The sequence below is a fragment of the Aristolochia californica genome, unplaced genomic scaffold, assembly GCF_029961685.1.
Source record: "Aristolochia californica isolate CCGP_79_NKW_82.1479 unplaced genomic scaffold, dmAriCali1.0.hap1 SCAF_1, whole genome shotgun sequence".
Lineage (NCBI taxonomy): Eukaryota > Viridiplantae > Streptophyta > Magnoliopsida > Piperales > Aristolochiaceae > Aristolochia > Aristolochia californica.
Genome location: NW_027181770.1, coordinates 55,083,244 through 55,154,451, shown reverse-complemented (window position 1 = coordinate 55,154,451; position 71,208 = coordinate 55,083,244). Strand labels below are relative to the sequence as shown.

The window sequence follows — 71,208 nt, the reverse complement described above, 5'->3', positions numbered from 1 at the left end:
ATGCCATTTACTAGGAAACAATGAAAACATATTTTTAGTAAAAATATGTTTCTAGAGACCATTACTGTCTCATGTTTCCTAGAAACATTTTTCTAGCTAGAAATTCTTATCTGGAAAATCATATAATTTTTCGGGTAAGATTTTTTTAATAAGTATTTGACAATTAATATTGTAATACTTTCACCACAAAACAATTTCGTATTTGATATTTTATTTTATTAGAAAATATATCATATAAATATAGAAGTATATGAGATTGATTATTAATTTTCATTTATTTCCCTATATAAGACACTAACATGTCCATTTAATTTTTTTTAGAAATTTCTAAAATTTTCATGTAATTTCCTAGTAAATTACTAATAACATTTTATTTGAAGGTTTCTTGGAAGTGTTTATCATAGAACAAACATTTTTAGTTTTTCCTGTGATATAAATTTTCAACTAGAGGCACTGACGAGGCCTTAGAGATTACGGAAAATCGACACATGACTATATTAGGTATTTAAATAAACATATTTTATGTTTTAATTCTAAAAAATCTTAAAAAATATGAGTTACATATTATTATAATATTGTTCTCTCATTTCATAAATTTTATTTTTTGTAAAATATTTTAATTAATTTTATTATTAATCTTAGATAGTGATATGTTAAAGTAAATTAATTATGAAATGAGAAAAAAATTAATTATCAATTTTAGAAAAAATTAAACCCTTAAAAAAATAAATTATAGAAGACTCTAATTTTAATGATATAAAGAAAGCTCTTAAATTTAAGAGCAATTTCGTTTCTTTTGTGTGCAGGCTCTCTGCTTTCTTCATCTGCTCGTTCTCTCGTCGACAAAAATGCCATCCTCAATCCTTTTTGCAACAGCTAAGCTTGTAGTTGATGATCCACCTGAACTCCGTCAATTTCATATCACCCGCCACTATCATCAAACAAAATTGCAGAACCTCCCAACCGTTCTTCGATTTTCAGTCCCTGATAAGTATTATGCGGCCACCAGTCGTATTGGGTCGGCTCGCTTGATCGGTTTCTGCTCGAAGAGATCCATTACAGAATTTGACGTTGATGCAATTGGTGTGTCGGAGGTGTCTACTGGAGAAAGTGAACTCAGAGTTGAAGTGGGAAACCCTCACCCTTCGGCAATCGTGCCAGCATCCAAGATAAGCCCGGGAGATCAGGCGTTCTTTTTGTTGGCGTTTGTTGCTTGCACGGTTCGATTCGGTTTTCCTCTATCACATTTTTGTTTGGGCATGTAATAAATTGGTATTGGGTGTGTAACATCTCGTTGTGGGATTTCTTAGCATGTTTGCTCGTTTTTATCGTTGTCTCTGTTTTGTTCTCCGATTTATTCCTTTGAAGTCATTTTTTGTAGTTTTTCTCTTTTCTCCAATTTGCAAGTGCACTCATTTGTTAAACTCCCGAGTTAAACTACCCTGTAGAATATTGAAAGAATTTGGCCTTAGTCTACTTATCATAAAAAGGGCCTTCCATGTCTGACTAAAGTAATTTGATGGTTATCCTCAAGATGTCAGTTCATTCAGATTGACATTTATCTTTCTTGTCTATATGCATCTAGCATTATAAATCAATGTTTTTTTGTAGACTTCCATGTGCCTTCCTGAGATTTCAAATTGTCCTTGTTCTTGCAGACTTCCATAGCATTTACCAGCCTGGTAGTAGCTGCTGTTCCGACTCTATATGTAAGTTATTTGATGTGCATCTTATTCATTTCTATTTCCAATGTGAAGCAAAGCACTTTTGGTCCAAAACAAAAAAAAAAAAGATCCGTTGATTAGAGATCAAGAGATATCATTTTTCTTCTTTGCTTAATGCAACAGCCATTCTTTGAGGATCTCATTTTTATTATTAGGGACTGATGCCATATTAGGCACCTGTCATAGACAGATGTTACACATAGATTTAGTCAGACACCTTTCCAAGACACACTCTTGACTATGGTGGCACTGTCCTTAATTTACGCCTTTTAAGAGTTTCATTATCAGTGATATTTATAATCTCACCTCCTCTCTCTACTAATATTTCCCTAACTAGTGATTGCTGCATTGCCCTGCCACTGAAACCCACTATTACACTTAAAAAAATGTTTAAATTTGCATGAAAGCTGCCCTCTACATTTCTAGGTCACCATTGTGCATGGGCCATTTTCATGTATGTTTCACCAATAAGAAGTCTGTAACTATCTAGTTGTTGTCCAACATATTGACAATTTGCTGAAAAGCGATAAATGGTTAAATTACTTCCATTCATTGCCATCATAGTCCAAGTGGTGAGACCTCGTTTGTCAGCTTTTGAAGGAGCATAATTTCATGTTTATGCTGGATGCCTATTTGTACAACCAACTTTTTTATATACATGCTTCAAATTATTTATGTTGCGCAGCTTTATTTTCATTGGTAGCTTATGACTTAGGTTTTGGTTGTCATTGGTTGGCTAACTCATAATTAGGCAATGGCACGAGCAGCAACATCTCTCTCTAAACTGGCAGATACAGCTACAAAAGAACTTCCTAGTACAATGGCAGCAGTCAGGCTTTCAGGAATGGAAATTAGTGATCTGACTCTTGAATTAAGTGATTTGAGGTAAGACACTTGATCCTCTATCAAGTTATTTTGTTGATCTTTAAAGGTGATTCCACATTATTATTAACAAGCAAAAGTGCCTTTTAAAGGATCTCTTATGAATAACTATTGTTAAAGAATAGTCCCACATGAATAAATGAGTCCAAAGATCTTGGTTTTATTAGTTGGGAAATAGACTTTCTAAGTTGGCTAGTCATTTTGGGATGAGCTTTCCACCCAACTTCACATGGTATCAGAGCAGGTGCTTATAAGTGAGCCTCCACCCAAACTATCCACGTGTAGGAACCACAAAAGAGGTCTACACATGAAGGGGAGTATTAAAGAATAGTCCCACATGGATTACTGAGTACCAAGATTTTGAAAGAGACTTCCTAATTTGGTTAGTCATTTTGGGATGGGTTTTCGGTCCAACTTCACAACTATTGGTTAGTCATTCATACGGTGAATGATTTATATGCGTTTGGTAATATTCATCAATCGTGTGTGTGTGTGTGTGTTTTGGAGGGAATTACTTTTGATTAGTTCTTCATGTAAGGGTACATGTGTTTTGGTGCTTCTATTGACATGTTCAGATTTCAGGAATTATGTCTCCCAGTTTACGAGAAAGCTAGTTTGCCCCTACCCCGTACAACAACAAGAAAAAATAATAGAAAAGAAAAAGGGACAATGATTTTCCACTGCTTAACTATTCTCTATTCCACTATTAAAAAAATAATCTCTATTACTTATTTTACAGTTTGCATCATAAAATAATTACACCCCAACCCAAAACAAGGGCTTGAAGTTTCAATGAATTCTGAAAAAGGACTTAGGTCCTATTTCCTGAAGATGAAAAGTTTTGGAGGAATGTACAGCTCATTCGAACTTGCAGCAAAGAAGTGTGGTAAATTTGTAAAGTATTGAAAATATTTTAAATTTTTTTGCTTCCAAACAAAACTTCTTATCTTAACAGATGAAGGTTTCCAAATAAATAAAAAAGAACAATGATGTCCCTATATTTTAAAATTAAGATTGTATTGTACAAGTAATATCATTATTTCATGTTTCTTTTGAAGGTGTTTTTGCACATCCATTAATGCAACCATATTTGATTAAGGAGATTGAAATTGCAGTTATCTTATGGAAATAGGCCATAATTGTACAAGTAATGTAGATGATTCTTCCAACTGGATAGTCCTCCCAACCAATCATCTTCTTAGTCGTGAGATCTTGAAACACATAATGAGAAGGATAAAATGTTACATAACAATAAATATATATGGTAATCTGATTAACGGATAACAAGTTATCAGGAAATGTAGCATCAACTTTAGTGGCATAGATGGAGTAGGTGTAATATTTCCCACTCCCTAGAAAGGTGACATAGACTCATCAACTAATGTAACATATTTGACTTAAGAAAAAATATTTAGACTGGTGAGTAAGAACGACATACTTGACATATGAGTAGATGCTCTTGAGTCAATCACCAAGGAGGATCCTGACGAAACATGTAGAGGGGTGAGCATGGGTCAAGTTGGGGTTGGGTTTCCCAAAAATCGAACCCAATCCCGAACCTTGACTCGACACCCGAACCCAAAAAAAAACCCCAAAAAACCTTGAAACATGAAACCTGACCCCAACCCAATCACCGTCCTACAATCCCGTCTCTGCCCCACCCCGTCCCTGTAGACCCAACTTAAACCTGGCACATCCCCACAAACCCGACTTAAACCCGTCCTATCCTTGTAAACTCGACCTGTCCCTACCCCATTTTTATCCCCGTCTCATCCCCATGGGTTGGGTTTGAGGAGACTTGAAACTCGACGTTTTTTTTTTCCGCCTTGTCCTCGACCCAAGAGTGAAACTCGAAACCTGAACCCGGGGTTTTCATGTTGGTTCATGTCAGGTTTCCTGTGAAACCCAACCCAATGCCTACCCCTAGACATGTAATGCAGACATACCTGAGTTGGCTAGAGTAACTGTATGCTGGTGGTTGTGCACTCGATGCCAAGGATGAATGAGCTGAGAGAAGAGCAAGTTGAGCCATGCATTGAGCCAACTATCTATCCAGTTGGACGCTCAGTCTGCTCATGAGTCAATGAGAGATGGAAGAAGATCATATTGCATTCCGAGTGGGGCATTGAAGGGCTGATTTAACAGAAGTGGGAAGAAGCCCATTGATCGGGTCTACGGGGTCCATGGGTATAATATATGGATGAAAAATCATTGAGTCATGAAAGATGGCATTTTCCAATGTAGTTTCACTGTTAACTTGCTAACTCGTACCTTAGTGAAGTTGAGTACATCCTGGAATTCATCAAATAGAATGTCTTTCGGGCAGACCAGGAGTAACTTGTAGGCCCTTAACCATGATATTCAAACTTCTTTTGTAGTAAGCAATATGATCTGAGTTCTGTAACAGATTTCAGGGGCTCAGCTTTTAGATTAACTTTCCATCAACCTTTCAAACAAGATTAATAATAGAATGGACTCTAACGGCTGACAACTTAACTCATCAGTCATCTAGTGGGCTTGTTATGTATTGGACACCCTTATTACCCTAAACCCAGTAAATTTTAGCACCTCATCTCCTCTTTGAATTAGTTGAGATAGATTTTGAGTACCTTCTTTTCTTTCTTTCTTTCTTTCTTTCTTTCTTTCTTTCTTTCTTTCTTTGAAGTGTTTGCTAGCTTTTCCTAGTTATTTTTCACATATAAAGACTTGTCAGAACTAGGATTTTGACTTTTCTAAGAACTCTACTTAAAATTAGACATATTATATAGGGAGCATTAATTAACTCCTTTAGGCATTCCTTTATCTAAAATAAGAAAGTGTTATAATAAAAATACTCTGTAATGTCAAAATGATGCTCCTAAACCTAAAAGGATATAAATTATAAAATAAAGGATTCCTTGGGAACATGTTTTCTTAACTAGCAACTTCTAATAATGTAAAAACGTCAGAGCAAAAAAAGGAATAGAAAGCACCTATTTAAAAACATTATTAGGAAATGAGAAACTTCTAAAATATAAAGAAACTAAGTCAGGGAACTACTAATAGAAGAATAAAATTTGGGTCTTGCAACAAGTTTTGCCCTGTCATCTTTTTTCCTCCTTATTACACTTATTTTCTGATTTTTTTCTGTTTACAACAGCCAAGAGATAACTGATGGAGTTACAAAATCCCGCCAGGCTGTACAAGCTGCAGAAGCTGGGATACGCCAGATTGGAGCCCTTGCTCGCCAACAAACCATCTGTATGGTGCCACATATTTGTATCTATTTTCGATGTACAGATTAATATCTTCCTTATAAAACTAACATGATAATGTGTTTACATAGCAATGATACAGGAAAGAGCAAGCCTGCCGATAATATCTCTGCAACCTGTAGTCGCAGGTGCTGCAAGAAAGACTTCTCGTGCCATGGGCCATGCAAGGAAAACATTTATGAATATCATCTCTCGAAGTGAGTTGAGCTCCGAGAATGGAGAATGTGAGAATGACAGGTTAAAACCTTGATCAATTCATTCTGCATAAATTGTTCAATGCTTCTGAAAGGAGGGTGAGAGGTGGTCGGAGTTTCTTGTTGACTGAATCTGCACACGTTTACTTTTTATAAAGTACCCTTTGTAGAAGTGCAGAGGGTCTGTACGACAGGACCATGCCATGTAAATATTTCTTCCATGCAAGAGCCAAATTATACATAATTAAGAATTGATGTTGCCACATGAGCATGTCGAGTCATTTTTAAGTACTCTTACTCGATTCATTTTAAGCACCACTTGTGCTATTCGACTTAGGCCAAATGGTAAGTTACTGTTTTTTTTTTGTACGGTTCAGAGTAAGATTTGTGTTTGGAACCTGGTTTCAAATATCTTCTCATGTTATTAGAGAGATCAGATTCCGATGGACAAGATATGACAAAGGTATGTTGAGCCATTGAAATGACCAACACAACTTGTTCGAATTGGAGATTGCAGGAAAAAGATAGAACGATTGCAATTTGAGCTCAAACAGAAGGTCAAATAAGTCCATTTTCTTCATTTACTGTCCAGGAAACTATTGGAGTTTACACAAATTGAGATATATATTAGGTTCAGGAAGGCTCTGATGTATCACTCTTAGTTGGCTGTGAAATTGATGATCCTTCTGCTTGGGCAGGATAGTGAAAGGGAAAGAGTGTAGATGCTCCGAACTTATTTGCACTGATTTTGAATTTTCTGAAATATGCTTCTGGGAAGGAAATTTTGGACCACTAATAACAGTGATACACAAGTCCTCACATGTATTTTGTGGTAGTGTACATTTAGAAGCACTTTTGAGTGCCGTTGGCATATAAGTTCCATAGATGGCACCACAGTGAAAGTGCTGCTGATGGTACTACATGTGTGGCTGGTGGAGTTTTTCTAGGTGTTGGTTGTGGCATATGAAGTGCTGTTGTTTATAAAGCCAATGGCAAGTGTCAGTAGTGGTGTTTCATGTGCTATTAGGGATTTTGTTGATGTTATTCTTTTGTAACATTCTCATGTAGTGTGTTCTTTGTGAGTGACTCATGTAAAAGTTTATATGTTGTTACCTTATGTGCTGCTATTCAGAACTCTTACTGATCCTGGTCTCCTAAAATCCTAAGCTTCTACTGTTGATTATTGAAGGACTGTTTAATCAAGAAAACGATCAATCCTAAGTAGATTGGTTACTCTACAGTCAATAGACAAGCCATATAGTTAATTTTTGAACTATTTGGAGGTTTAGTTATTCTTTGAAAAAGTTACATAAATATAGTCAATGGTTACTTGGAAGTGTTGGGTTAACCTGCAGCGTGGACTATTGCAGAAAGGGAGAAGTCATTTTTTTAGTCCTTTTAAACAGTTTCAAAAGACAAGAGGAATTAAGAGGAAAAATTATTTTTTGTCTCTTAAGATAGGACAAACATTAAGGTTTGTTGGGAACCCAGAAAAGAAAAGAAAATGAGAATTTGATCATTATTATTCCCAAAAATAGTTAGTGAAAATGAGACAATGATCAAATTCTTTTTTATTAACTATTTTTGGGAATAATAATGGTCAAATTCTCATTTTTCATTTTCTTTTCTTTTCCGTGGGGTTCCAAACAGACCCTGGAACAATTTGTCCGATCTTTGTTGATTTTTTTTTCCCAAACAGGCACGAGGCAAGAATAATTTAGAAAATGAAATAAACAAAAAGGAAACTTAAAATGAAGAGAGACTTGTAATCAGCCTTGGTAGTGCAGATTTAGCCTATAGTCATGGCTGGAGTAGACTCGACAAGAAAATTGATCTGAAACTTATCTCATGTGATATTAGTTTTGGAGTTCATTAATTTACAATGGTTTGGGTAGTTGAGATGGTGGTGCAAATGAAGGAATATAACCTAAGCAATGTTAATTTGCATCACAAATAACTAGAGAATTATTAAGTACAAGAAGATCAAGGAAGAATTCATATTCCAAATGTTGAGGCTCGTGCAAAAGTTCAGCTGTCCTGAAGTTGTTTGCTCTCCCCACCAAGCAAAAGTTTGTTCAAGGTAATTCATTCCTCCATGACTTGTATGCCACGACACATAAGAGAGCAATATGGGTAATGAATTCATGGCATAAAGGACTGCAATCAATTTGTGGAGGTTTCAAAATCAGTACCTGAAATTCTTAGTGACGAATGAGGGGAGCTTCGAATTCTTAATTTTGCTTCTTAATTGTAATGAAATCAAGTTATTGTTTATATTTTGAATTCTAATTCAATATTCATCTTAAATCTTATTGATTTTTAGGGCTAACACATAAACATAAGAGATATCAAAAGAGAAACTCTAACTCTTGGGAGAAAGGAGAGAATAAACCAAGAGAGAGATAGAGAGAGATGTGTAAGAACGAATATAAGTTAAGAGGAAGAGGCTTTAATGCTCTACTCTATGCATTGGGGTTGTATTTATAATTAGAGGAATGTTTTTGCAATGACTACAATGTCCTTAAGGTTACATGATTCAAAAGAAAAAAAGACATAAGAGGACATACACCGGCTTGTATAATTACAATTCTATTACATCTCTATGGAACTTGTTGTTATTTATTAGTCATGCCACTCCTAAACACGTGGGTGTCTTTTAACAAATCCTTAACAATTCGAGCTACGAGATTTTATAACTTGAAAAATCTTTTGTATCACAATAGAGTCCGTTTTATTAAGTGTAACTTTTGGTTTTAAACCTTGAAAATCAATATCGAAGTATCTTGCTAATCCCATCTCATTGTGACCTCTCTTGAACAGAAGACTATTATTGACTAACCAATTACACAACTAATATTCATGTCTTCTTTAGGATAGATTTCTATATGTACTGGTGTATTAATGGCACTCTAATATCCTAATGTTCATGGGTGCTCTATAGATTAACCTGTTATTCACATAGGAAGCACCCTTCAACATTCATAAAGGTAAGCCTTGCCCTTCTTGAATTCAAGTATTTAGACATCATTGACATAAGTTTTCAATCTTAACTTCACTTAATCAGACTTAACACTTACACTCCATAGGAGTGGGTGTGAGAAACTAGTCTTCCTCACACAAAAGTTGTGTCAATCTAATCGTCACTCCACAATAATTTAATTTCGACCTATTGGACCTTTAGACCTTTGGTTTGTGACTTCAAAAAATTTGCTTTACATCTAGCAAAACTTAACATTATTATTTCTTCTTTGATAATTTCTAGGAATACTAACTTCTTACACTTCCTTTCATGCAAGAGAGTAGGCATCACATAGACCCAACTTACTACACAATCGAGAAAATGGAGTGGCAAGTTAAGCTTTGGTGAAGAAGTTAACAAGCGGGTCTCAGATCTCATAGAGGGGATGCAATTTTGCCACTCAAAGTAGCATCATGAATAAAGTAACAATTGACCTCATTATTCTACCTCTACATTATATCGAACAACCACATTTTACTTCTTATTCTTCCAAGTTACCATATTTCCTCCACTGAATGTACAATATCCAGAAATAATCTTTTTGTCATCTTGAGAGCTTGCCCAATCAGCATATGCAAAAACTTCAATATTGATGTGACCGAGGCTCTTGTATAGTAGTCATTCTCTAGGAGTTCCAAGTGTCAAGGAATCTGTTCTAGGGCTTGCTAGTGAGAATTTTGAGGCTTATGCATGTATTGGCTAACGACACTCACTGCAAAAAATATTTCATGTCTGTTGATAGTAAGATATATCAGTTTATCTACCAGCCTTTAGTACTTTCCCACTTCTACATCTTTTCCAGAACCAACACACAATTTCACATTAGTATCCATATGAGTGTCTCTAAGTTAACACCCCAACATTTATATTTCATTAAGTATGTCAAGAACATATTTTCTTTGGGATAGAACAATGCCATACCTAGATTACAACACCTCAATCCTAAGAAAACATTTAAGGAGTTAGGTCTTTTGTATTGAACTCCTAACACAAATTCTCTTTCATTTGATTACTACCTTCGAAATCACTACTTATGATAATAATATCATCACCATAAACAACTAGAAGGACAACTCCCTTGTTTGTGTGCTTGACGAAAACTGAGTGATCCATTACACATTTGTTAAAACCAAAACGAAACATAGCTTTACTGTACTTATCAAACTAGGCCCATGGGGATTGTTTAAATCCATACAAAGATGGTCCTAGGAGACATATTTTTACTAGAAATACTTTTCCAACGTTTCTTTAAAAAATCCACTTACAAGGCCTTATAGTTGTAGAAAGTAATTTGTTTGCCAAAAAAAAAATGTCGAACAAATTTTCCAAGTAAGAATCTTTAGCTAGAAAGGTGTTTCCAGGAAACATGAGACACTAATGGACCCTGGAGACGTATTTTAACCTGAAATGCTTTTCCAGCATTTTCAGAAAAGATGCATTAACAAGGCCTTATATTTGAAGAAAGTAATTTGATTAAGCAAAATATGGCTTACCACAAAATTTTCTTCGTATAAGAAGGATATATTTTCAAGAAACATGAGGCACATGGGTATATTGAACCTAAGGATACCAACATGCAATAATTAATCCACATACAATAATTTATTTCTCAATAAGAGAAGGATAATATCAATGAAGATACTTAGCAAGTAATATCAATGAGAACTTCAAGTTCCTTAAACTAAACCAGTTCTTTCATTACCATGAAGAGTAGGACAACTATTTACCTACTCAAACCAATTACAACTCAACTAGGATTAGTTCCTGATTTTATTTTTTCCTACACCAAACCACGAAGAAAAAACAAAAAATGAAAGAAACTAAGAAAGCTAGTTATTGTAGTCCCAGTCCTTTTTAAGACTCGGTTATGCTTTTGGTTCTTTAAAAAATTAGAATACCAAGAATTCATGATTTTTTTTGAGAGCTCCTGTTGTTCTTGTTTCTTCTTTTGGTTCTTTCCAATGTCAGAACACTTGAAAAATCAAGATGATTTTCTGAGAACTTCTGGGTCTCGTTTATGCTCTTGGTTATTTCTAGCGTCAAATCACTAGAAAACTTGAGAAAACTTTCCAAGGACTCCTTTGATTCTCTTCTTTGAACTGTAACACACAAAACATGCAACGTGGTTTCTTCTGTTCTATTTCAAAAAAAGGTAATTATCTTGTTTGATCTTTCAACCAGACTTATGCACCAAGGCTTGAAATGGCAACTTTGTTTCTAAACTGACCTACCTATGATCAGAGCAGTTTGGCGAATCTTAGATTCTTATTGTTTCTGATCTACCAATGACCAAAGCAATTTGATGAATCTCAGATTCTTAGCAGTTGAATGGAGCAAGGATGTAGGGCAACACAACAACTTTAAGGCCAGTGTTCATGTGCATGGTCAAGCTAAAGTTCTTTTGCTAATTAACTATAATAGATGTAGAGGATAATAAACAAAAGGAAACTTATTTGGTTCTGGTTGAGATTACCACCTCAACCATAACTTATCCATGTAGTCTTCTATGTAAACCAAGTAGAAAACAAAACTCTAGAATCTTGAGACCTTTGCTCTTATACCACGTTAAAATTGTAAGATTTCATTAATCTTTAAGAGCCTTTGAGTAAGAGGTGGTAAGAAGAAGAAGAGGAAGGAAGAAGAAGGAAGAAAAACGAGGTTGTGGGATGAAGAGGAAAACTTTGGAGTGGAAAGAGATAATAGGGATGGATTAGGGTTTCAAACTTAACCCGGATCTTCCCTCATCAGGCCTTTTTATAACTCCTTAAAACAAGTATTACATAAATACCCTTTGGCAATAGGGCTAAAGATAAAAAAACTAACTTTAAAAGATAAATTACAAGAGTGCCATCCTCCTCCTTGACTTCAAATGTTAATTAACAAATAAGTACAATTGTGAGTCACTTATTTTTATTATATAATCATAATGTGTAGGACAAGAGGAAAACCCCATTACAAGTATGGAATTGTCCACTAAATAATATTCAATTCAACCTATTAAACAACAAGCTTTTTTGAATACATTAACAAATAAGTACAATTGTCATTAGGAAATTGTGCATCCCACCTACCTTCATCACCCTGAATCTTTAATTTTGACATAATTATGCTTCCATGTGGTTTGAGATCCTTTCTAATCAACACATTATCTTAATGAAAAAGAATTGTTACATATCGTCAAATTATTTTTATCATCAATTTGTTTTGTATCGGATGGATGTTTACAATAATCTAATTTGTGATTAAGATTTAAGATTTTCTTGAAGTCGGTCCTCTTGGGTTAAACAGGGAATACAATATGATCCGATCCAATTTCAATAGGAATGTTTTCTCTTCACTCCCAAGGTGGGGACAAATTGAAGAACAAAAAAGAAAACTTGTGTTTATATGGGGCGGGGATAGGTTTTTCCATGTTTTAAATCCAATATGGGGTTTTGCTTACTTAATGTATTTAAAAATAATTAAATAAATTTAAAAAAATTAAAAATTTCTATTATTTTTGTTGTTAGAAGTCAATTTACTCGATATACATACATTATTGTAGGCCGTGTAATTTTATAATTTATTTATTTTCTATTTGCACTCAAATTATTGATGGGTGGGGACAAAGTTAGATTTTTTTTGCGAAAATCGGTTTTAGAAAAGAATTTGTGATAATCAAACAAGAGAAGTGATGAGATAATGGTGCAATCTTGATTGTGGACATTTGATTGTGTTGTAAGGGGAGAAAAACTTTGGAAAGGGCAAGTGGAGAGGCAATTAGTCCCTTAGAAAAAATCTAAAGAAGATTCCTTGTCGGTGCGAGTGCAGATTATCATTTCACTCGCATGCTCCGCTAGGGCCCACCAATCTTTTTGGCTTTATTTATATTTAATAGGAAGAGGGGAATGTGTGGGAGTACAAAAACGAAAGATTCTTTCAGGGGAGGAATCTACAGCACCGAAGCCGACGCCGACGCTTGAAAAACACCGGACAAATAAATTCGGTCTGATTTAGGGAGTGGAAGAAAATCTTTGTTGTGGGCGTCGGACACTTGATATTATGTGATTAAATACCGATAATACCCCTCCCCTGTCTGATCTTGGATTCTTAGTCCCGCCACCCACGTCTTAACATCTCCCCCTCCCTTTCGTCTCCCTCTCTCCCTCCCTCTTAACGTGTCACTTCGATTTCGGAAGCCATCGAAAAGCGGCGGTTTCCACCAGCCATTCACTGCCTTTTGACTCTTCTTCCTCCCCTCTTCTCTTCCATCTTCGACGTTGTTTAATTTGCAGCTGACTCCGCTCACCGTCGCGCTGATACTGGTATTCCTCTGTGACTGTGTACTACTTCTACCTTTGTAAGTCTGATTCTACTTTCTACACTATTTTTTGCTTCTCAACGGAAACATGGTATCTTTATTCTTTCTCATTTCGAAACTATCCTCTTCTCTGTTCCTCCACAATTGCCTTTTCTTCCCTCCTTTACCCTTTACGCTCCCCGGATATCAGCTTCTACTCTCACCAATCCCCATGCTCCTGCCCTTCTGCCTTTCCTTCCACAACTCCCGCTGCCTTCTGAGCTTGATGCTCGGTGCCACTGGTCTCTGACGCTTCCCGTCCTTTTTCCTTCCTCTCTGCCGTGGTGGACTCGGTCTCTGAAGTCGGCCGTCGGTCTCTCTCGTTTCGCTCCTGCGTAATGCAGCACCCCTTCCCTGGATAAATTTTCCTCCTTAAATCATTCTTCTTTCCGACATCTTTCTACTCTTTAAACCACTTTTCTTTCAGGTTTTGTTTGCTCCAAGGTGTCGGTTTACTTTTGATTGTAATTGGATTGATTCCGTTTCATTTGTGTTATAAAATTGCTCCTTAATGGTGGAATTGGAGTAGATTGTTTTTTTATTCATAAGTACAACTTCTGGGGGGACGCGATTCCACCAGATATTGGCAATTGCTACTCTCCTGTCACTTTTACTGGATGGAAATATTTTAACAGGACAAATTCCAGCAGAGATTGGTCTGCACAAATCTCCGGTTATTTTTACTAAATTGTCTATTAAGAAATACTCTATTTGATTTGTCTGCTGAAAATGAGTTTCTTGTCTTTAATTATACAACAAAACTTAGTTGTTGATTGAATATATCTGATGTAGCGGGATTTTTTGTGTTTTGCCATAGAAATGGTGGTTTCTTAGATGATTGAAATGGTTTTTGCAAATCACTATAGGTGCGTTGATGTTATGGTCTTGGGGCTGTTTTTCTTTCTTTTTTTTTTTTTTTTGGAGGTGTGCTTACATGTGTAGCATGTGGAGTAGAATCAAATGGTCCTTCTTGATAGATCATTCACAATAGATTTAAGGACAGTAGCTACCCAGGCTTCAGCAACTGCTGGCGAACTTCCCAATGGAAAATGTTGTTTAGGAGGCATTCCTAGGGAAATCTTTTCACTGCAAAATCTTGAGATTGAGTGGCTTTTCAATCAAACCTGTAAAAACATCTTATGGATTATATTTACGTTTTTTACTGTTTTACCCTATTGTTAATCAGTGGTTTTACCTGTTAAGAGCATCTTATAGATTATCTCTGGAGAGCTGTTCCATTTCAGTTTTTTTTTTTTTTTTTTTTTTTTTGTTTGGCAGCTGTTTTATTCTTTGTTCTCTCCATTTCAGCTTTTTCCTTTTTAAATTGTGGATGATTCCCTGTTAATAGTTGAGCATTGCTTCAATAGCATCTGTCTGTTTGCCTGTTCCTCTCTCTTCCTCTCTCTTCTCTCTGCAAAAAATAAAAAAAATGTTACTGATGGCTGGGTGGTTGGATCCATGATAATATCTCTGGGTGGTTGGATCCATGAAAATTCTCTTTTTTTGGCCTTTGTTATAGTATGTTGAATGTTCTTCTCTTTTCCTTGGTTTACTTATCTATTAAGAATAGTCCCACATGGATCCAAGATTGGAAATATAATGTGCTTATGACTTGGGAAGAAGTCTCTTAACTTGGCTAGTTTTTTTGGGGTTGGACTTGATCAACTTTCAGTTGGTATGAAAGTGGGTACTCATATATGGTCCTTTGCCCAAATTTGTCAAGGAGCCTTGTGAAAAGGCCACACATGAGGGGGGAATGGTAAGAATAGTCCCATATGGGGTTTAATAAAGTCATCACCATTTTGTAGAAAGAAAAGAATAGTCCTACATGGATTCGAGATTAGAAGGATCTTGTCCTTATAACTTGGGAAAAAGGCTTCCTAACTTCGGTTAGAAATTGTGAGATGGAGTTAGACCCAACTTTAATAGATTACATGTGAATTATGACTCAAATGCTCACCTACAACCATCAATGCCCTGTTGGGACACTACTCCTGTGGTTTTGTGATTTTGTGTCTATTTCTTAAACCATACTTCAGATGGAGACAGAGTTAGCAGGGCGTACTATTAAAGTAGTCATAATATTACTGAATTCAGTTGGAAACACTAAAATCCATCTTTTCTTTAAGCAGGAATACTCAAAATTGAAAGTTGAAAACTGTTTCATCCTTGGCTCAGTCTGAAAATATGAAACAGTTCTTATCTATCTACTTATCTTTAAAATCCACTTGTTGACATTACAGAAACATCTTGGGATTTGATTGAAGGTCTTATTTTCATTTTTTTTGTGTGGTTGAAGGGGGGGTTGCTTGTTGACCTACTGTCAATGCATCAACTCTATTTTGAAGTGAAATTTTATATTTTTAAAGAGCAAAGAGAAGTGAAATTTATTATGAGGAAGAACAAAGTAGGCCCCTTGAGAGAACAAAATAAAAGTGGAAGCAACTAACAGAAAATTGAAACTACAATAAAGGAATACACCACATGGGGTGGCTAACAAAAGTGTCTGGTGAGAGACCATATTTCATTATCAATGTTGTGAAAACTGGACTAGCAATTGGCCTGGAAAGAGGCGTACGTCCAGTTCAATTGGACTGGATTGGTGGTTGAACTGGTAAGATTGCATGTGTATGAATGCAACTAGAGAAAATAAAAAATGGTGGCTGAAGGTGGGGAGTGGTGCTTTGCTCAGCCCCTCTCCTTTTGTCGGCATTGGGGGGAGTGGCCTTTGCTATCCCCCATGTGCTGCAGAACTAGGCATGATGGTGGGAAGGGCAAGGGCCCCCTTCTCCACACTCCTACTAAAGTGGGAAGGACAGGGAAAACAGAGAAGCGAGAGTTGCCCCTTCCTCCTGTTTTATCTGCTTGCAGGGGACAGGTCCCAGCCTCCCTGTCATTGTGTTGAAGAAAAAAAGGTGGCTACTCCCTTCCTTCTGTTTGTATGTGCGGAAGGGCTGGCTACTCCCCTTTCCTCTTCCTGTTTCTTGTGGCAAAGGGACCCCTGCCCTCTCCTCTATTGTGTGAAACAGGCAGTACTTTTTCTAGAAACAAATAAGAGTCAATTCCCCCTTGATGCTGGAGGAAGCTCATTTTTATTGAACAACTATGATTGATCTAGTTGATTTAGCTGTTGAAATGCAACAATCACCCTGGCTTTGAGTTTATGTTTTGGAAAAGGGGACCTGGTCAGTTTGATTCCAGATCAATCTGCTGGTACTGTCTGGTTTGACCACATTGAGAGAAGTCCACATACACTGAATGCTATTTAGGGAGTTGTAGTTTTCCATTTCCCTCTGTTTCTCTTTTTTACTTTCAGTATATATATACACATATATACATATGTTTATATATATATATATATATATATATATGTATGTATGTATATTAGGAAAGTTCAACTTTCAGTACACACCCAAATAAAGAGAAACTATCTCTTTCAACTTCTCACTTGGTTTGTCTAATCAAACTTACAAGATTTCTTGTTTCTTTGCTTTTATTTTTCTCCCTCCTGACTTTGTCTATGCTTATCCCCACTTTTTCTCAAACCAAATACAGCCTAAAAGAGTGCTGCACTTTACATCAGAGTAGCAAAAGTCGGACCACTCTATTAGGCTTCTCTTTCATTTCATCTTGCTTCCCTTCTTTTCACACATCCTGAACAATATCTCCTTTTAGAGTGTTCCTTTTCCATAGAAATTTTTAGCTTTAAATTAGTCTTTTATTTTTTTGTTGATGGATTCTATCTAAGGTGCTGGTACAGGGGTCTCTTTTTATTAGAAGAATTTCTTGGTTTCCATATCTTCTCTTATTGGTGGCTCACTTTGTTTTCCCTATTGTTTGTAGATGAGTTTTGTGGAACTTGAAGATGACGAACTTTGTAAGTATCTTGGAGGAGCTTCTCTTTTTCAATTTAGTCCCTTAGTTCTCATTGTTCTTGGTGAGAAAATTAGTTCCTTTTCCTCTTTGTACATGCTATATGAGGTATTTTGTACTCAATAATGTTAAAAACTAGAAGATATTTATTCAAAAAAATTAGAAGATATCAAAGGTTTCACATTAGATGGCAAAATTGCATTGTATTTAGGGATGTGGATCTTTTACTTTCAGACATTGATTGTTGAGTTTTACATTGTTATGAAGAATATTACATGCTTTGAAGTCTGTAAGAATTGACTGTTAGTTTGAGAGTTCATTAGAGCTTAGTGAGAGGCTGCTTTTGTTCTTCTATAATCCATTATAACTGCTACTGTTTTCCTGGTTGAGATCTTATAACTTATAAGGTCATTGAGCCCTCAAATATGGGTTCCCCTTGTCTTCATGTTTGAATAGTTTGTTCATGGATGGAGTAACTCTTGATTCTTGTGTTAAGTTGTGGAGTCTAATTAACGCCTTACACGTTGGTTGCGGTAAGGATGCCGTGGGGGTTGGAAGGGGGGCGGGAAGTCCTCCCCAGGTGCAGGAGCGGAGTCCGATCCACGATATATTGATTGTTGCTTCATTAAGGGTAATTTGGGAATTTCCCTCTTATAATGCGGTTGCCTTAGCTTTCTCTTTAAATTAGGGGGTGCCGCTATTAGGGTTTTATGATCTTAATCCGAGGAACATCTCGAGTTGTAGCTCAAGAGGTTAGAGAGAAACACCTGCAAGTGTGTTATTTGTCTTGTAAACTATTTCATCTTCATAGTGGATTACTACAGCAGCAGAAGATAGGACGTAGTCTCACCTTGAGGCAAACTTGTATAAATCTTGTTGTGCTTTTCCCTTCTTCCGCGTTTATTATTAATTTTTTTGTTTTTTTTAAATGTTGATAATTTATTTCAAAGAAAGTGAAGATACATCAAGGGAGACCTCCCTTAACAACAAGAGATTGAAGAGGGGGGGGGGGGGGGGGGAGGCTAATTTAGCACACAAATCAACAGCCGAATTGGCTGATCTAAGTACAAGAAATGGCGGATACAATGTCCAAAATATCAAGAAAAATCTGCCAATGACGCCATGGGGGGAAAAATGAGGTGGATCACCATCCGATGACAATCTTGGAGTCTCCCTCCACGATAAGGGGACCACTGAAGCAGTTCTGAAAAATTCTCAAGCCTTGAAGGAGACCGGAGAGCTCAGCAGTGGTCGAGTCAGCAATTCCAAGAGGGCCAAAGTAAGGGAGGATGGCAGTGCCCCCTGGATAAAAAATCACCCCACCAAACCCAGCCAAACCCGGGTTCCCGAAGGAGCTACCATCAAAGTTTAATAATATCCGGAGGGAGGAAGCTCTCAAACAATAACTTGGCGGGGGGAAGTGGGGACAGACATTTGAGCGATAATCTTCCAATTGGTGCGAACCGGGGAACAAGAGATGCGGGCAAACTCTTTTTGGAAGCGGATCCAAGTAGATATGAGCCCAGTGGCAGTGAATGAAACCTTAGCGGTAGAACAGAAAGTACAGTCAAATCTTTTGGAGTTTCTTTCCTTCTAGAGGCACCAAGGAACGAAAGCAATGTAAGCAGCCAACAAAAACTTGCCCAGACTAGGCTGGCGGGTTCCAAAAGAAAAACGATACATGGTGCTCAGGTTAAGCGGGATGCAGAAGCTGAGTCCCATGTTGTCAATCATGTTTATTATGGGTTCTTCCACGTTTATTATTATTGCTCTTGTTAGTTTGGAATTAGGGTGTGTAATTCCTAACAACTGGTATCAAAGCTTTGGTTCGTGATTGAGAGCAATGGCTGACGGAGAAGGATTGACACTTGGAATCAACAAGTTTGATGGTATGGATTTTGTGTTCTGAGGATGCAGATCGAAGATTATCTGTACAGTAAAAAGCTGCACTCACCCCTTTTGGATATGAAATCAGAAGGTATGAAAGATGATGAGTGGAATCTCCTCGATAGACAGGTGTTGGGAGTAGTCCGGTTAATATTGTCAAAGAACGTTGCTCACAACGTGGCGTCGGAGAAAACCACAGCGGGGATGATGAAGATTTTGTCCGACATGTATGAGAAACCTTTTGAAAATAATAAGGTACATCTCATGAAAAACTCTTCAATTTAAAGATGACAGAAAATACATTAGTGGCATCACATTTGAATGAGTTTAGCACGATTGTCAATTAATTAACCTCGATTCAAATTAAATTCGATGATGAGGTTCATGCTTTAATTCTTTTGGCGTCTCTGCCAAATTGTTGGGAGCCTATGAGGGCTGCGGTCAACAACCCTGTAGGCAACGGGAATTTGATTTTTAATGATGTTCGAGATACCATTCTTGTAGAGGAAATTCGTAGAAAGGACTCCGAAAAATCATCGACATCTAATTCTGCCCTAAGTGTTGATATTAGGGGCAGGAACTTCGAGAGAAATTCCAACAAGGGCAATGGTAGAGGGAAGTCAAGGAATGGAAGAAGCAAGTCCAAATTTGGAAGGAATGTGGAGTGCTGGAATTGTGGCAAGTCTGGTCACACAAAAAAGAACTGTAGAGCTCCGAAGAAGGATGAAAAAAAAGGCGATGCTGCAAATGCTGTGGCTGAAGAAGTACAAGATGCTTTACTCTAGTCGTTTGATAGCCCTATTGATTCTTGGGTGTTAGATTCATGGCCTTCTTTTTACACCACTGCGCACCGTGAGACCATGGAGAATTACGTTGATGGAGATCACGGGAAGGTGTATTTTGCTAATGGAGAACCTTTGAATATTGTTGGTATTGGTCATGTCAGTTTGAGGATGTCAAACGGGTCAGTGTGGAAAATTCACAAGGTGAGACTTACCAAACTGATGTGTAATCTGATCTCAGTAGGGTAGCTTGATGATGAAGGTCATAATGTGACTTTTAATGGTGCTGCCTGGAAAGTCACTAAGGGAGCCATGGTTATTGTTTGAGGAGTTAAAATTGGAACTTTATACATCACTTCTAGTTGCAGTTGCTGATGTTGTTACTGATTTTGATATGTGGCATTATAGGCTTGGTCACATGAGTGAGAAGGGAATGAAAATGCTTTAGTCCAAAGGGAAGCTACCAGGGTTGAAAACTGTAAATAACAGTTTGTGTGAAGGTTGTATCTTTGGCAAGCAGAAAAGAGTTAGCTTTTTTAAGGCTAGAAAGTTGCAAAATACCACAAAGTTGGAGTTGGTACCGAGTTTGGTTATTGCTTTTGGGATGACCAAAGTCGAAAGGTTATCAGGAGCAAGGACGTGATCTTCAATGAAGGTGTCTTGTATTAATACAGGTTGAGAACAGATTCTGAGAGCACAAGCAATGAAGCTAAGAAGTTTGAAGTGATTCAGTTGAGAGATCTTCCAGTTATTGAGATGGAGGATATTGCTCAGAAAGATCAGGAAAACATACCCCCAGAAGTAAATCAGAACATTCTTGTGACTAAAGTCAGGAGATCTACCAAAACTAGCAAACCACCATAGAGGTACTCCCCTACACTGAATTATATTCTTTTGACTAATAAAGGTGAACCAGAGAGTTATGAGGAAGCCGTGCAAGTTGATGAATCAACCAAGTGGGAGTTGGCCACAAAGGATGAGATGGATTCACTGTTATCCAATTAGACATGACAGTTGTCAGAGTTACCAAAAGAGAAGAAAGCCTTGTAGAATAAATGGGTGTACCGAATAAAAAGCAAACATGATGGCAGCAAGCTGTACAAAGCAAGACTGGTGGTAAAGGGCTTTCAACAAAAAGAAGGCATTGACTACACTGAGATTTTCTCTCCAATAGTGAAATTGACTACTATTAGAATAGTGCTTGGACTAGTGGCAAATGAAGACTTGTACTTTGAACAGTTGGATGTAAAGACAACCTTTCTTCATGGTGATTTGGAGGAAGAAATTTACATGATGTAGCCACAGGGTTTCAAAGCACAAGGAAAGGAGAAAATGGTGTGCAAACTTCAAAAGAGCTTGTATGGTCTTAAACAAGCTCCAAGACAAAGGTATAAGAAGTTTGACACCTTTATGAGTATTAATGGTTTCTTGAGGTGTCAGGCAAATCATTGCTGTTATGTGAAGAAGCTTGATGACTCCTACATTATTCTACTGGTATATGTTGATGACATGTTGATAGCAGGTGCTTGCAAACAGGATATAGATAAGTTGAAAAGGGAGTTGTCCAAGAGGTTTGCAATGAAGGATTTGGGTGCTACAAAACAAATCCTCGGGATGAGGATTACTAGAGACATTGATGTCTTGAAACTGTCACAAGCAGAATATGTGAAAAAGGTGTTGAGTAGATTCAACGTGAATGATGCAAAACTAGTGAGTACTCCTTTGGTTAGTCACTTAGGCTATCTAAGGAGTAGTCACCTTCTACAGAGTAGGAGCGAGCCAACATGACCAATGTTCCTTATGCTTCTGCTATTGGCAGTCTCATGTATGCCATGGTGTGTACTAGACCAGACATAGCTCATGCAATGGGAGTTGTGAGCAAATATATGAGTAATTCGGGTAAACAACATTGGGAAGTAGTGAAGTGGATTCTCAAGTATTTGAGAGGCACTGCAGACTCAGCCTTATGTTTCTGAAAGTCAGACTTGGGATTACAAGGTTATGCAGAAGCTGACATGGCTGGAGACATTGATGGCAGGAAGAGTACCACGGGATATGTATACACATTGGGTGGTACAACAGTTAGTTGGGTCTCTAAGTTGCAGAAGATAGTTGTTCTTTCCACTACTGAGGCAGAATATGTTGTCGTGACCGAAGCCAGCAAAGAGATGGTATGACTGCAGTCTTTCTAGGAAGAATTAGGTCTCAAGTATGGGAAGAATGTGTTATATTGTGACAATCAGAGTGCTATTCATTTAGCAAAGAATCTTGTTTATCATGCCAAAAAAAAGCATATACAGGTGCATTATCACTTCATCAGATTGGCTCCGGAGGATGGAGTCTTAGCACTTGAGAAGATTCAAGGGAGTTAGAATCCGGCTGATATGTGACGAAGATTGTTACGATCGAGAAACTGAAGTTATGTGCAACTTCAGTTTCTCGATCGTAACAATCTTCGCAACTTCAGTTGGAATTCTCTCTGAGGATTGAGAAGGTTCTACCGCTATAGAGGAGATATTGATGATGGATTAGTCTCCAAGTGGGAGATTGTTAAGGTGTGGAACTTAATTAACCCCTTATGTTGAGTTGGTTGCGGATCAACCTTCGTGGTAAGGTCGCCGTGGGGGTTGGAAGGGGGCAGGGCTCCCGTCCGATTCACGATATTATTGACTGTTGTTTCATTAAGGACAGTGTGAAAATTTCACTCTTGTAATGCGGTTGCCTTAGCTTTCTCTTTAAATTGGGGGGGCGCCGCTATTAGGGTTTTATGATCTTAATCCGAGGAGCATCTCGAGTTGCAGCCCGAGAGGTTAGAGAGAAACACTGGTAAGTGCACGATTTCTCTTGTAAACTATTTCATTTTCATAGTGGATTACTGCAGCGGAAGACAAGACGTAGTCTCACCTTGAGTCGAACCTGTATAAATTTTGTTGTGCTTTTCTGTGCTTGCTTTTCCCTTCTTCCACGTTTATTATTATCGCTCTCGTTAGTTTGGAATTAGGGCGTCTAATTCTTAACATCTCCTCCAAAGAGACTTTTTTAGCATAATGATAGATTAGGACAATGAGTGCCAAAATTATGGAAAATATAGTTTTTGGCCACTCACTTGGCATTTTATTAAATAGAGTTCAATGTTAGTATTTTTAGGCTTTCATGGTGCTTAACTGTTATCAATTATAAATTCTCTCTTGCATGATGATATACATATAATTAAAACCTTACATCTGATGCAGGTTTCAGCAATGGTTGATCCCACCACTAAGAGACCATGTATTTGCAATGTTCTCCCTGCAGCAGCTTTGCTTTGTGTCACTTTCTTCATTGCAAGTGCATTCATTGCTACTGATTATAGAGAAGTATGCCCCTGCTATCCTTTTGTTAAGGCTAGTTTATTCATTTTCCTAACTTTTTTCCAAACTTGATACTGACAAAAAGATGTCTTGCTCGTTGTTTGCTTGTCAATTGTGAAGTACTTGTGATTAACTTCAGCTTCTTCACTATGCAGAGAGTATCAAACTGGGGAGTGAGAAATCCCACATTGATGATGCAATCAGATGGCTGCAAGGTTTCTAGCCTTTTTTCTTTCTATACTTTGAAGCTTAAATGCATTCTTAGTTTTGTTGACTATTCTGATTCACTCGAACCATGTTTTTTCGATAGAATCAACACAAACCTCCTGGAAGTGACCCTCTACCTAAAGGCATAATAAGTGGATCTTCCAATTTGGAAATGCGACCACTATGGGGTTCCCCAACAATGAAGGTTTGTTTGATATTTAGGTCTTAGACATTTTAATGGTTAAAAAGTATGTGTAAACAAATGTTCTTCAAGCTCTATATTGGTTTTTGCTCAACATATTTTTGTTGTATTCTAAAATATGAACAGAGGAACACAAAATCTTCAAAGAGCTTGCTAGCCATTGCAGTGGGAATAAGGCAAAAGGAAAATGTAAACCAGATTGTGAAGAAGGTATGCAAGTTCTGAGGTGTTTTGATCTGCATGAATTCTTTCTTTTCTCTTTGTTTAAACTAATGGTGCTAATTTGTCTCTTTGCATGTGAATCTACAGTTTCCTTTGAGTGATTTCACTATAATGCTTTTCCATCATGATGGAATTGTGGATGAGTGGAGAGATCTACATTGGAGTGATAGTGCTTTGCATGTAGCTGCAGTCAATCAAACTAAATGGTGAAGAGTCACATGTATTGGAATTATTTTAGCATTGTATTCTTATGTTTATCTACTATTACTTTGTGAGCTAATGTGCAGTTATATTGTTTTAGGTGGTTTGCCAAACGTTTTCTACATCCAGACGTAATTGCTGAATACAGTTATATATTCTTATGGGATGAGGATCTTGGAGTCGAAAAGTTTAATCCCCTCCGGTATGAACTGTTTGTTCTAATCATCTATGTACCAAAAAAAAATCTTGCTCTGATGTGGTAATGACTAAAGTTCGAGAAGCTATGCAAACTTGCCAATTTATTACTTTTGGTTGCTCCAGAGAGGGTTGAAACCAAGATAATATGTTCCACTTCTTTCTAGTTTAAAGACCATGATACTTAGGGTTGCCAGTTCTACCCTTTCCTGTTATGAAAATTCATCTTGTATGCTTATATCAATGTTGTTCGTGTAAAAAAATTGAGGAAATCCTCCTTTGGTTTCTCTCGGATGATAAATCAGAGGAAATCCTTTGATTTATCGGGATACAACTCATGCCAACAGTTCGAGTATATTAAATAGTGTTAAATTGGGTCAAAAGCCCTATCCCAAAATGACTAGCCACTTAGGAAACCTCTTTTGTCAACTAATAAATGCAAGATCTTTATACTCACTAATGTATGTGGGACTATCCTTAACACTCCCCCTCACGTGTAGACACGTGGATAATTTGGGTAGAGGCCCTCACGTGGTGGCACGTGGATAATTTGGGTAGAGGCCCTCACGTGGTGGCACGTGGATAATTTGGGTAGAGGCCCTCACGTGGTGGCACGTGGATAATTTGGGTGGATGCCCACATATGAGAACCTTGCTTTGATACCATGTTAAATTGGGTCGAAGGCCCTATCCCAAAATGACTAGCCACTTAGGAAACTTCTTCTGTCAACTAATAAATGCAAGATCTTTATACTCACTAATGTATGTGGGACTATCCTTAACAAATAAAATAAAAGGGAAATCTCATTCTAGTGTTTGAGTCTTATAGGGAACAACTCCTTGTTTCTCTATTAGTGTTTATTCAAACTAGGAAACTTGTATATGCAACTATAAATAAAGTGTGAGAAGTTGAACCGATGATCTTCAGCTATCCTTATAGGGCCAAAATAAGACCGTCGACTATCCTTTCTCTCACAACTTTATGAATCAAGGTATTTGGGAGAGCCGGAGGATACTTTAGAAAAAATGTCCTATAATGCCCTAGCAACTGGCACACCTTGGATACAATGGAACACCATTTAGGGTCATTGTGTTTGGGCAGACATGGTTGGGGTTGACTCATTATTCCAAAGACTCTTTTCTTCTTTTTTTTCTTTTTTTGGTGAAATACTGTTTTCTTGTCTGGCCAGAAACTATGTGACCGGCATGGCTTGGGGCTACAGGCTTATAATGTTTTAACTTAAATAATTTGTTTGTACCAAATACTCCATTATATTATCATAATGATTGATAGTACAACTGTTTGCCAGGAAAGGAAAAGATACCCAGATCTAAAAATTGAATTTCATTATATGTATGAAACTCCTATCTTAAGGCAATCTACAGAGGGATGGTGTTTGACTTACCTGAGAGGAAAAAAGATACTAACATGTCAACCAGTAACCTGTGATTAATTGGGTGAAAAGAAACGTTATTCATCCAAAAGAATATATAGATGCTTTTGAAAAAAGGGCACTTTTCATTCCAAAGCCCAAAGCCCAAAGCCCAAAAAATACAATCAGAGAGGGGGAAACCTTACAACAAGGATTGGAGGCAAACCCCCTCTTTGGCTAAAACATAAGCAAAACTATTTACTGAACATTGAGTATGAGATCAGGTACAAACATGATTTAGGCTAAGGCCCTGAATTCCTTGGAAAGAGAAAAAAGTTGGTACTGTCTTCAGTTAGCAAAAAAGGATAAAAAAGACATGATATATATTTTTTATTGTTGTTGGAGGTTGCTTGTGCTGGTCTCCACACTCAGAATCTGCTATGCTCTATTTCTTCAAATTTTCACTGTTTTTTTTTGGCCTTCTTTTCTGAAACCAGTTTTCCTCGTTTTGTTGAATACATGTAGATATTTATCAATTGTTAAAGAGGAAGGGCTGGAGATATCCCAGCCTGCATTAGACCCTGCCAAATCACAGGTGCATCACCGAATTACAGTGCGAGGGAGGAATTCAAAAGTGCACAGGTTCTCTTTATTTTTTTTTATTTTTTATTTTTTTGTGAAACTGAGTTTAATCCCTTTTCTGTTGTCTCAGAATACTGTTAAAACATCTGTAGAAACAGCACTAGAACAAATTGTTAACCTTTGACAGTTGTGCATGGCAGAAGAACTTATAAGTACACTGGTGGTGGGAGGTGTTATGAGAATAGTACAGCTCCTCCTTGCACAGGGTAAGATGCTTTTTCCAGTAGAAGGATGGTGATCTCTACATTAAGTGTCTTTGATTAGATTTCTCTGTTAATTTATGATTTTAGAGCTTAATCAGTCCACAGGGGTTGGATGCATTTTTTAAGAATTATTGTCTGTCAAGTTTGTCAAAGTTTTTGTTGAAAGCGCAATAAGGCAGGTGTTAACTGGGCAGATCCTGACCAAGTGTTACTTATCCTGGGGAGTCATTTGGGGGCCCTTTATAAAAGAGCGGGATAAGTCTGGCCCAGTGTTATCAGACCTGGACAGACCAACTGGTTGATCTGTGTTCAACTGGATTGGGTCTCTTCTCCAGGCCTGACAGCAAAAAAACTTAGGGGAGGTCGGCCAGTCAGTTGAGGGGTTTGACTACTGAACCTCACAAACTGGCCTGGTACACTCTCACTTCCCTCAAATTACACAACATCGGATAGGAAACAAGAGAAATGGGAAGGGAAAGGACAAAGGTGGCTAACCACCCCACCCCCAGCTCTGTTTTAGGGGGGAGGTTGGTTGGTGCTGTGCATGTGAGGGAGCCCGCTATCAGATAGACAAGGGCAGGCCTCCACTCCCTGAACGACTTTTTTGATTTTTTGTATTTTGAAATATTTTTACTTATTATGTTATTAATATCATCACAACTAGTTCAACCACCGGTTTTTTGCAGTTGGACCCAACCACTTTTCTGGATCAATGGATGGGCTGGTTCTGATAATTTTGCCCACTCCCATTTTAACTCTTTCGGTTAATATGCTGCATACATGAGAGAAGTATGGTAGCTTTAGTTACGGTTGATTTGCTTTTACAAGTGTCTTGTATGCTTTGTTGAACTTTAGCTTTTAACTTGGAAGACTGGATTGTATCTGGGTCCAATTATCAGTCAGATACTTTTTCTAGATTTGGATTTCAGTTGCTCAATAATCATTTGTTGGTGCTGAATTGCAGATCTATCTGATTTTCATGGGGCACTGAATTCTATCTGGGGCCTTTTGGTGCTCATACTATGATTAAATTCTGTTTCGTTGTGCTGAATTTGTCTTTTTTATGAAATAAGAGTTCTTTTTAAGGTGGTGCAATAGTTTTATCAAGGATGTAAGAGAAACTGTTTTGTAAGTTTTGTTGTATCTATGGCACAGGTGGGTAGAAATGATGGCACCTGTGTTTTCAAAAGCAGCATGGCGATGTGCATGGTACATGATCCAGGTTTGATTATACCTACGGAATGACATTTACTAAAATATATAATCTGTACTTATTTCCTGGGTTTTTTGAAGAAAGTGATGCTCGAATAATGTGAAAGCTTAGTTAATTGCTTAGTCAAAGATTGTAGAAGAAACAATATTTTATCTATTTGTTATTTAATTTGATCAAGATTCTCAACCAATCATGATTTTTTTTACTTTCATATTTTTCTCTCTGTATTTGTGTCAAAATCCCAAGAAATCTTAAATTGTATTATTTTCTGGCATATATTAGGACAAATTTCCCGTCTTCTGCATTATTTACTTTGCTTGAATAAGTACTTGTGTGGAAAAAAGACCAAACTATGACCAAACTTTTTCGTTTTTTTTTCCTTTTTTATCTGATTCCCTTGTGTGAGTAAGTTATTTCTCTGACTTCTTCTACAGAATGATTTGATCCATGCTTGGGGCCTGGACATGAAACTTGGGTACTGTGCACAGGTAACCTATAGAAGTTTAACCTATCTATGATACTCAAGGTTTCATTGGTTGAGCTTGATATGAAAAACCTGTTTGTCTACAATATTCTCCAATGTTATTTAAAATTTTTTTAACACATTCATTTATAGCAGGGTGAACGAACTAAAAATGTCGGCGTAGTGGATGTTGAGTATATAGTTCATCAGGCTATTCCTACTCTTGGAGGCTTTGACGAACAAAAGGTGAGGAGGCAAACTCTTCTTATGTCTGCTCTCCAAAAATTGCGGACTGACCGGAACAGATTGTCCTAATTTTTCAGCAAACAGTTTTGCTACTTGCTAGTTGTGAGGTGGCAATATTATTTTAAAAAGTGCTTGGGTCTGTGCATGGCTTGTTTTTCAACTATTATTTAGAACATCTTTTTATTTGTCTATCGGGTTTTAATTTTTAAGACCAAAATGATTTGTGTGTTTTACCAACATTTTCTTAAGCTTCTGCACTGCAGATATGAGCACCCAAAATCATTTTTATACTTCTTCTGTACCCCAACTTGATTTTCCAACTGAAGTATCTGTAAGATAGAATAAATTTTGTTTAAAGTTATTGATCAATTAGGCTGGATCGTGATTCATGTGTTTTGCATGAAATTGTTTAAATATCCATGTTTGAAATGGTTCACTTTTCTAGGACTAGTTTCAGAGTTTCAGACTGGGGTACTGGTTTTTACCATTTGAATCAAGTATCTAACTGAAATGTGTTACTTCTACCTCCAGTCAAATGTTGAAACTCCAGAGTCTGGCCAATCACGTATTAAATCGGAATTAGAAAGACAAGTAAAATCTGAAATCTGCCACCTCTGGCTTTTCTTGTTTTTTTCTTTTTACTTAAAGTGCATCACATGAACTAATTTGCTTTATAATTGGACATGCAGATGATGTATGACTCTCGATCAGCTGTAAGCATCCATACAAAACACTTGATTATCGTCCATCTCTTTTCGCAGACGACGCTTGGTTGAGCTAATTAACTGTGGATCCACATTGTTTAATCTTAAAACCATTTTTGACAAGGAATGTTCGACTTGCAGGTAAGGCGGCAATCATACAATGAGCTGCAGATTTTTAAAACCAGATGGCAAAAGGCTGTGACAGAGGATGAATGCTGGAGAGATCCATATCCTTCTCCCCACTAGTCTTTACTTCATACTATCACCATCTTAATAGGAACCTCTTCACTTTCTCTCAAGGGGGAGGAAATGTCAATACACATTTACTCATAGAACAAATATTTATGCTGGAGTTTTGAAGAAAATGGCGGGTGTTGAGGGAAAGGTTTGCCTCTCAATCAGATATGCTGTAATATATTGTTGTAATTACATTATTCATTTTATAAATAATAAAATGATGGTCATTCAAATTTCCCTTGTAATGTTGTAACCTCAAACGGCACTTATGTCATCTGTGTAATAGTTAATTGTTCCATGCTGAAAGAGCCTGTAAAAGTTGAAGCTTCTACATGAAAGGGTAAGTAAGAAAAGATAAAAGAGAAGATAAGAGGCAAAGTCCATGATTGTAGTCCTCTTATTGGTTATATAGGAGGTCTTTGAGGTAAGATATTGAGATTGAAAGAGTTCTGAAAAGAAGAAGGTAACCTGAATTAGGTGATGTGTTTATTGCTGCTTATTCTTATTAAGAGTGTGTTTGAGGCTTTTAGCCTATTGGAGTTTAGGTGCAGCCAACTTTGGTTGGGTTTTGAGTCTAATCTTTTTTCCCTCAAAATTATATTACTTTTATAAAATTTTAAAATTCAAAAGGTGATAGTGGGTCTTACGATATAGGATCCACCATGAGTATAATGACTTGATTATAACTGAGTACAATGAGACATAATTTATATTAGAGGAAACAAGTAGAATAAGATTACAAATAAATTATCTCTGTCCCTATTATATTTAAAGTTAAAAATATATTATAATATAATTAAACAATTAAATATAAATAGAGGAATGATATAATTGAAACACTTTAAAACAAAGGCTCTTCTGTGAGACCTCTTTCACATGAGATTCCTTTTAGACTCTATTGTTTCCTTACCCGTTCTTTAACATTCTCCTTGAAGTTATAGCTTACAATAAAAAAAAAAATTCTTTATATTGCACTCTTCTGACATGGATATTATGGTTATATAAAATTTGATTAGCATAACATATGAATTCTTCATCGTAGATTACTCTTCTTTTTCTAAAGTGATGTTGAACCCGATATTTCAATTCTGAAAGGAGGCACAACCACTACATTACTCAACTTTCAAATGGAATTTTGACACACAAAGGAAATAATGGAAGAAGATGCAACCACTGCAACACTTATAAATTCTTACGTGTATAAAAATTTAAAGAAGAAGTACATCAAATCAATATGATAATAAAAGTGATCAGGCTTGATTCATCTTGTAGAATCTTTGATGCATCTCTTTCTATTCTCCCCCTTAAGCTAGGTGGTATCGGCTATTGACCCAGGTGGTTTCTCAAGACAGTAGTCTCGAGAAACATAAAAATCGGTTTTGGATGATGAAAAGCTTTGGTCTATTAAAACTTATTTTTGTTGTTGGTAGTCTCTACCTTTTGCTTGGAAAATAAACTCACTAGATAGACTATTTTTGCTTTTTAAGTACTAATTGGATTCACTAGACCTTCACTTCTTCTAACAACTAATTTTCATTCTAAATCATGCTTTTATTCAAAATTTAACTTTGTGGAGTCATTGAGGTGAGTTCAAGCTCTAAGTTGATGCTTGACCAACCTGAGGGCTCATGAACCTGGGGCGTTTAGTTCTGACCTAGCCTTGTCAAAGGGCTTCTTCACCTTTGCTGCCACGTCACAGGTAAACTGTTACCAGTTCTTTCCTCATTGTAGTCGAGTGTCCAAACGATTGTAGCGTCTGAGGTGCGCGCTCTCTCCCTTATCGCCTTCTACGTTGCATCTTCTTTCACTCGTGGTGCTCTGCTCTGCCCCTCCTCCCCGCTCAGAAGTCTTGCAAATTACCTCTTCAACTGCGAAACAGGTTGAGAAATTTTCTCTCCCTGGCTCTCTTCATGGCTAGCTCTCAGCCTCTTGTTAGAGCTCTAAAGAGATTTCGAACGAACTATTAGAGGTTACCCCCTTGCACTCAGAAATAAATAGGGTCTGCTTTATATCTGTGGGAATCTTTGGAAATGGCTATTGGTGTTTTCGACTGATCTTTTTGTCCGTGTGCTTTTCGTTTACGGAAATGATTATATTTTCTGGGTTTTTTTTCTTTTCTTTTTTTCGTTTCTGATGGTATAGATCATTTACATAGTTTTGTGAAGCTTTCAGATTGGTTGGAAATTTGGTATAGGTATATCTCTGTCGCTTGTATTCATTTGGAATGAAACCTAAAACAGTTAAGAACTTTTGGAACTCCGCTATTAATTTATCACTGTCATCTGCAAATTCGTTGTGAAAAAATGGGTATTGCAGATGCTGTCTTAAATCTCTTGAATATACGATGCACTTCTGTGTTAGTGTGATGTGAACTTGGGTTGATTTGATGCAGAGATGATCGATTTGGCTTTCTAGCATTGGAGTCCCATCAGAGTTTGCCATTTTCTTGTATCCTAGTATTCCTGGTAACTGCACATAATGGTTTTTATTGTGCCATGAAAGACTGTTCAACTCAACTTGCAAAAAAGGCTGTCTGCAAGAATATATAAAGCAGTTGTGACCGCTGAAAATTCATTGCTAATAAAGTTCGGCATATGTAGCTTATCATACATTACCACTGGCAAAGTTTGAACGAAGTGGAGCAATATCGTAGTCCCAAAGCTTTTAAATGGATACACCACCTGAAAGAGAAGAAGTAAACGTCAATTGGCAATTTGCTTCTGTATGCTGGTACATTGTCGAGCAAGCAGAATGGTAGCTGATTCCAATAGTAAATATGATTCCTTCTTTGCTTTCTGTCATTTTGATATCCCTTTTTTGGTTTGAAAAGTCAGAGCCATGCCTACTTTAGGAGCCTCACTTTCTCTTTGTTATCATGTTAATTCACTTAAGCTCAGGAAAAATGTTATGAATTAAGCATTATTTTATCTTTATTGTGTGAACTTTTTATGTGGCAAAAAAATAAAATAAAAAATGAATGGAGGATTGAAACAATAGTGAGCCAGTTCAAACTAGAGAGAAGAGAGTTGGTTGGGACTTTGAAGGATTGGTCTTGTCTGAAAAATGAACCTAATATTGCAGAGTTTAGGAACAACATTTTTGCTTCTTTTTTTTTCTTTTTTTGATTGGTTGACTTCATGGATTTCTGACCATTTTTACGGAGAGTCAAGTCTAGGTTGGGTTTTCTACTACTGTTTCATGTTTCTACTGGAAGTCATAAGACAGGTTATTCTTTCACGTTACCAAGTGACTTTTGGATCCATGCTCATTGATATGTCAACTCGTGCATTTATATATGTTTTCCCACATGTTTTGTCTTTGGAGACTGCAGGGTGTCTAGAAAAAGAGGGGCCATTGCCTCATGGCGCATGGTTTGAGTTTGATTTGTCCACAGCCGATTAACCTCTCCATCCCTTCTTCAAGAAATGTCTCATTTGGGAGGAAGGGGCTTGTCTATCAGAAATCTCCTTCTAGGTTTGTCAGAATTCGAGCCATCCAAGAGAATGGATCACCAAGGAGGCTGGTTGATATAATCAGTGTCATCCCAGAACTTTCAAGAAACTACTTCAGAAGCCCTGCTCGACGGGCGCTTTTTGGTGGAATCTCTTTGCTTGGTGGATTTTACGTTGCTCAGACAATTTCTCTGTCGTTTGGTGCTCTAGGTGTGAATGATGTTATTGCTGCAGTACTATGTGTTCTCCTTACTGAGTATGTAACCAAGTTTTATTACAGTAGGTCAAAGGTAACCTTCCCCCTTGCTCTTCTCAACAATTTTAAGATGGGGTTTACCTATGGCCTTTTCATTGATGCATTCAAACTTGCAAGTTAAAAAGAAAAAAAAAATTACATTTTAGTTTTTTCCCTTTTCTGCTGAGCAGGTACCATGGATTGAGTGGTTGAGTTGGTCTGCACCCTCATGTTTCCTTCTTTTCCAATTTAGACTATACTGCTATAGTACTGCTAACTGGTCACTATTTAATTCATTTAACATCTTTTACTGCTAAGGGATGCATTCCTGTATCAGCCTTCTAACTCTTCTTTGAACAAGGGAGGGTAAAACTCTTCATGAAGAGGATGTTTGCTTGCATCAGTGCATAGCTATCATGTACTTAATATGGAATAAGTGAAAGTGTGAAACGTTGCCCACCACTTGGTTTTATGCTGTCCACTGAACAAAAAGAATCTGAAGTACAATGTAACCCAATAATGCACCTTATCCATTCACAGATCCAGTCCATTGTATCAAGAATGGTTTTGTACTTCAGAATCAGAGGTAAACCGTCCATCCAACGCTTAGAATTTCTCTTTTCTATTGTGTTGACACTTTATACTAGAAATCTTTGCTTTAGCATCTCACCAGCAAGTGAAAAAATATTCACAGTTCCTCGAAGGTGTGCATTTTCGCAGGTCACTTCTCCGATCCAGTCTTGTGTCTCCACCCACAGTAAGTGACCGACACCCATGAAAAAAATTAGAGAAATACCCTTTGTTTGCACCATAAACTACTTATGTAACAGAGAATTCTCACCAAAGAAATCTTACTCATTATAAACCATAATGCTGATAACGGTTCTCAAACCGATTTACATGTTCTTACAAAAGATAATATGCTATCTACAGGAATGGAGAGCAATCCTGAAAGTTCATGGATAGAAAACCAGTGCACTCATCTTCAGATGCCTTGGTAGATGGGGAAAAAGAGGAAACCAAAACCACTGGAGTTACCTTCCCATTCGAGTCAGTAAAAGCAAACCGAAGCAAACCGAGCAGTGAACCTCACTAGCGAAATCCCAGGTTTAATGTTGTTGGTGTGGGTAGTTCCCAAGCTTCAATCGTCAATTTCATCTTAATTAGAGCCCCAATAAGATGTAGTATAACATTGAGATGGGGAGTGACACGATCATCCCAAAAATTACCCTGCAAAAGTTCAGAAATGGGATTAGCTCATGGCAGAAAGTGTGGCTTTTAATGGTTTCTGGAGTTCAGGATAGTGGTGGTACTCACGCTGTGCTCAGCACATCTGGGTGCACATTATATTCCCTTGCAAATACGAACGGAACTATTCCCTGCGGCAGCGCGGCCTGAAAGCCGAGAAGTTAAAAAAAGTTTATTTTCTGGTTCTTGCTTTTAGAGTTTTCATGTCTGAAGACTTGCCTGAACGATGGAGACTCTCAGTACGGTTCCTCGTAGCCCAACTGCAAGGGATGCAATCGACATTACTGCAGGGCCAGCCATGAACCTTGCGACCATTCCATATGCCGCTAGCCTGGTACCACATGCTATGATCCTTGGTTGAAGGGCCATGAACAGGCCTGAAAGTCGGAAAGTTTCATATCATTGATGGAGGCAGAGAACAGATTAGATTTTTGAGTGATTGATGCTCTTACCAAGACTAAACATGGCCATCCCAAGACCAGCATTTGACAGGATTGTAACTGAATTTTCAAGGATCAGAGGTTTCTTGATGTCCCACCTGCAGTAATGTCAGATTAGTTGATTTTGATCAATCTAGTGGGTGATGATTGAGGGAGAGGAAAAGATGCAGAGATGGAACGAACTTGCATGAGACTAGAGCCCATATCAGACCCAGAAGGCTAGCATATGAATTTGGGTTCCGGACGAGCCTATACCAGACCATTTTCATGATAAGCTTAATCATAGGCGAAGATGTCGAAGAGATTTCCTCAATTTTCATGACTTCTTTCTCCTTATTTCTTTCTCTGTCCTCCCCGTCGATCTCTTCTTCTCCGTTGCCAACCTGCGTAGACTGTTCACGGAAACCTGTAATCCAAAAGACCCAGAAGCTGGAGACCCATAGTAATAAATATTGGAAAAAATCCACGAGAAGTCTAAAATCAGTAATCTTGATGAACAACCGAACGCCCCATGAAAGATTCAGCAAAGAAGTGAAATTTCGGAAACTCATGTTTGAAAATCGTGCGCAAAAGAAAATTTTGTTCGAAAAAGTCATGACCAAAACTCTCGAATATCTTCTCTCATTTTAGTTTGTTTTCGTTCATTCTTCTATTCTTTTACAAGTTTTGGCTTCGAAATAGCAGCACCGACGTCTCCAACTTAATGAACAAGTGAAGCTCTTTACCATCTTCTTCCGCAGGCTTCAATTTCCCAGAGGCAGGCGCAACCTTGTTGCAGTTCTGAAGCTTATCGGCATCCGACAACTCCGAACTCAGCGATCTAGTCGCTACCACATGAATGACCTCCTCTTCTCCAACTTTCTGTGTTCCCAACTTGTCTTCTATTCGCTCCAACTCAGCGTTAGCAACAGTAGCAGCTCCGTTTAACTCCTCCAGTACCAAAATTCTGGCAGCTCTATATTCAAACAAGAAGAGCAACAAAGTATACCAAATTATGCACTGTAAGACCACAGCTTGAATCATGAGACCCTCCTTATCATCGCCATACATGGATTTCAAAAGTGGGATTCCTAAAACCAGGGTGTTTGGGAGAGTGGAAAGGGAGAACAGGGTGATTACCCAGTCAAGATATCCTCTCTTGGAGAACTTGGCCCAGAGGAACAACAGTATGAGCACCAAAATTTTGGAAACTATGTCTGCAGATATGAATAAGAGATCCATGTCGTAGGGGTTAATACGGGAAATGAACTCGAAAGAAAGAAGCGGGACGGCGAAAATGGCGACGAATCTGTTGATTCCGGAGCACTGCTCTGGAGTGAAAATCTTGCCATATTTTACAGATCCATAAGCAAGGAACATGGTGAAATAGAGAGGCACAACTGCACTCAGTACACCGTAGAGATCCGAGAAAGCTATCATCTCTCTTTTCCTTTGTTGTTCTGGGTTTGGGGCGACGTGAAGAGACTGTTCTTGCCGGAGAAGATGGAAAGGATGAATGATTGATCAGGATGTAGAGGAAGAGATAAGTTAGTGAAAGATGGAGAAGGTAAGTGAGGTAGCCGAAGGGGTGAGACTGAAGAAGAGAGAAGGGAATAAAAAGAAGAAATGCATGGTTTCAAATCAGTGGGTCCCAAGTGAGTTACGTAGCAACCACCACGGTTACTCTGATCCGGCCATTGATTAAGCTGGAAGAGAACTGAGGGCCTGTCTGCAGTCATAGTGCATAGGGGTCTTTCCCAACCAAGACTTTCTGCTCAGTATAAGCAATAGCATAGATTGCCCACTTCAGTGTATCACTGATGCGATATGAATAAGATTGATCCAAATGGACCAATAAAACCGAATTGTCTTCCATGTCGGGATGAAATTTGCTCAGTTCTTTCGACTCATTCATCTTCTCCACTGTACCAGTAGTCCAGTAGAAGGTAGTCTTTTGAGTTAAAATGAAAAACGAAGCTGTTAGTGGCCTTCTTGTCAACTGTAAGCACTCAGGACCATCGCAAAAGCTCCGGTAATGCCTTCTCTCTCTTGTTATACCTGATCTTTCACATACTCGTTCGCTTTACTTGATATACGATTGAGCAATGACAAACGTAATTAAATGTGAGAAGGCATTGGGACAGTGGACATGAGAGATGTCGGCCCTTGTTGGCACAGCATAAGGCCACTCCCCTTCCCCCCTCCTCTTCCTGGGACCCTTCCTGAGCATTTGCACGTGAAAGCTGGTGGGTGAACCTTCCTGTGTCCCTTTTTTCTCCCTCTCCCCAAACCGGATTCTTTGATGCTTCTCCTCAAATACTTTAACTCCTTTACTTTCATCTTCCCTGCAATGGCCCGGATGCATCAGGTTCAATCAACTCAAAGCCGTAGGGAATTTCAAACTGGACTTACTGTTTACTCCTCTGAAATCACAACGATGCCTGCTGCATTCTGTCAGTTAAACGAGCATTTCAATACGCGCCTTTGAGATCACTCACTTCAGCAATTCAGCGAACGGTTTTACCTGGATAATTTCGTCGAACACCTAGCTTGCGCTTTCACACCAATATCGGAACGGAAATGGCTAGTATAATTGAGTTACCTTCGGCACTTGAGATTGCCTTTATTTGAAGAAACGAAACAAACGAAGATCCATCGGCACAAGGGAACATATTCAGATACGCTCCATCAGTCTCACATCTTGACATTTGGAAAGCAATCACGACAAATTGCCGTATGATGGTCTGGGGTCTTCATCACAGAGACAAAACTGTCCCCTCCTTTTTCGCAACCGAGAATCAGAAGCTTGGACAACAGTCCCCACCAATGATCGATTCACTCTGGAAAAAAAGAAAAAAACCAAAGCAATTTCCCGTTTTGGCAGCCGCTGGTCATCTTTATTACTGCAATTCACAGAGCCTATACGAGGGATGCCAATCATGTCATGCCTCTCCAATGCCCTTTTACTTCTCTCTTGTTTTTTTCTTGCCAATTGATCGTAATCATCGGAAGACTTCACAGAGCTAGTCTGCTTCTGCTTCTGCTCCTCGGAATGCTCTGTCTTTTACTTCATTTTTTAAGCATTGTTAGTGTGCACTTGAGCCCCCTGTTTGGCTTTTCTCAGCCCATGGATTCGATTAAGCTTATTTATCAATTTGTTTTAAATAAATATTATAAAGACAAATAAATCCTTACTTAAAAATATAAAAAACTTCACTAGAACATTGAATGAAGGGAGATTGTATATATAGCAAGCACAAGCATTAATGAAAAAAATATTCTTGATTCAATTTTAGGCCCTGTTAGTGCGCAGAGTAAGTGTAATGTATTTCATTTACGCTAGGGAAATTGAGGGAAAACCCGTTAGTGTGTAACGTAAGTGACGGGGGAAAGTGAAAAACAGATGAATTTCGCTTCCCCCCGTTTTAAGCATAAAGTGATGGTAAGTGAATTCAGAGCACTGAATTCACTTACCATCGCTCAATTACATCTCGGGCTCGGGTTGTCGGGAAGGAAGCTCTATCGAACGAGGTTTCGAAGAAAAAAAAATTTCTCTCTCGCTTGCTCAGCGCCTTCGGCTTCTCTTCTCTCTCGGCCTCCCTCTCCTCTCCCTCTCAACCTCCGTCGTAGAGCACGGGAGGCCGAGCCTTTGTCGCAGAGCCTCTCGGCCCTCCTCTCTCTTCTTCCTCTCGGCGTACCGTCAGAACGCCACCTCCTCGTTTCCCGTTGGCCCGCCGCCTCTGTCGCCGTTGCCCACTAGCCCGCCGCCGTAGTCTCCTGCCACTGAGGAAGACGACGCGCGTCATGAGGAAGATGATGGTTTAATTTTTTTTTTAACTTAGGAAAAATTAAACCATCGACGTAAATAATAATAATTTATATTTTTTATTTATAAAATAATTATTTTTATTTATTTAATATATTTATTTTATAATTACTATATTAAATTAGTGATTTAATAGTCATAATTAAAATATTATTAAAATAAATATTTGATAAATTATGTTTAATCCCACTAAATATTTTTTGTGTTGTACTTTTGTATGAACATATATAATTTTTTATATTAAAAAGGTGTTTGAGTTATATTTGTATTATTTTTTATTATTATTACGATATTTGTGTAGTACGTTATGTAGTGCGATATTTGTATAATTATTTTATATTTAGATATTAAAAAATTATAAATTGATTAAAATTTTAATAATATAAAAGTAAGCATTTGTTTAATTATTATATTTAATATATTTTATTTATTAACTAATATTAATTTAATTTTCTAATAGTCAGATATATCAAAATATTTTATTTAATAAATAATTTATATGCACTTTACATTGCACTTTCCATTGTGCACACTAACACAAACAAGTACTTTATACTGCAATTTCCATTGCAAACTAACACAAACAAGTACTTTATACTGCACTTTTCATTGCGCACACTAACATAAACAAGTACTTTACATTCCCTCTCACTTTCCCCAGGGAAAGTACTTTTCATTGTAATCTACTTTCCCTCCGTACTTACATTGTGCACTAACCCCTCCCCCCCCCCCCCCCCCCCCCCCCCCCCCCCTTATATTTATATAGAAAAAATGATGAAGCGTAAGATTCTAAAAATCCTAAAAGACTCATATTTTGCACAAAAATATGTTTTCTTAGAAACATACAAAATTATTAAAAAATTATAAAACATATAATAAACTACAAGATCAATGACTAACATTTCATAAATGGCTGTAAAATTTAGTTTGGTCTAGTTATTTAGCTTCTTTCACCATATATTTGCAATGTTAAGGAACATCAAGAGGATCCGACATCAACTAAATCATATGAGAATGTTGAGAAAGGATAACCCTTATTTGAGCAAAACAAAGCAGCACAAAATAACTAAATATGGATTATGCATAACAATTATACATTTAGTGCGGATATATGTTGTAATGTTCTTTTTGTGTATCATATATGCAACAAGTCTTTATACCACACAATCTAAGAGTCGATCGTTTAATTGCACTCACATCAAAGGATGAAGAGACGTAATAAAGGGATGACAATGTCTATAGCTTAAATACTTAATACTTGAACAAGTTCGAGAAAACATTGATACTATATTGCATAAGTAGAAAACTAACCCATAAGTCAAACTAATTAAGTAACAATCGCTTCTTGAGAGCAAGATAGGAGTTTTAGTGGCTTCAACTTTTTTTGTATTCACTCTTCTATCCCTTGTAGTGCTTACTCTCCTTGTTTGGATCACAATAAACACCAAACAAAAACTACTAAGGGACAGAGTGTGTGTGTGTGTGTGTGTGTATGTATGTGTGTATGTGTCTTTTGTATTTTTCAGTAGTATTTTCACTAATAGTTGATATAAAAATTCAATATAATTTATTAGAGGGAGAGAGAGAGAGAGAGAGAGAGAGAGTTTTTAATCTTGAGATCCTTGTCTAATGAGATTTTGATGATAACAAACATTTAAGACTAATGGGTGTTTGTTTTTAAAGAATCCCCACATAGCCAACTTCAAACGCATAAGCTAAGGTAGCACCAGGAGATTGAGCAAAAGCAAGTGGTCGAATAAACCATCTTCACATAAGGAGCACAAAAAAAGCATGTTTGACCAATTGGTTTCAACAAAAAAGCTCTAGAGAAAAGATGTTTTTTAAACAACGATGGATATTTGAACACAATATTGTGATAGATTCTATAAAAGATAAGAAAATGTTTGAATTAAGTCAATATTTATACAATGCGCACCAATAGTAAGTTAGGCAAAAAGTCAAATATTCGAACAAAGTCAACAAGTCAAATAAACCTAAAAAAATAGGTTGTAATTTATGAGATGTTCGACCAAGGTAAATTGTTCAAACAATGTGCTAGAACATAAGTTTTAGCTATTTATGAATTATTGAGGCATAGAAGATTGTTCAAATTGAATGCAACACCAAAAACTTCAATTGAAGATGAGATGTTTAAATAAGAGGGGATTGTTCAAATAAACCTATTGGGTAGAAGGATGGTGCATAGCACAAATGTTCAAACCAATGTGCTCATTCAAACAATGACACCAAAAAAATGTTGGAGAAATTTTGGAGCTCAATTTAGTAAGGATATGTCTACAAAATCTGTAAATGACTTATCTATGTGACTAAGAACAAAATTCAAAAATCTCTTTTCAATTTTTTTTATTATGTTTTTATTGAGTTTTTCAAAAGGACAAAATGTCACATTCTGAGCTCGATGGTCCAATTTCTATATGTTGAGATTTCACATATTAAAGTTGGTCGTACCCCAAGCTATGTACACATATTCTTTGAAATCATATTTTGAGTTCATATTCAACCTTTGAAAAGTTATCTTCCCATCAAGCTAAGTATTTATACATTTTTAATTTGAAATCTTTGATTACTTAGCTTATCCATGCTAAAATCTTTGCACAATTACGTTGAAATCATATTAATTGTTCTATCATAAAGATTTGATATGACACTTGAATGATCATCTATGATTTTGGGCTTGAATTTCTAAAATTGAAGTTTCTATGAGCACTTTGAAATCATTTTATTGAACTTGGTCAATGGATCTAAATAAATAACGCCATTCTTCTATATTATTTACACTATTTAGATTATCTTATATGTGTTGAAACTTTGATATTATACTTATATTGAGCCGCATTGAATGCACCCCTTAATTTAAGTCAATTAAGGATTTACTGATCTACTGAACTACTCTCATGTGGATTGGACATTTAGGATTGGCTTGATTTTTTGTAATAATAATTATTTTATAATATTACCAAAATAATTTTAATATAAACATGAAACATACTATTTTTCTAGTTAGTGTTAATAATAGGACTATATATGCACAAGAACTAAAATACCAACAACTATTAAAATAGCTCTAGTAATATGGATCTTGGTGGATTCAAACTACCATCCTCTCAATGAAACTTTGAGGAATCTTTCCATATTAAGCTTAAATGTCCATTGAGAGAATTACACTTGACAAAAAAGAGAATAAAAATCTTAAAAAGTAACCTAGAATATTGAATGGAGGGGGATTGTGACTACAACAATCGATTTTTTTAGAAAAGAATATTTTTAAGAATAACTAAGATTTTTTAAAATGGTATTTACGTAATTTTATTTTTTATTATAATCTTTTGATGTTGTTACCTTAATTGTCACCTAGATTTAAATTAAAAGGTCGTATTTGGAATTAGGATATCTAGGTGCCATGTTTGGAAATATGATATCTAAGAAGGTTGTGAAAATTATCCCAAAAATTATAAATTACATAATAAACAACAAGAGCAAGGAATAACGTTTTGTAAATTCCTTCGATGTTTTATTGGTCTAATTATATAGCTCCATAAGTATGCAATGCTAGGAACACCAAGAGGATCATGTTGATCTCAAGATCCCCATTGAGATAATTTTGATGATAATGTTAAAGACAATGGTTCAATGGATTCTAAAGTGAGTCTTGTGGAGGAGGGAGTCTTACAAGAGGAGCAAGCTAAAAAAATTCAGACTAAAGAGGATGTTTCCTAGTTGTGTTTTTTGTTCTTTCATGTTTAATTGAGCAAGTATTGTTTGTGTGTTTCGGTAATTTCACTTTAGGTATGATTCTTAGTGTTAGAGATTAGAAAAAGACATTGCGTAAGAGAGTTAAAAACTTTCTCCTTGCTTCCAAACAATACAAATTCTCTCTCCCCTCTTTTTTCTCTTTCCAATGTGTTATTTTTCTCTCTTTTCTCTTTCTCATTCTCCTTTATCTCTTGTATGATCATTCTATGAAATTTAACATGATATGAGAGCAAATCATCTAGGGTTTGTGAGTTGATGTACCCTGAGAGATTATATTTACTCATATTTATTAAATCTTGGTTCATTCTTCTTCTTATTTTTTTAATTTTATATAGTTGTTTTCCTTTTACTTTAAATATCTTGTTATTTGCAGACAATCTCAGAGTTGTTTCAGTCCTATTCCACACCTTCTCTTTGATTTTTGACTAAACTTCACTTGATACAGTGTTGTTTAATGGATATTCTTCCTTGTCTTGTTCAAATTCCATGGATGCATTAGTACTGCACTTTTCAATTCCCTTTGAGAATTCGAGGACCTCTTGGTGGAGAACCTCAAGAGAACTTATCGTGGTTCCCTATCCATTACAGACACCTCTTTCTTTCATTCTCTTTTCTTTTTCATCTCGGTCTCTCTTTTTCATGCTCATCATTTGAAATTTAATAGATAACGAACTCTTAAGTGACTAAGAACGTGTACTAATGAAAGTTTTGCAACACAAAAGCCTCAACGACAATTTCTTATAGCATGTTTGTTCGATCAGCCAAAGTTCAACTAAATGGGCCAAACAAAAAGGGAATCAACATCTCATTCCAAAAAGTACATTGTCTAAACATACTAGCAGCACCAATGTGCCTAAAAGGAAAGAGAAAGGTATCTAGAAGAGATTGTTTGGGGTATTGACTAATTATCCCAGGCAAATATTCAGCACAACAAACAAGCAAGCCCATCTAACTATAAGGAGTGAAGCCAATGAAAAAAACTCTAGGAGAGAAGAAAAATCTCTATTAAACTCAGTTCGCCTACATGAATGAACGACCAACCCTATGACGACAAGAAGAGAAAAAGAGGACATCAAGCACAATGAAGAAGTTTGTCCAACTAGGGGTGGCTTCGAACCGAGCCGGTTCGCAAGCCGGTTCGGTTCGGCTCGGTTCGATTCGTCATTTATCGAGCTCGAACCGAGCTCGAGCACCGAAATCGGCTCGTTTACCTTAACGAGCCGAGCTCGACCGAAGCTAGGTTCGGTTCGTCGGCTCGCAAGCCGGCTCGAAATGAGTCGGATCGGTATGAATCGGTAACGGGATCGCGAGCGAGCGGGGGAGCGGGAGCGAGAGCGAGGGGGGGAAAATTTTTCCTCCCCCCTCTTCACCGCCGACCCCTCCCATCGGTTGTTGTCGCCGCCTCTACCGTCGTCGTAGCTGTTTGTCGGCATCTATACCGCCGTCGCAGCTACTCGTCGGCCGCCTCTGTGGCTGTCCGTTCGATTTCTTTCTCTCCCCGCCGTCGCCTCTGTTTTCGTCGTCGTCGCCTCGGTTTCCGTCGTCGCCGACTCCGTCGTGGCCGTCATCCCCGACGATAGGTCCTCCCCGGCGCCATTACCCCCTTCCCTCCTCGTCGTCTCGACGAAAAACCAAAATAGGGGAGAAATAATCTCCCCCTTCCTCGCAAGAAGATTATCTCGCACGTGCGATTTTGAACGTGTGAGAGCATAAAATAAAAAATTAAAAAAAACTTTTTCCTCTGGAAAAAATTAAAAATAAATTTTATAGAAATAATTTTTTATAAACTATTAGTGTCTCATGTTTTTTTTAAACATTTTTCTAATTGAAATTTTTTATTAAAAATTATATAATTTTCTAAGTAAGATTTTTCGTACCAAGATGGGGTAGAAAATTGTATAGAAAATTTTTGAATAAGTATTTAACAGTTGATGCTGTAATACTTTTAGCATGAAGCAATTTTCATTACAATTTTGTGTTTGATATTTTATTTAATTAAAATTTTATGGATAAGTATAATAATATATTAGATTGATTATTAATTTTTATTTATTTCCCTATAAGAGACAATAAAAGATCCATTTAACCTTCCTAAGAAAATTTTAAAATAATTTCCTGTAATTTTCTAATAAGTCACTAATAGTAATAAGATTTTATTTAAAGGTTTTTTTGGGAATATGTATCATAGGAAAAATATTTTTAGTTTTTCCTAGAATATAAATTTTTATCTAGGGGCACTAAGGAGGCCATAATAAATTATGGCCAGATTCAAAAATTACAAAACAAGCTAGACAACAATTGGAGTAAAAAATATTAATATTGGTGCATTTTAATCTATTATTGAAATTCAATCCTGAACCTCCCCTGTCATTATATTTTTTTAAAATGCATGCATAATTTTATATATAATTTATTCAAAGCCACCCCTACGTGCGAGATCATAAACAAGGAAAAAAAAAACTCTTTGTCCCTTCCTCATGGCTCTTAAATAAATTAAAAAGATATTTTAGTAGAAATACGTTTCTAGAGACTATTAGTGGTTTTTTCAATAAATGTTGAAAAGACATTTTTAATAGAAATATAGGGACCATTAGTGCCTCATATTTTTTCAAAATATTTTTCTAATTATAAAATCTTTTTAAAAAATCATATAATTTTCCAAGTAAGATTTTCTTGCCAAGATGGGTTAGAAAACCATATAGAAAAATTTTGAATAAGTATTTGATAGTTGATGATATAATACTTTGAGCATGAGGCAATTTTCATAGCAATTTTGTGTTTGACATTTTATGTGATTAAAAATTTATCAATAAGTATAATAATATATTAGATTAATTATTAATTTTTATTTATTTCCTTAGAAAAGGCAATAAGAGGTCCATTTAACTTTCCTAAGAAAAATTTAAAATATTTCTTGTAATTTTCTAGTAAGTCTGTAATAGTAATAAGATTTTATTTAAAGGATTTATAGTTTTTATTTGGGTGATTGTAAATTGATAGTGATATTTTATTTAATTTTGTTGTGTTTGATTATTGTATGGAGTTTATTTATAATGTTATACAGTGTATGGAGTGTTTAGATTATTTTATGGAGTGTATAAACAATTTCATGAAGTGTTTATGGAATGTATAGACAATTTTATGGAGTGTTTATGCAAGTATTATGTATATTGATTATGCCCAATTTTAAGTAGAGGTCATGCCGAATTTTATACAAGTATTATATATATAGATTATGCTCAATTTTAAGTAGAGGTTATGCCCAATCTTATACACATATTATATATATAAGTTATGCCCAATTTTATGTAGAGGTCATACCCAATTTTATGTAAAATGTATGCATAATTTTATATACATTTTATTCGATATATATTTTTTGAAAAGTTTTAAATGTATATTGAGGCTCGAGCTCGGCTCGAGCTCAATAACAATTTTAGGCTCGAGACGAGGCTCGGCTCGAACTATTTAAATCAAGCTCGACTCGAACATAAGCAAGTTCGGGCATGGCTCGGCTCGGCTCGATGCCACCCCTATGTCCAACTAGACAGGCTTCAGTTGATTGCCGATGAAGAGAAAACCCATTATAAGGATCTATGCGATGAATCGTTTGAACAACAAAGTCAAAAAAGTTGAACACCCAAGAGAGAAAAAAATAGGATTTAAATAAAGAATTTCAAACCAAAGACCAAGAACTATTCAAATATTTTCTGGGTATAGAAGTTTTGCAACCCAATCATAACATCATCTTGTCTTAGAGAAAATATGTCTTTGATCTATTAAAAGAAATTGGAATGTTTGGATGTAAACTTGTTGATACACCAATGGAATCCAATATTAAATTGTGAGTTGAATCTGAGGATACAATTGATGTTGGATGGTTCCAATGATTGGTTGGAAAATTAATTTATCTTATAATCACAAGACTAGACATATCTTATTCCATAAATGTTATCAGTCAATTTATGCACCAACTCGACAATATCATTGGATGACACGTGAGAGAATACTTCGGTATTTAAAGAAAAATCCAAGTCAAGGGTTATTATATAAATAGCATTGATATACAAATATCAAGGGTTTTGTAGATGTAGATTGAGTTAGTTCTGTTGATGATAGAAAATCAACTTTTAGTTATTGTATAACTGTGGGAGGTGATTTAGTTACTTGGAGAAGAAAAAAACAAAATATTGTAGTTAGGTCAAGTTCACATAATATAGGGCAAAGACTCATGTAATAAGTGAATTGTTATTACTCAAATCCTTGTCAACAGAGTTCGGGTTTTTGACAACCGAGTCTATGCAACTCCCATGTAACAATTAGGCAGCCATTCACATTGCAACCAACCCAATTTTCATGAAAGAACCAAACACATTGAAATTAATTGTTATTTTGTTTGGGAAAAATTGTATGTAGGTGTCATATCCATGCAATATGTTCCCTCTAAGAACTAATTAGCATATTTTTTAATTAAAACTATTCCTCATGTTCTCTCTCTATTGTTAACCTAGTGTTGTTTCCCTTCTTGATTTTGATGATAACAAAACTTAATTGAGCTAACAATTGTAAATCTAGTATTTCAGACACATTTCCTTCAAGAGACACCAAATTGAATGTCTAAAGCATTGAATGGACACAAGCTTCTCAAAGACCTTAAGCTCCATGGAATGTCAAAGAATTCTTGAAGAATCAACCTTAGAAGAAGAAGCAAAATTGAACACCAGAGTTTAGGAATCATTGAGTTAATTCAAAAACTCAGTCTATGTAAGAGAGCAGTCCATTTCTTCTAAAACTTTGACGTACAATGCCATTTTGGAGCTTTAGGACATATCTTGTATTTAAACACGTTTTTTTACAAATGCATACACATATTTCATACATGTTAGAATCACTTAGAATAAAAAATTCTCATACTTTAAAAATCTATATAGTGAACTGACACTGGAATGATCAATCAACATCTGCAAATAATCAATCATCCAAAAATATAAAACATGATCAATCAACCAGAACATGACCAAATTGTGCTATAAAGAATGACAAATCAACCCAATTGGACTGATCTGTCAATACTGTCCAGGCAAAGCAATTTCATGTTGATTGATTGATCAACCTCAGTAAGTGATCGATCATACAAAACTTTACCAATCAGGGATATTAAACATGATCAATCATAGCAAGGTCATTGACCGATCATACTTGTTATGTACTGCTAATAGGAATTCTGATTGGTCGGTCATACCATGCACATTGCTTAATCAACTTAAAATGTCAGACCCAACGGGAAGATATTAATCAAACAAACCATCGATCAATAAGTGACATTTTGACAAAAATATTTGTTACACATAATTGGTCGATCAACCACTTTACACTGATCGATCAATGTATACTCAACTTTTTGCAAACCGACAAAAAATTACTAGTTTGGCTTAGAAAACTTATATATACCCCCACTAAACCTCTCATTGAAGAGTTAATGAGTTTTTATTGGCTAACCTACCTACATTTACTCTCAATCTTTTAAAAATCCTTTCTAAGTATATTTTTAAGAAAAAGAGAGTCAAATCTTGCAAAATTATTGTACTTCTTTCTCACTCCATCTCCTTACATACATACTAGTCAAGCTCCTACATTCTCCATTTTGCATCAAAGCCTAAAAGCTTAAAACTCTCAAAGGAGAAGGGTATCAATCTAATTACAAGGGTGTAAGTTTTTACCTTTCTTTGTAATTTTCAATTTCTGATAGGTTCATCTAGAACCTTGATAAATCTTGATAGAAAAGATCTACTAGAACTAGAATCTAACCAATCTCTTAGGAAGATTATATTGTAAATCGTGTATTTGAGTATACACGTGGCTTAAAAAAGAGTTAAAATCTATTTTGTATAATTCCAACTAATAGAGCTATTATTAGTAGAATTTCCTAAACACTAGTTCTTGGGTGGTGAATACCAATAGGGACCATCGATAACAAATTCCTTTTGTAAGGGGGGGGGGGGGGGGGGGCTCAACGGACCTCGGCACCAGAGAGGAGAGGGCCGGCAGAAAAGGGGTTTTCCGCCACTTCCTGCACCAAAATTTTCTCCAGTATTCATGACCCGGCTGAGCGGTCGGGTTCGCCCCTTTTTTTGCTTTCTTCGGTTATTTACTCGTGTAACCCGGACCAAAGGACAAGTTCGGTTATTTACTCGCCTGCACCATGTCGTGTACCATGCGTGTCCATTCCTTGGAAATTTTCGATTTCTATGAATTTTGCGACGCTGTCGCCCTCAGAAATCTGTATTACCAGCAAATCGATCAACTGCCACTTCGAAAGCAGAGTGGCGGACACTCGAGAGCCAGAAATATTGTATCTAATGCCTTGCGTACAATTTTCGTTTGCCAATCGCATGCCCTTTTCTTCTGCTCCATGTCTAAGATTTCAGACATTTGCGATCACAAATGGCAATGCAAGGCCAATATCCCTTTTCGCTGCCTCGTTGTTTTCTTGCTTCTTCTACGCCCGCTCGGCCCGCCCGCAAGCTAGCCTTTACTAGTTACAAGCTGAGGAAAAGAGATTTCTGCTGCAGACTGGGTGGAGACACAGAAGAGGTGATGTACATTGGTGCTTCGATCACTGAATTACGGATTCTTTCGGGTTGACTCATCGAAATTCTGATGGGATTTCCTGCAGGAATATTTGATAGATGCGCCCGTTTCAATTGGCGATGGGTTCTCATTCAGTGGGGGTAAATTGTTGGCTTTTCTTTCCTTGATGAGCTAATCTATATCTTTGATGGAAGTAAATTATTTAATTTCGTGTGCTGTTTGGGACAGGAAAATATTCCGACGGACCGAGTGCTGCTGATGAATGGTTGAGTCGCGGGAAAATTGTAAGTATTAAAACTTGCATGTGTTCATTAGACTGTTACGGAAGAAGACGTGGAGAAACGTTTCAAATGAAAAAGAAAGCTGCAGCAATTCAGCCTCTGAAATCCTTATTATTGATTTAGGCTTGTACCTGGTTTTAGGAGTTATTTGCTTGAGTGTGTCGTACAAAATTCTAGCCTCCAAATACTACTGAGTCGCACTTAGAAAAGCGGTGACATAAATTACTATCTTGTTTGTCTTTGTGCATTACTTAACTACTAATCGCTGGACTGATATTTGACTATTATAGCCATTATCGTCATGATATATAGAGGTAGATTCAGTAGATTGGCATGCCGGTTTCCTAGTAAGAAAGCCATCAAGATCTTAGACCAGACCTTATATGAACAAAACTGCTTTCTGTCACAAGACTGTACTGGAATACACATAGGGAAATTGTTTAGTTAGATCTCCATTTAGGCAAATGAGGTCCAAAGCCCTAACAGAAAATTGATGTGGAGGCATACTAATCGTTTTGCAAAATATAAGTAATCTTGGATAAACTGCAGGAGGTGGTACCTTCCACTCCCATCCATAAGATTGAAGAGATCACAGAAAGAGGGGTGGGGTGGGGTAGGGAAGGGACGGAATGAGTGCTCTCTTCCTCTCCCTTCAGCCAGGTCGGGATGTTATTTTTTTACATATAACAGTTTTCCGTCCATGCATATAACTACTTTTACATACCCAACTTTTGCATATAACAAAAATAGTAATTTTTAAAATTTTTAAAATTTGTTTTAATTGAATTTTTATGTTTTTTTTTCCTCTCCGTTGCAATGCATGGTCTATTTTCTCAAAATTTTCTGTATGTCAGGTTTAAGACTTCTCTCAGCCTCTCAGAAGTACCCAATTTGATTTCAAGTTGAGTGATTTGTTTTCTTCTCTTATCTTTCGCTACAATTTGTTTGCATTCCTATTCTCTTTCCCCCTTTTTTCTTGTGTTGTAGTTGTTTTTCAAGGGGTCTCTCCAACTGGGAAAAGGAGCAGATGATGAAACACCACCCCATTTGTTTGTCTTTCTTGCCAATTCATTTCTGGGCAGAAAAGCCAAGCCACACTTGCTTTTCTAATCTTAATTTTATATTTTATTATTTTATACTTATTTAATATAGTTACCAGATTACTCAATTTTAAACTAATATTAACTTTAAATTTGTGCTTCATTCATAATGCGAAAGAAGGAATAAAGATAAATTACATAAAACTTTGTTATTTTTTTAACAATGTACTTTTTTTTCATCCTTGTATCGCATGAGTAACATATTTGAGCTTCTTTTTAATCCTAAGAACACCTGGACTGCCTGAGCCTATTCCAACATTGTTACTTCCTTATAGTTTCACTGATGTAATCTGGGTGATGTTGTGCTCTTTCTCATAACCCTTGGCTGGTTGAACATCATCTTGACCAACCATACTACAGAAGGCCTCTATCACCCTTATAGAACACAATCCAAGCACCGCAACACTTAAATATAATTGCCACCTAATGACAGATTGAAATACTGCAAATATATCAAAGAAATGTTAGGTCCCCCAGTCATAAACCTAGAGAGGAGAGGAAGGAGGGGGAGGAGGAGAGCGGTGGTGGAAGGGGAGGGAAAGAGTTTGAGTAGGTTTATGCACACAAATTCAGTTTAAAAATTGTTAAATACATAGACAGGGGGATTTTGGTCATTTTCCTATTTCTGATAATTGTCATAATGTATCAGAAGGGTAGTCTTTCATGTCATAGGCCTGTGTTTCAATTTGTGTGAAAATATGAGTTGTATAGAGAGAGGTATAGAGTGTTGTACTTGAGGGGCACTTTTGTCCTTTCATTATGTTTTCGCTTAAGTGAGTATAAGACAAAAACCTTCTCACTCTGTACATTTTCTTCTCTTCTAACTTCAATCTTCTTTAATTTTCTCTAATTACATGCTTTTTATCAAAAATCATTGCTCAATTTAAGTCCTTAAGGACTTTTCTTGACAAGAAAAAGAAAAAAAAACTCCAAACTTCAAATATAAGCAAACACACTATTAATCATTCAACCACAGATAGCAGAATGGTTTTCTATAGTTGTTTACAACCCAAACTTTGGTTGCTAGTCCACAACTTAGAGTTAAATCCACTATGTAGAATTGTCAAATGACACTTCTAACACTGAGGTTACAAAGGCTAATTACATCAATTGCCCACAAAGGGACTTACAACAACACAACTAGGATACACGTACCTATAAATTAAGGGTACACAACCCTTACAACAACCCATGGGGACAAAGGCCCGACCATAAAGGTCAACAACGGCATAGGGTACACAAACCTGCAATAGCTACTCAATTCCTTGATACAAAGGCCTTACAAGATTTGAGTATGAAGATTGTGAGTTTGCTTAAACAAAGCTCACCCAATACAAATAGCTCCTATGTGCTCTTTCAATTGTAATAGTAACTCAAAGGTATGCAAACTTAAGTGATTTGAAACTCAAGATCAGATTGCAAACCCAAGTAATGCTTTGAAAATAAAGCTTTTAAGAAGAATTACCCCACTTATATGCTATATTTGAAATTAAAAAGCTCGGTGATGATTTGCTGAACAAGAACCAATGGCTCAATTTCAGCAACTACATATGCAAACACAATAATAGATTTGAAAATAAAAGTTTTGTTTTACTTGGCCCCATAAATGCAGTGCAATCACATAAAATATTTGAAGCTAAAGCTCAAGATAACTTGCTGGATTATTGCAAACGGTTTAACAATGAATAGACTCCAATTCCAGCTCAAACTAAAAGCTAAAGCAATGAATGATTTAAAGTTACAAGTAATTGCTTAGCTTATGTAGAATAGCTCAATCATACACTACATTTTAAAATCTAAGCTCAAACAAACTTGCTGGACAATAGAGAATGATTTAACAACCACAACTAGCAGTTCTAGCTCGCATCGAAACTTAGTATAAAATTGAGTGGAAGAGCTGTAATAGAGAAGAAAGGGAAAGAGAGAAGAGGAAGAAGAGAATTCAGAAGTGTTGTAGTATGTGGCACTCTTCTTTGAGGTTTGAAAAGAATAATCCCACATGGATTAGTGAGTACAAAGATCTTGAGTTTATTAGTTGGGAAAGAGGTTTCCTAAGTTGGCTAGTTATTTTAGGATGGGCATTGAACCCAACTTCACATGGTATCAGAGCACGTACTCGTATGTGGGCCTCCACCCAAATTATCCACATGTAAGAACCCAGAGGGTCTACACGTAGGGGGAGTTATAATGAATAGTCCCACATGGATTAGTGAGAACAAATATGCTGAGTTTATTAGTGGGAAAAGAGGTTTCCTAAGACGACTAGTCATTTTGGGATGGGTCTTGGACCCAACTTTACATAGTAACAGAGCAGGTACTCATATGTGGGCCTACACCTAAACTATCTACTAGTAGAGTCACAAAAGATAGCCTACTCCTAAACTATCCACTTGTAGAGCTATAAAAGAGGGCCTACACCTAAAATTATCCGCTTGTAGAGAGGGCCTACACCTAAACTATCCACTTGTAGAGCTACAAAAAAGGGCCTACACGTGAGGGGGAGTGTTAAGGAATAGTCCCATATGGATTAGTGAGTACAAAGATTTTGAGTTTATTAATTGGGAAAGAGGTTTCCTAAGTTGGCTAGTCATTTTGGGATAGGCCTTGGACCCAACTTGACATGGTATCACAACCAGGTATTCATATGTGGACCTACACCTAAGCTATCCACTTGTAGAGCCACAAAAGAGGACCGACACCTAAGCTATCCACTTGTAGAGTCACAAGAGGGCCTACACCTAAATTGTCCACTTTTAGAGCCACAAAAGAGGGCCTACACCTAAAATTATCCACTTGTAGAGCCACAAAAGAGGGCCTACACGTGAGGGGGAGTGTTAAGGAATAGTCCCACATGGATTAGTGTGTAGAAAGATCTTGAGTTTATGAGTTAGGAAAGAGGTCTCCTAAGTTGGCTAATCATTTTGGGATAGGCCTTTGATCCAACTTCACAGAAGTCAACATCATTTTTTATTAAATAGGTCACTTAAGTGAAAACATTGTACAATAACATAAATGCCCCTCTAGATTCAATTATATCTCTTAATGTACACATCATATAAACCTGAAAATTGAACTTAATTTACATCATAAATAGACGAATACTCTCCTAACTCTAGAAAGGAAAATCAAGTATGTAAAATACCCAAAATACCCTTGATGCTTGTAACTTTAACACTCCCCCACAAGTTAGAGCATATATGTCTCTTGTTACAAAAAAATCCCATGATGTCATTTTCCTAGAGCTTTGGTAAATACATTAACAGTTGATTAGTAGACTTGAAGAAAGGGGTAACCACTACTCCACTCATGACTGCGTCTCTAATAAAGTGATAGTCAACTTCCACCTATTTAGTCCTTTCAATTCTTGTAACACAAATCTACCCACAAAAGCTCACTAACTGTATGAGCCATTGCTCTATACTTAGCCTTTGCACTGGAATAGGTAACTACAACTTGCTTTTTGCTTTTCCTATTTACTAAATTGCCTCCAACAAATACATAGATTTTTTAAGCGCATTTTTTGTCCAATTTAGAACAGGCATAGTCCGCGTCAACATAGCCTACAATTTGCAAATGTCTATGTGGCTTATATAACAACCCTTTTCTTGGTGCACCCTTCAAGCATTGCAATATTCTCAATGTAGCTTTTAGTTGAGTCTTTCTTGGTGCTCCATAAGCCAGTTGACCACACTCAATACAAAGGCTATATCAGGTCTATTCACTGCGGTATTTATAAGTTTATCTCCTCTTCTCCTTTGCTGGGCCACATGGAGTTTCTGACTCCACCACTATAGAACTCTCTGGATTACTTAACGGGATTCAAATCTTCACAAACCGGCTCATGGGCCCCCTCTGCATTGAAGGGGACTCAAAAACTGTCGTTGATTGGTGTGCAAAGTCAATCCGACCTCCCTGGCGACATTGAGATATGTATTTTGATATTTGTAATTTAATTTCTTCCTTAAACTGTAATTGGAAGCACATTCCACGCTCTGTCAATCATTTGGCAGATATTCAGGCTAAGTTGGGTATTTCGCTCCAACATCTTGTTGTGAAGGAAGACCCGACTAGCTAGGTTTGTTTGTACTTTCTCCTTTTTAATAGTTTATACATCCTATTTCAAAAAAAAAAAAAAAAAACTTCCTGTGCATAGTCTTATCTCTGAGGTGATCATTGTTCTCCTCGTGAAGATTTATGGCCAACTTTCATAGGAATTTCGACAAGTTTAGCTCCTAGCAACCTATATTCATGTAGCGTATCCATCACATACTTTCTTTGACTCAAACCATTAGCTGCCTTGTTTCGTGCTACTTTGATTTTGAAGTATTTAATCATCCCTAAATCCTTCGTTTGAAAGTGATTCATCAGATATTCTTTTGCCTCGTCAATACCCTTTTTGTCACTGCTCGATAACACTATATCATCAACTTACACAATCAATGAGTGATCACAATGTCTTCTTTGAAATCCTAAGGTTTAGATTCAAGGAATTCTAAGGTTGAAAGCTTCATGTAGAGTACTGGTAACCTAGATTTCAACAACAACTTCACAAACTATAATTTGGATTTAAGTTTGATGGGTAAAACATGGACTGAAAGTCGGATTTTTGAGCTATTAGTAAAAAATATTGAACAGAGAAAATAAACAAAGGATAAACTTGTGCAATGAGGAAAACATAAATTAGGACTTTGTTCAATAGGCAAAATATGGCTTTCTGTGTTATATATGAAGCCTTTTTCAAGCATAGACATTCAACAAAACAGGAAACAAAATCTAGGATAATAAACTCTAATTAGAACTTACTAAATCTAATCTACTTGCTGGAAAGGAAAATTAAACCAGGAAACAACTTTTATAGAGTTACTTTAGACTTCACTAGTTTAGAAATAAAAACTGAACTTAAAATAGGAAGCTACTGCTTTCTAATTGAGCCTTTTAACTAAAACTAACACTTGCTATTTCAGGGATGCTTTCTTCCTAACAGCAAGTTACATTTTAGTTAAAACTTCTAACTCCTGGAAGATTAGTGGTCGACTTCCAGTCTGACTTAGACTTGACACAATCAACATCAGAATAACTCAATACAGTAAGCCTTTCCTAGGTGTTCCATTTAGATATTTCAATATCTTTTGTGCTGCTTCTAGACGATTCTTTCTAGGGCTCTTCATAAACTGGCTTACCATACTAACGACAAATTAGATGTCTAGTCTAGTCAATTTTGCACAATTCAGTTTACTCACTAATCTTTTCACACGGTCTTGTCTCTAAGCACTAGACTGCCATCATCGTGCAAATTGGGGTTGGCTTCCATGGACGTCTCAACTAGTTTTCCCCCAATAAACCATATTCTTGTAGCATGCTTGTGACATATTTTGCTTGTAAAAAACAATTCTTGTATTGCTTCTAGCCGCCTTCATACTAAGAAAGTGCCTAAAGGATCCTAAATCCATCTGAAAATGACTCTTGAGATACTTTTTAACTTTTTCAATGCCCTTTGTAGTATTCCCTGGCAATACTATGCCATCCATCTGAATGTGCTTTGTAGTATTCCCTGACAATACTATGTCATCCATCTGAATGTGCTTTGTAGTATTCCCTGACAGTACTATGTCATCCATCTGAAAATGACTCTTGAGATACTCCTTAACTTCTTTAATGCCCTTTGTACCACTCCCTGACAATACTATGTCATCTACATATACTATCAAGACTACCACCCTAGTCAACCTGTTTATAACAAACAACAGAATGATCACATGACTTCTGCAAAAACCCAAAGGACTTGATCACCTTGCTAAATTCATCAAACCATGTCCGTGGACCTTGTTTTAGACCATAAATGGCCTTATTCACTCTACACACCTTTGCAAACTCCCCCAGAGCAACATACTTAAGAAGTTACTCCATGTACACCTCCTCTTCAAAGTCCCCATATAAAAAAATATTTATGTCTAATTGGAATAGGGGCCAGCCCTTAATTATTGCTACAGAAATCAGAATACAAACAGAACTTAAGTGGGCCACAGGAAAAAAGGTCCCAACACATCAATACTGTAGGTTTGCGTCTATTCCTTGCCCACTAATCTTGTCTTATACCTTGCAATGGATCCACTCACATTGTACTTCACATTGTAAACCCAATAGCAGCCAACCATTGAAGCATCTAGTGGTGGGTCACTTAATGTCCAGATGCCCCTAGCAAATAAGGCATTCATCTCCACATTCTTCCACTCAACCAATGTCAATGCATCCTGCACAAAACTAGGAATTGAGCACAATAAAATCATTTTTACAACGCAGAAAGAACCAACAACCAAACAAATGAAACTTTGACTCAAAAACTGAGGTCATTTCTCTGCCAACTGGGTGATAACATAAGCAACATTATGATGATGCAAATATCGACACACAATGAGAACGTGCTGTGTAGGCATAGGTCTAGGAGAAGAAGTGCAACAACCTCTCTTGCAGCAAAAAACACACATAAAGCTACCTAATTTGCAGCAAAACCATCAACCGATGGTTTTTGTACAAGAAAAGAGGGAAAGATCTAACCTTTAGGGCCAATCAGTAGATAAAATTGAAACTCTCCCTTTTGGAGAGATTGACACAGGCCTCAAAGAAGAGGATAGAAGACTTGAAAACTCCACTGCATGTGGATCTTAATGTTCTGGTACCATATAGAAGTTAGGAATCGATGGGCTGAAGAGAGGAGAGAAAAGAAAGAAGAAGGTTGCATAAGTTGCACTATTGGTTAGAGGTAAGAAATCGACCCCTTACTCTCTTTTATTAATCACTTAAGCAGGCTTACAATAGAAAGACCAAAATACCTCTCTTCTCTAAATATCACTTGATTCAATAATTACATATCAAAACAAGCTAAAAACTGGACCAATTTAACCCTAACAAACACATAAAACTTTCCTAACCTCATAGGGGTAATACATGCATAATGGAATGACCATATTACCTTATAATACATAATTCAACAAAAGGTAATATTATGTCTTTGTTGGAGGAAATTTAGTTAGTTGAAAGAGTGAAAAACAAAATGTGGTGAATCACTTTGGTGCAGAGGTAGAGTATGGGGCAATAGCACATACTGTTAGTGGACCTCTATCATTGAGATCTGTGTTGACCGCGGTTGGTTTCCCTATTAAGGGTCCTATGGTGATGAATTGTGACAATTAGGTTGTCATCTTTATTGCGAGCAATCCAGTTTTTTTATTAGATAATTAAACATTTTGAGGCTGTTTACCATTTGTTTGTGATGAGTAGTACTATAGTTGCTCTTTATGTGAAGTTCGATGACCAACTTGGAGATGTGTTCATAAAAGCATTGGGGTAATTTTTGTGACAAATTGAGGCTCCTTGCTTATATACTCCAGCTTGAGGGGGAGTGTTGAATTATGTATTAGAGGGTATTGTAGTCATTTCATTATGTATGCATTAGCCCTTTGAGCTTAGGAGAGTGATATGTGTTTCTTTGGGTTAAATTGGTCCAGTTAGCTTGTTATGATGTGTAATGATACAGTTAAGTGATATTTAGAGAAGAAGGGTATTTTGGTCTTTCATTGTCGCTTGCTTAAGTGATTAATGAAAGAGAGTAAGGGGTCAATTCCTGACCACTAATCAGTGTTCCAACTCATGCAGCCTTCTTTTTCCTCTCTCTTATTCTCTCTTTCTCTCCTTTCTTCCATCCATCAATGCCTAACTTTTGCACCTTTCTTTGCACTTCGTATAACAACAAGGTTGAAGTAGAAAATTGTGGGTTGTGGACTTTCCTATTTGAGACTTTCTATTCTTGGAACTTATAGTAAATTATGAAATTTAGCATCTCTAAATTTAGTCCTTAAATATTCTTTAGCTAGCTTTTCCACATTTTGATGTATTGCATCACTCTGCCACCCACCCTCTTCCAATCCTAGAAGAGGAAACTCAAATTTGGATTTTGTTGACTGATCTCTGGTGAACCAAGCAGTTGGCTAGTGGACGGCTTGTTGCTGTATGTTTGGAACTTGCAGCAGTCTAAACAATTCTAATTTGTCTTGACTTTTTTATCATCAATCTAATAGCAGACAAAACTTTCAAGTTTTTGTTAATTTAATTATGGTGGTGTTTTATTTTCTTAATGTTTCAGGTGAAAGCGCATTTTGTTGGTGGTACTGGTGAAAGGGCCAAGGATCCAATTTTTGGTCTAACTATGGGTCGTAGCTCTCAGGCCGCGGCTGATACTTTCAGGTGAATTCATCAGACTTGGACTACCAGATTAGTGGACTTTTGTTCTTAAGAAATCATCAGGCACAGCTTCCTGGTGTGTTATGCACTGCAGGCCTCCACAACGATTAGAATCATTTTGAAAGTAGAGTGGGTCAGCCTTTCAACTGATATGTGAACCTTCTTTTTGTTACTGAATGGCAGATGGTTCTGTGTCGAAGAGGGATCTCCTGCCAATCCTACAGTTGTTTTGATTCATGGCTTCCCATCACAGGTGAGAATGTTTGATGACCAATGACATCTTTTGCAATGTTGTTTCCTACTGGGCCTTTTTAACATATTATTTTCTTTTTGTAAGAAGCCTTATTCCTGCCTCTTAGTTCATTTATTTCTCTAAGAGTGATGATAAAACTGGAAATTATTTAGCTGAAACTATTCTGCTTTTCTTCACATCTCCTTTGGTGTACGTAATGGTGGAAATGGCTCCAGCCATCACATAGTTCCTTGTGCATTGAACTATATCAACTTAACCTTCAGGCCAATTTATTTATTCAAAGAAGTTTGGTGAATGAAAAAAGTTGTCTCACCTCTATGCTCTAGCAGGCATATTCATTCCGGAAGGTTCTTCCTGTGCTGTCCAAATCATACCGTGCCATTGCCTTTGATTGGCTAGGTAACCGAACTACTACTTTTAAGATTCTTAGTTATCTCATTATACACAGCCACAGCTGTCCATTCTATTAATGACCAAAATAAGGAGAAAAATATCCACGCATGTAATGAAAATTTCATGCCTATAATTTGAATCAAAAGTTTAAAGCTTGAACTAGAATTGAAAAAAAATTGTAACTGATAAAATTTTGGAAACAGACAAATATGCATACAGCATTTTTTTTTTAAGTTGATTTGAAACACGAAAGAACAAAAAGAAAAGAAAAGGAAAAAATTGACTTAGTGAAATTGTAGCTATGGCTGTAATAAAATAATTTTGACAAGACTGAAAATACAGTGTCCTACTATAAATGATGACTAAAGCACTTATGCATATTTTTACCATATAACCGTATTTTATTGCAGAGCTACAAAAGAGGGCCTACACGTGTGAGAGGGAATGTTAAGGAATAGTCCCACATGGATTAGTGAATACAAAGATCTTGAGTTTATTAGTTGGGAAAGAGACTTCCTAAGTTGACTAGTCATTTTGGGATGGAACAGTTAGCTTTTGCTTGGCATAACTTAGCTTTGTTACTAATAACAGTCAGAAAAGTCTACCTCCAGCTAAAAATTCATGACCTTCATAATCATTTTTTCCCCTTGTCTCTCATAATTCATATTGTGACCTTGGAAATCAACAAGTAAAAAGTCTTCCATTTATGGGCTTTTATTTTGGAAAAGGAGAGACCTTTTTTTCTTTTTTCTTTTTGAAATGGCGCGTCTTGAGAAACATTCGATGAAATAAGAATGATATAGAAATATATAAGTTAAAAATAGAGATATTAATGTAAAACAAAAGACATCACGTCATTCATGCTAAAACTTTTAATTTATAGCAGACCTTGATAACTAAAAGGCAATGAGATATTGAAGGTTTTCTCTTTTTGTCAATCAAGCAGAGGCAACAGAGCAATTGCACTTTTTTTTTTTTTTTTGAGAATAAGTGTGAATTTATTACTGAAGAAAAAAATTACATACCTTGAAGCTAAAAAGACATTTCCTTCACAACAAGATGTTGGAGGGTAACGCCAGTAATTGCACTTTTATTGCTGAAAGAGGGAACAAAACCCTCATTTTTTTACTTCACAAATTTTTGTATCCATGCTATTGTAGCAATTTGCTGTATTATATGTGTATACTTTGTTCATACTAAAGTACCACCCACCTTTTTGATATATTATGTTTGAAATATAGTAGGATAGGTTTATTTTCACATTAATCTGTACAAAACATGTATATAACAGAATACATATTATATAGACCTATATAAAGGAGGGAAAAGACTTCAAGAACAAGTGCAACTTGTTGCTTTTTGAGAAAAAAGAGAGTTTTTCAATGTTTTTTTCTCAGCATATCCTTCAGATGTTAATACTTTTGGATATATTTTCTTCTGTTGATTTGCTGAGTCTTTAACTGTTTTTTCTTTTCTTTATAAAAAAGCCAATGTTTTGACTACTTTATTTTTTTAGTTTATTACCGTGGCATCATCTTGTTTTTCAATTTGGAGTTTTCACCAATGAGAAAAAAATATGCATCTTTCGTAAGTTATTTTTCTATCCCTACTGATGCTGAAGTTCTTATATATAATAAAGAATTAAAACTGCAATAGTAACTTAAAAATGTATATGATAAATTACATTTAATATTTTTCCAATAATTATTTTATAGTATCTTGTTATATTTTGACAATTGAGTTAATTATCTTTATGCTATTTTGCGGACAACATTAATCCTCTCATACCTACTAATTGTTGTACCTGAGATGCATTTCCTCTAGCTCCCGAAAAGAACATTATATGGACTGGATTAGGAGGATCAGTCATCCTAAAATTAAGATGCATTTCCTGTCTCAAATATTCACTTGTAGCATACCATATCTCAATGGATTGACGTAATTTTTCTACCGCGTGCACATTCCCATAATGATGGTGTTTTCAGATGTATTACTGTTGGGAGATTCTGTTCCCCTTGGGGTTTGAAGGCTGTCCTTGCCCCTGTAGGAAGCTTCTTCTAATATTATAATCAAAATTGCATGATCTGCAAAAAAATAAAAATATTGATTTATTATAATTTTTGAGTTGTGCTTGTTTTTATTATTTAAACCATTTCTAATTTGTTTTGTTCGGTTCATATCTATGTACATAATGGAATCATGGCAACCAAGAATTTCTTGTTTGAATTTGTTTTAATGGCAATTTCTTGTTCTAAAGTTGAAAGCAGATACTTAAGAATAATTACATGGGAACACATGATTTTGCATTAATTACTGATGTACATTAGTGTAACTGTATTTTCATTCCAAACAATAGAAGACTACATGTACTATGTACCCACTTATCCATTTCAATTTTTTCCCCTTTCATGTTTATTTTGACAGAATTTCTAGATGAACCTTAGAATTTAAACTGTGTGAATCTGTTCCCGAATTTTTGCCATGTAACAAATTTCTAATGTGGTCTATACAAATTTTATTATGGTATATTCATTTTCTATGCAGCATAAAGTATTCATCTTATGAATCCATGCGTTTCATTTGCATGTGTTATTTCTAGCTAATGTTTGTCATTATATATTATTGCAGGTTTTGGATTCTCAGATAAACCTCAACCAGGATATGGGTTTGACTACACTTTGAGTGGTAAATAGTTCTAATTGTTAAAATGGAAGGAGAGAAATTTGTATGCCCTTCTCATCCATTTTGTAAAGTTATAAGCATACCTACTGATACTTTTCTTTGTTCCAGAGTATGCATCTGCCTTTGGATCTCTTCTCAATGAACTTTCTGGGGAGAACCTCTCCCTCGTTGTTCAGGTACATCTAAGCAGACAGGCCTTCTATTTAATATAGCAGAATAAAGTATTTAACAGATAATCATTCTCTTTGTAGGGCTACTTTGCTCCTGTGGTTGTCAAATACGTGTACAATCATCAGGAAAAAGTGAAAAATCTCATATTGCTCAATCCGCCAGTATGATTTTCTAGCAAACCCTATCTTAAGTTCAAATTTTCTTCCATATTAATATGAAAGGAACTAGCAATAATTTCCATGGAGAAATGTTAAAATTTAACTTTCCATATTTATGCCAGGTTTGTGCTGTTGCTATGATGAAAAGCAGTTGTGCTCAAAATTAAAAATGACCAAATCTGACTTCTTCATGATTTTTATTAAAGCTGACAGCTAAGCATGCCAAACTGCCATCACCTTTATCCTCTTTCAGCAATTTTCTGTTGGGTGAGATTTTCTCCCAGGTTTGTAGCTTTCTCACCTTCATTTTTTTTCAGCGTCTTCTTATTTCAAGTTCTATTTCCCTTTTTACACTTTTTATTTCATATGTTTACATATTTGTCTCTTCTTTAAGGATCCATTAAGAGCTAGTGACAAAACCTTAGCTAGTTGTGGGCCCTATGCTATGAAAGAGGTGGATGCTATGGTTTACAGAAGACCATACCTTACTTCTGGTTCTTCAGGTTTTGCATTGACAGCAATAAGCAGGGCTATGAAGGAGTTGAAGGTTGCTGTTCAACTATGTCTTCTTTAAGATTCGCATAGCTTTATAACCAGAAATCCTGGAATTTCTCTTGCTAGTTACTATATCATTATATTTTTGGCCTACAACATTTTATCTTTGGAACAGTTCAGTTATCAGGACTTAACTAGTTTACAAACATCCCTGCTTCTAGTCTTTTGTTTGTCGCGCACATTACTGGATGCAGTTCACATTCCTACAAAATGTAGTTCTCAGTAAGACTTTGAAATCAGACAGTGTATTATTCCTGTCGTAGCCTCCCATCAAATTCCTAATTTTTAATTGAAAAAGCTAACTTATCCTACTGCCTTGTATTCATCCACTCTAACTGAGGCAAGTCTGCTTGGGTTGCTTATCTTTCTATTGAAGTTATCTACTTCTGGATCTCTTACAATGTTGCCTTTCAAGTTTGCTTGGGTTGCTCATCTTTCTATTGAATATGGTTTCCTACCAAAATCTAAGCTTTATCTATATATATATATATATATATAAACCATTTCTTAATTACATTTTTATTGTTTAAAATGCAGGCTGAAGTTGATGATGTGAGAAAGATATTATCAAGCCAAGCATGGAAAATTCGTACAAAGGTTTGTTGGGGACAAAGAGATCGGTGGCTGAACTATGATGGTGTGGAAGATTTCTGTAGAAGCACAGGTCATGAATTAGTAGAGCTTCCTCTGGTACCATCCTTGCTTTTTATGGATTCTCTAGTTGCCTGAGCTCTAATGGAATTTTCATTTACATTGACCTCAGCTTCTACAATTTTTTTACAGGGGGGGCATCATCTCCAGGAGGATTGTGGAGAAGAGCTTGGTGGGATTATTACAGGTTTGTTGGCAAAGAGGTAGGTTGACAACATGGATATGGAGTTGGCTAGAAACTACCTCTTGGATTATCAACAAATGTGATGTTTGCAACAAAAACATCTTGCCATGGAAAAAGAAAATTCCTTGGGCGCAGTAAATCATATTATCTTCTCTGATTGTAAATAATATAATCAAGTATGCATATGCAACCAGTTTTCCACAGCAAAAGACCCACTTGGCCAGCTGGACCAATTCAACCAGCAATGCAGCGTGGTCTGACTGGTTGGGCTCAGTTTAAATTCTAAATAAGCTCAAATAAAATCGACATAGTTATTTGTACTTGTTATTATGGGTCAAACTGTAGCTGGAATCAGTTGATCATGAACTACTAAATCACCGATTAACCAGTTGGAAGTAGGAATGAATGAGAAGAAGAATTTCATAAAGAGAGAGGGAAGAAGACAAGGAACTGGAAAAATAAGGTGGTGTTGAGGTGATGGGAAAAATGTCTTTTTGGTTTGAGGCAATGCACTGTATTGTCATTCAAACTGCCTCAAATCTTCATGTTAGGAAGAAATCACATGCAACAATAAATTTTCCTTGGTTTTTCTTTATTGGGAGGAAAACTCATTTGACTAGAGAAAAAAGCCAAAATAGCCCAACAAGTTCAAACATTCATTCTTTTTTTTTTTTTTTCATAACAATGGCCTTCCCATCCCATATCCCTCTTTCCCACCAAACTATTAGATTCTAGGGTTTATCATCTTAGAATGTGTGATGAAAAGGAAGGTAAAACTAGAAGTAACGAGTGAGAGAGAGAGAGAGAGAGAGAGAGAGAGAGAGAGAGAGAGAGAGAGCTTAGGGCCCAATTGTCTCAAGCTTCCCCTTTTTTATTACTTATAGTGTAGAGCTTTTATAAAATTATATCTCTGCCCTTAGACATATAGAATAAAGATAGGACTAAGTAAACAAGACTAACAAGTTACCTATGTTTAATCTCAAGTTATCTTGAATAAGTATCTATGAGAAGTTTGAAGACTTGAAGATCTAGAGTCAAGTTACTTAAAAAAATCTTAAAAACTTCAGTAATGTAAGAGTATAGTTAGCTAAATTTCAATCCTAAGGCACTCAAAAGCATTGGAGCTTTAGGACATGAAATCTTGTAAAACTATGTTTATCAATGTATATTATTGGAAGATATAATGTAATTACGGTGTCATTGATGTAATTTGTTTATATTTCTTGTCTATTTTTAACTTTTACTATGGTGGAGGGCATAATTATAATATTGGTATTTTTAGCTTAAGGGGAGGGTTTGGACTAAGTCCATTACTTTATTTTTCCTCCTATTTTCTCCTAATTTGTCACTCTCTCTTCTACTCCTAAAATCTAATCTCCACAACTCTTTTTCTTCTTCTCACCCATTAATCTTTTTATACTGTGAGTATAAATCATGGAATCCTAAATTTCAATATGGTATCAAAGCGTGCAATGATATGAGATAGAAAAGGAAAAGAAGATAGAAGAATAAATGGAGGAAGAAGAAGAAACAAAAAAGATGAGTTTCTTGTTTTTCTTGTAATCTTTTTTCCCCAATTCATGTTATTCATTGGATTTTTAACTCTTTTAACATATTTTCATATAGTAAATTATATATCGTTGGAAAGATATTTGAGACTAGTTTCTAAATGAAAAAGAATCGTTGAAATCTTTTTTTTTCTAGAAAGAGTGTCCCATATAATTTCTCTCACGGTTGAACATTAAGGGAAGAATCGGGTAGCTAGAGGAAGAAACATTGATTATTTTTCTCTATGCAAATGCAAATGCTAGAAGTATAATTTTGAATCCATAATAAAACCTAGAATTTTGAAACTCGTAGGTTCCCCAATCTTAGCAACTAAATAGGAAAATGAAAAACATAGTAGACCTTTTAGGATGTCTTTTGCCTATGGTGTAGAAAATGCATAAGCATACACAAACCAAGCTTAGTATAAGAAACGAATTTTTAGAATTGCTTCGTATAGGCAAAACCAGACAACATGACCCCCTAGCTTGACATAGATAATAAAAGATAATGGTCCAAGTAGATTAATAAGATGAAAAGATGTTTTTAAGCATTATATGCATGAACACTGCCAATAGCCATACTTGGAACCAAATGTACTAATCTTCTGGTTTGTTTTCAGTAATTTTTGGGCAGCAAGTTTTCTTGCCTAAGTGTGTTCCCTCTTTGCCTAAAAGGCTGGTTAAGTTTGGGTTCATCTCCCATATACCCAAGTTAGTCTTTGCTTCTATTGGTTTTACAAGCCTCTTACTTAGGATACTTCACATTTGAGTAAACTATTACCCTTGTATTGTCTCTTATGCCAGAAGAAAGCATGGGTTGTAAGAGTGGTATCTCAATATTACCACCATACCCTTGCAAGGGATATCCAATTACATGAGTTGGTCCATATCGGTTCGACGATTTCTTATTACAAAAGACCTACTGGGTTACCTAACCAAACTTCGGCCACCTATTGTTGAAGAAGATGTTGTTTATGCTAAGTGGTTATTAAATGACACTTTGGTGATTAGTTGGTTTATCAACAACATGGAAGAGCTTGTCTCCAACAATGTTGTTCATCTAGACACAGCTAAGCAAATTTGGGAAACATGTACTAAATTGTACTCTAGGTTTGATAATTTACTAAGACCTTATGATATTCTTCTAAGTATGTTGAATACTATACGAGGAGAAAATATCCATGAGTACCTAGCTTGATTTAGAGGCTTTCTTCAAGAATGAAAGTTAGTTCAACCTAACTCCATCGATGTCTCTATCCAAGACAAACAGAAGGAAGCCTTAGCCATTGCTATTTGTCTAGCAAATATTAAGTCGTATCTCAAGATTGCCAAAATTAACTCTTTAGCGCCTCTGCTATTCCCACTTTTGATGATATATGTGTCACATTACTCCGTATTCCAAACTCTTCTTCTCCTTTTTCTACTGAAGTCTCATCAACTATGTACTCAAGTAATAGGGACACATTAACCAACTGAAGTCGAGGCCTTGAAAGAAATTATAGAGGAGTTGAGGAAGAGGTGGAAGGAATAGTTCCTCTAGAACATAAGGCAATGAATGCACCCACTATAGGAGATATGGCCACACTATCGATTAGTGTTGGAAAATCCATGACACGAGGCTAATCAAGCCTTAGCAAGTGGTACAAAGGAGGACAAGTCTACTCAACCAACAGAAAAGAAGACCCTTACCAATGATGAGTATGATTTATTCAAAAAAAAAAAAAAAAAAACTCTGATGGTCTCTCCTCCACTATTGCTACCACCACCACCGCTTTAGGTATGCTCTTGTCAGAGCTAGGAGGTTTCGTCCACCACTGATGGGTTAAGTACTTGGTTTTCCGCACTTAACAAACTAGTCTTTTGGGTTGTATTGGTTAGGTATTTGACATGGTATCAGAGCGTTAACCCTTATTCATATACCCTATTATCTATGCGCCATTACCAGCGTTTCGATAAATCTCAAGCCATCGAACGTCGGCGCAAACTTCTCCTTTTCAAAGCCTCTTCTGGAACTAGATCCTGTCAGCTTCCCCTTGGCAGAATCAATAATCTTGGATGGCAGATCTGTGGATGGGCGATCGCACAAAGAGGAATAGGCGACAGAGGATGTGGCCATGACAGAGGCAAGGATAGGACCAGATGCCTTCATATCCGCTTGTTGACTGCTAAAATCGCTGGTTGAATCTCTTGCAAAGTCAGAGGTGGTTCCGGTCCACCTCTCTTGATTAGGTTGGCTTTCCGCACTTAAACGACTAGTCTTTTAGGTTGTATTGGCCAGCCTCTTGACATAGTATCAGAGCCAGGTTCGGCACGTCTCGCCCCCTTATCTCGCAGGGAGCGGTAAGGGGCGGGGTGGGTGTCAGAAGTGGTTCTGGTCTACCTCTCTTGATTAGGTTGGTTTTCCGCACTTAAACGACTAATCTTTTAGGTTGTATTGGCTAGGTGTTTGACAGTTCTCTGCGACTTCATCTTTATCATCCTGGATAATTGATTCAAGGGCCTCCGAGCATCTCATAGGTAACTAAAGTGTACTTCACTTTGTCTCTCCTTGTCTCTCGGATAAATTTGTTACTATAGCTGATGGATCCCATACTAAAGTTCATGGGAAAGGATCCACCTCTATTACGCCATCACTTCCACTCATAGATATCATTTTTGTTCTTACCTTTCCCTTAAACCTTTTATTTGTTAGTCAGCTTACTCAACATTTTAATTGCCCGATCACCTTCTCACCCACTTCCTGTGTGTTTTAGAATCTTACAACAAAGCAAGTGATTTGTGGAGGTCGTGAACAAGGGGGGCTTTACTACCTAGATATGCCTCAAATAAATGTCGTCTCAACCAAGCACACCAAGGCGAGTCTATGGCACAATCGGTTAGAACATCCATCTGCCAAATCTCTCCATCTTTTTTTTCCCACTTTTAAAAATATATCAAATTTAAATTGTGAAGTATGTTAACTGAGCAAACACCAGCGGACAACATACTCTCCTCGGCTTGAACATAAAGGTATTGTTCCTTCTTTGTTGATTCACACAGATGTTTGGGGACCCTTGAGTGTCTCAAACATTTCCTGAGTTAAATCTTTTATTACTTTCATTGATGATTTTACTTGTACCACATAGTTATTTCTTTTTAAAGAGCAATCTGAAATATCATCAATCTTTAAATCCTTTCATTCTATGGCGGTCACTCAATTCGATCAGAAAATAAGTATTTCGGTCTGATAATGCCAAAGAATATAAATCTAGTGACCTTGACTCCTTTTGTCAAGAAAATGACATTATCCATCAGACATTTTGTGCCTACACCTCTCAATAGAATGGTGTAGAGTAGAACGAAAGCACCGTCATCTTCTTGAGGTAACTCACAACTATACTTTTATTGGCCACATGTCATCCTTACTGCATTTTTTTTTATAAATAGGCTACTCTTTTTTGTTCTCAATCGTAAATCACCATATTCATTATTGTTTCTACATGGCGATCCTTTTTCGCTTCCCTTGAAGGTTTTCGAGTATACATGTTTTGTCCATGTTACCTCACCACATCGTAGTAAACTTGATCCAAAATCTGTCAAATGTATCTTCTTAGGACACTCACACGTAGAAGAGTTATGTTTGCTACAATTCTACTCTCCAAAGGTTACTTGTGTCTAGGGATGCTACCTTTTTCGAAGACTTTTCATACTACTTATAAAATGCCCCTCCAAGTCTCTCCTCTATACCAGCCTTTCCTCGGCTAGTTGTGCCTCGTGTTGCGGAAACTATTCAACCCCCTAAAGCACTGGCTGACACCACACACCTACGGAGTTTATAGATGCCATCGAGGTAATTCTATCTTCACCTGTTCTTTTTGGATTCACAATATGATACTCGGTCTATCACCTTAAATAAATAACCAATAACTTGCATTAGGCCTTCTACTTCTCACCCTATATCCAATTTTATGTCTCACCATCGTTTATCTTCTTCGTGTTGTCAATTTCTTGCGTCTACCTCCTCTATCTCTATCCCACTATCACATCAGGAGGCTTTGAGATACCCAGGGTGGAAGAAGAAATACAGGCACTCTATAAAAATCAGATATGGGATCTAGTTCCTCTTCCTTAAGTCAAGAAACCAATCGACTATAAGTGGGTCTATATGATTAAACATAATCTGGATGAGTCAGTTGCTTGCATTAAGGCCCGCCTCATTGCCAAAGGCTACACTCAATGCTATGGGATCGATTATGAGGAAAAATTTTCTCCTGTGAAAACAATTGAATTCGGTACGTATCTTATTATCCCTTGCTGCTATTTCTTCCTGGCCAGTCTATCAACTTGATGTGAAGAATATTTTCCTTAAAGGGGACCTAAAGGAAGAGATTTATATGCAACAACCACCTAGAGTTATGGTTGAGGGGGAGTCGGTATGTCGATTGAAGAAATCCCTCTATGGTTTGAAAAAGTCTCCTCATGCATCGTTTGATAATTTTAGTCACGCATTGATACGGACTTGATTTCACAGATGTTTCGTTGATCACTCTTTTTTTTTAAAAAACACCCTTAAAGGGAAAGTATATTTGGTCATCTGTGTTGATGATATTGTCTTACCTGACAATGATCTCGAGGGCATTCAGAAAACGAAGGAAAAGATATGTGAAGAGTTCAAGACAAAAGATCTTTTACTACTTAAATACTTTCTAGGTATTGAAGTACTACAATCCAAACATGGGATTATACTATCTCAAAATAAGTATGTCCTTGATCTACTGGAGGAGATAGGAATAATGGGGTGTAGACCAGTAAAAACTCCTCTGGATTCAAATACAAAATTATATGCAGGCATTGGAGAAGATGTGGTTATCGGAAAATATCAAAGATCTATGGGCAAATTTATCTAATCTCTCTATAACAAAGTCAGATATATCTTATGCAGTAAGTGTGGTGAGTTAATACATGCACAAACCAGAACTTAATCATTGACAAGCACTAAAAAGAATGTTGCAATACTTGAAACGAGTTACAGGAAGAGGGTTTTTCAATAAGAACCATGGTCACTTCAACATAGAAGGGTTCTCATATGCAAATTAGGTCGGATCCCCGGATGACACAAAATCTACTTCAGGATGTTGTACAATGGTTGGAGGAAATTTTGTTACATGGAAAAGCAAGAAACAGAATGTAATTGTAATGTTTAGTGCAGAAGCAAAATACAGGCCTATGGCACACACAATGAATGAGTTTCTATGGATAAAGTCTCTTCTTATTGAACTAGGATTCTATAAAAAAACTCTTAAAGATCTATATTGTGATAATCAAGTGGCAATGCATATCACCTCAAATTTGGTATTCCATGAAAGAACAAAACACATTGAGGTGAATTACCACTTTATACGAGAGAAATTCCAAGCCAGCATATTATCATATCTCTTCACAAGGACAAGTTTCAGACATTCTCACCAAACCAATCACTCATAAAATATTGTCAACCATTTGCAGCAACTTGGGCATCTACTATGTTTCCTCCCCTCATCCCCTCCCTTTCCCGGCTTGAGAGGGAGTGTTAGAAGGTGGGGACCAAGCCCACCATGCCCACAGGTCCAAGTGAAGTGTCATCACACGAGGTAGAAGATTGTATAATCTTCCTTGATTGATGTAATTAGGGATTCTAATTAATTAAACAGTTTTCCTAAATATGTAATGGAAAAATTATAATAGGGGTCTTGGTTGAAGGGTTTTCAATCATGCTCTCATCTTCTCACAATTCATAGAAGAATATCTCTCCTCGAATTCTCTCTCTTTGCTCTTTTATTTCATTTTCTCTCCCCTCTCCTCCTTTTTTCTTCTTGTTCGAGGTTCTAAGAAAAGGGTCTTAAATTCAACAAAGACAATAATTAAAAATTAAAAATATATATTAATTTAATTAATTATAAAGATAGAATACTTAAACAAAATTATTTACTCTAGATACTTGATCAAATTCTAACTTTTACGATATCTTAATTATCACTCTTAAATTAGTAATTTAATATAATATTAAAAAAATTATTAATA

General features: G+C 36.5%; 5 protein-coding genes across 8 annotated transcripts; 4 read left to right on the top strand and 1 right to left on the bottom strand.

Moving 5' to 3' along the window:
* Positions 1-790: 790 nt before the first annotated feature.
* On the top strand, positions 791-6,319 carry LOC137961402 (uncharacterized). The gene is made up of 5 exons (XM_068808385.1): positions 791-1,220; positions 1,659-1,709; positions 2,476-2,609; positions 5,746-5,846; positions 5,932-6,319. Exons 1-5 carry the CDS (start codon positions 849-851, stop codon positions 6,108-6,110), a joined length of 837 nt encoding a protein of 278 aa, XP_068664486.1. The 5' UTR covers positions 791-848; the 3' UTR covers positions 6,111-6,319.
* A 6,800-nt stretch (positions 6,320-13,119) lies between these two features.
* LOC137951535 (uncharacterized) lies at positions 13,120-29,759 on the top strand. 2 transcript variants are annotated; one of them, XM_068798257.1, is made up of 16 exons: positions 13,120-13,377; positions 17,256-17,289; positions 23,188-23,310; positions 23,460-23,519; positions 23,615-23,716; positions 23,840-23,923; positions 24,023-24,141; positions 24,237-24,338; positions 26,229-26,345; positions 26,486-26,551; positions 27,704-27,770; positions 28,196-28,249; positions 28,381-28,470; positions 29,002-29,061; positions 29,160-29,183; positions 29,316-29,759. In XM_068798257.1, the coding sequence occupies exons 2-16, from the start codon at positions 17,278-17,280 to the stop codon at positions 29,418-29,420; spliced, it is 1,185 nt and encodes a 394-aa protein (XP_068654358.1). In that variant the 5' UTR covers positions 13,120-13,377; positions 17,256-17,277; the 3' UTR covers positions 29,421-29,759. The 2 variants fall into 2 exon arrangements, with proteins under 2 accessions (XP_068654358.1, XP_068654367.1); XM_068798266.1 differs by having other exon boundaries at positions 13,120-13,412.
* Positions 29,760-31,144: 1,385 nt separating this feature from the next.
* LOC137951522 (uncharacterized) lies at positions 31,145-33,375 on the top strand. Of its 2 annotated transcripts, none has more exons than XM_068798245.1 (2): positions 31,145-31,380; positions 32,743-33,375. In XM_068798245.1, exon 2 carries the CDS (start codon positions 32,773-32,775, stop codon positions 33,238-33,240), a length of 468 nt encoding a protein of 155 aa, XP_068654346.1. In that variant the 5' UTR covers positions 31,145-31,380; positions 32,743-32,772; the 3' UTR covers positions 33,241-33,375. The 2 variants fall into 2 exon arrangements, with proteins under 2 accessions (XP_068654346.1, XP_068654337.1); XM_068798236.1 differs by having other exon boundaries at positions 31,804-33,375.
* A 557-nt stretch (positions 33,376-33,932) lies between these two features.
* LOC137951518 (probable auxin efflux carrier component 1d) lies at positions 33,933-36,748 on the bottom strand. The gene is made up of 6 exons (XM_068798222.1): positions 35,512-36,748; positions 34,970-35,192; positions 34,799-34,884; positions 34,566-34,723; positions 34,416-34,492; positions 33,933-34,328 (listed from the first exon to the last, which is right to left on the bottom strand). The coding sequence occupies exons 1-6, from the start codon at positions 36,203-36,205 to the stop codon at positions 34,262-34,264; spliced, it is 1,305 nt and encodes a 434-aa protein (XP_068654323.1). The 5' UTR covers positions 36,206-36,748; the 3' UTR covers positions 33,933-34,261.
* An 11,861-nt stretch (positions 36,749-48,609) lies between these two features.
* LOC137961346 (uncharacterized) lies at positions 48,610-64,297 on the top strand. 2 transcript variants are annotated; one of them, XM_068808383.1, is made up of 13 exons: positions 48,610-48,959; positions 49,042-49,096; positions 49,185-49,240; positions 58,478-58,578; positions 58,759-58,828; positions 59,158-59,227; positions 61,850-61,906; positions 62,012-62,079; positions 62,155-62,235; positions 62,439-62,516; positions 62,627-62,779; positions 63,325-63,451; positions 63,571-64,297. In XM_068808383.1, the coding sequence occupies exons 1-13, from the start codon at positions 48,810-48,812 to the stop codon at positions 63,648-63,650; spliced, it is 1,146 nt and encodes a 381-aa protein (XP_068664484.1). In that variant the 5' UTR covers positions 48,610-48,809; the 3' UTR covers positions 63,651-64,297. The 2 variants fall into 2 exon arrangements, with proteins under 2 accessions (XP_068664484.1, XP_068664483.1); XM_068808382.1 differs by having other exon boundaries at positions 63,325-63,477; positions 63,571-64,292.
* Positions 64,298-71,208: the final 6,911 nt, after the last annotated feature.

Coding starts and splice junctions, on each gene's coding strand:
- LOC137961346 (XM_068808382.1), top strand. CDS start 48,810: ATGGCAATGCAAGGCCAATATCCCTTTTCGCTGCCTCGTTGTTTTCTT. Junction 49,097..49,184: donor TGGGTTCTCATTCAGTGGGG/GTAAATTGTTGG, acceptor TGTTTGGGACAG/GAAAATATTCCGACGGACCG. Junction 59,228..61,849: donor CATTGCCTTTGATTGGCTAG/GTAACCGAACTA, acceptor ATATTATTGCAG/GTTTTGGATTCTCAGATAAA.
- LOC137951535 (XM_068798257.1), top strand. Junction 24,142..24,236: donor GCAGTCAATCAAACTAAATG/GTGAAGAGTCAC, acceptor ATATTGTTTTAG/GTGGTTTGCCAAACGTTTTC. Junction 28,471..29,001: donor GAGGCTTTGACGAACAAAAG/GTGAGGAGGCAA, acceptor TTCTACCTCCAG/TCAAATGTTGAAACTCCAGA.
- LOC137951518 (XM_068798222.1), bottom strand. CDS start 36,205: ATGATAGCTTTCTCGGATCTCTACGGTGTACTGAGTGCAGTTGTGCCT. Junction 34,724..34,798: donor GATGGCCATGTTTAGTCTTG/GTAAGAGCATCA, acceptor TCCGACTTTCAG/GCCTGTTCATGGCCCTTCAA. Junction 34,329..34,415: donor CCAGATGTGCTGAGCACAGC/GTGAGTACCACC, acceptor GAACTTTTGCAG/GGTAATTTTTGGGATGATCG.
- LOC137951522 (XM_068798245.1), top strand. CDS start 32,773: ATGGCGCATGGTTTGAGTTTGATTTGTCCACAGCCGATTAACCTCTCC.
- LOC137961402 (XM_068808385.1), top strand. CDS start 849: ATGCCATCCTCAATCCTTTTTGCAACAGCTAAGCTTGTAGTTGATGAT. Junction 2,610..5,745: donor CTTGAATTAAGTGATTTGAG/GTAAGACACTTG, acceptor TGTTTACAACAG/CCAAGAGATAACTGATGGAG. Junction 5,847..5,931: donor TGCTCGCCAACAAACCATCT/GTATGGTGCCAC, acceptor GTGTTTACATAG/CAATGATACAGGAAAGAGCA.